The sequence below is a fragment of the Schistocerca serialis genome, chromosome 2, assembly GCF_023864345.2.
Source record: "Schistocerca serialis cubense isolate TAMUIC-IGC-003099 chromosome 2, iqSchSeri2.2, whole genome shotgun sequence".
Taxonomy (NCBI): Eukaryota; Metazoa; Arthropoda; class Insecta; order Orthoptera; family Acrididae; genus Schistocerca; species Schistocerca serialis.
Window position 1 is genome coordinate 261324976 of NC_064639.1, and position 72089 is coordinate 261397064.

General features: G+C 41.9%; 1 protein-coding gene across 1 annotated transcript; it reads right to left on the bottom strand.

The window, feature by feature from the left end:
* Positions 1-21362: 21362 nt before the first annotated feature.
* LOC126455510 (apolipoprotein D-like) lies at positions 21363-40732 on the bottom strand. Its single transcript, XM_050091260.1, has 3 exons — positions 40582-40732; positions 24169-24427; positions 21363-21653 (listed from the first exon to the last, which is right to left on the bottom strand). Exons 1-3 carry the CDS (start codon positions 40702-40704, stop codon positions 21421-21423), a joined length of 615 nt encoding a protein of 204 aa, XP_049947217.1. The 5' UTR covers positions 40705-40732; the 3' UTR covers positions 21363-21420.
* Between the last annotated feature and the right edge of the window lie 31357 nt (positions 40733-72089).

The following is a 72089-nucleotide window of genomic DNA, read 5'->3' on the forward strand; positions in this document are numbered from 1 at the left end:
AAAACCTGCTTGTAGTCGTACCGGTTATGGTAGCTGGAAGGCGAAACTGTATTCCTACTGTATCACAGGATGTCTCACGTATCAATATACCACTGCTTTCGTAAATCTACTTTTATCATGTGTTTCGGGTTTCCTGCTCTCATAACAATTCATGACTACGATCTCCAGTGAGACTTCGTATCCAAGGTCTAGTTCATGTCCAAATCATTGTGTTGGCTGTCAACGTACCGGCTTAGTATTTTAGAAATGGTTATATGCACCCTCTTGTTTGCCCATCAGCTTGCAGATGAAAATAACTTTTGCAGAGTTTTCAAATGCGAAGCGGGCGACAACGCTGTTTCATTGAATCTGATGCGAAATTTGTTCCCTGAGCAGTATTTATGGTATCCACTACACTAAACTTGAGTATCCAACTATTTACCATCACTGGATTTGTTATCATTCAATTGTATCTCGAAAAATCATCAATTATAAGTTGCTTGGGGTGTACCATACAAAACAGGTACTTCTAACGTAGCGGTTAATCATCTCTAGTCGAATTGTTTGTGAATTGGCAACATTGTCTCGAAAGTTTGCTACACTTTACCTGAAAGCTGAGTGCAACTGTTTGTTCTTGAGGGAATCTCGTATTCTTGAGTTGTTACAATAGAGCACAAATATTGTGGAATATTACATAAAGACAGGCTCCCGCAGGGAAAGTAAAAACATGTTTCAAACGATGTATCCTGGTGGGAAAGTCCTCACGACCAGCCACCAGTACTATTCAAAATCTGTACAAGAAACGAATGGCTGTAGGACCCCTACAGATTGTGCGGGTAATAGGGGTCCGACAGTCAGGACCTCTGAAACTAGAGACAGATATGGACATTACGAGAAGTCCCTGCAAGTTGGTAAGGAAGTTATCACAGGAGGTTGCTGTATTTCATACATCGTATCATCGTGTATTACAAGATATGAAAGTAAAGACTGTCGTCTTGAGTGTGGTGCAAGAACGGAAATCTGAGGGTCAGGGAAAAAGATTTCATTGTTGTAACTGCCTATTAACATCAAAGGCTAGCAGTTACTTGGAACCGTTGTTTTACTTCATATCAGATGAGGCCTGGTTTCATTTGTCAAGATGTGTAAACTCCTAGAAATGCCGATACTGGTGGTAGAAAAACCCACATATTCAGCATGAAAAACCTCTCTACTCAGAGAAGATGGGTGTTTGGTGTGCATGTCTAGCAAGTGCGTTATTGCTACCAACTTTTTCAATTACACCTTGTGCAGTAGTAGGTGTCTAGAGCCCTTTGACTCTTTCTATACACAAGTAACAGACGCAGAAGAGCTGTATTCAGTACCCCAACAAGATGGAGCAACCACTCATACATCCATCCAAAGTGTGGCTCATATCATCCACATGTTCCCTGAAGAAAGACTGGTCTGGAAAGGTCTCTGGCCCCCTAGGACCCCGGACTTAACCTTGCGTGATTATTATTTATGAAGCTCACTAAAAATTAAAATGTATGCTGACGGTCCTTGCACAGGTCCTAGAGAAATTAGCAACATCACTCCTGCTAGTAATGTCATCACACTAAGTGCCTGGATGCCCATGGCCACAATTTCCAGAAACTCTTGTAAACAGGTAACCACATATTTTTAACGTTACTGTTGTTTATTCCTTTTTAAATAGTTCATTGTTACTTGAATCTTGGGTGCGAGATGTACTGTTTTATGTGGGCATACTGTGTATACTTATTTCCTACTTGTATTCCGTTAAGTGGTGCTACAATACGTAGCCATGACAGTTCGAGAGGTGTGGATGTCTCTGACAATCTTTGTAATGTAATTTTCTGATAACTAAGGTCTGCCGTGTGTGCACGAAGTACATAATGAGTCACATACTGTTCCACATGAAGTTTTCCATCAGAAGTTCCCAGTGACTCGTATATCCATTATTCTGTGACCACGATGACCTGTTAACATGTGGCCACGCATCTGCAACAAATCATTATCCGTGAGTACAGCCATAACCACCACATTTGGTCTGAACTTTGTCGATCTGCAGACTAAAGCATCCTGCGTCATGAACTGCAACTATAACCTGACAGTCTATGCCAGATGCTTGTGCTTCGTGCCATTCAGGTGCTCTTTTGCTTAGTGTTTGCAACACTACAATTTTAATGCTTAGTATACTTTTACTTGTACACTTAGCTCCCATTTTAAAAACAACGCTATAGTCCAATTCATTCAGTATGAGTGCTCATCTTGTCAGTGTACTAGAGGAATCCATTAATCGCAACCATCATTTTAGTGATGCATGACCTGTTAGTAACTTAAATTTCTGACTAAATAGCAAAAGTAAATGATTCCATACATAACTGCTAACAACTTCTTCTTTATGTAAATGTAGTTCTGTTCTGACCTGTTTACAGGCATAAGCCACTGGGTGTTATTTACCATCTATGTGTTGACTCACAGTACAACCAGCCGCACCATTACTGGCGTCACATGACATCAGAAGAACTCTTCCCTGAAGTCAGGAACTATCAGTACTTGGGCTTATATGAATCCTTTTTCCAGTGCGATATGCTGTTTCACATTCTGCAGACCACACAAATCTTAAACCTTCCCTCAATAAACGATGCAACAGTTTTATGATATCTGTTAAATTCTTGATGAATTTTCGATAGTAATTACGTAAGAAATAATTGTCGTCGCTTTGTTGTTTCTGACTGCTGATACTAATCAGTGATCCCATTTCACATTTTCTCCACTAACTGCATGTCTGAGGTAGTTAACTTCTGTTTGTGCAGAGCAATATTTACCCATGCTGAGTTTCAGACTATCTAATTGTAGTCTGTTGCATACTTCATCTAAATGTCACACTTTTCTGTTACATCTTTCAAGAATACTGTGGTATCAACCAAAAACACCAAATACTTCTTATTCTTCAGTCTAAGAAGTACACCATCTAAAAGTCCCTAAAACTTTTCTGGAGTGTTATTGAGCCCAATTGAATTCCATAATACTGATAACGGCCCCATGCAGTTTCCAATCCATCTTCTGCGACTACTTCTAGCAGGTGATACATGTTCCTTAGGTCCATCATTGAAAAACATTTGTACTGGCTAAGTTTTCCAATGTCTCTGTAATGTTGGCGATGCGGCATGGTAGTTTCCACGTTCAAGTGTCAATAATAACAATACAATCTGTATATTTTTGTATCGCAAGGGGATTTTTTTTCGGAACGTGACCACACTTTCAGCACATTGACTATCACTATGTATATTATTCCATCTTCTAGTTCCATAAACAGCTGTAGATGGTTTAGTACACAGCGCCGCTTTCTATAAAAAAATGGTTCAAATGGCTCTGAGCACTATGGGACTCAACTGCTGAGGTCATTAGTCCCCTAGAACTTAGAACTAGTTAAACCTAACTAACCTAAGGACATCACAAACATCCATGCCCGAGGCAGGATTCGAACCTGCGACCGTAGCGGTCTTGCGGTTCCAGACTGCAGCGCCTTTAACAGCACGGCCACTTCGGCCGGCGCCGCTTTCTATAGACCAAAGTATTATTGCCCAAGGGCATGAAATGTGCAAGAGATATTGCTGGTAAGAGACCACGTATCTTAATAAATCCTTGAATTGTGGACATAATCTTCCATCATCCGTCGATCACTCCGTTGTAAGTGATTCACTTCTTTGCATAATGAAGATGTTCTAATGGTTTGCTTCTACCTTTGGCCATCAAATGACCTGTCAATATCTTTGTCATATCATCTGAAGTTACAATCATTACGCCTTTGAGAGACAAACTTTGTCCGCGCCAAAATTATCTAGTCTAACAGGGACCATAAACTCAGTATTTATATCACTAATGTACCGTGATCTTCTTTGTAAAAGAACGGTGCATGTCTATATTTACCTAAATAAGCTGCAGGATATAATGAGAATGAATGGACATACACAGGGAATTCTACAAATAGGACAGAACCTGTAATAATGCGTAACACAGGGGGATAAACATACCTATTATTATCAGTCCGAAGTGTCATATATTTTAGAAATGTTGGAAAACAGTTATTATACTCCTGGCAACATTTTGTAATTATGGGACCACAAAATTAATCTTATAGGTCGTTGTGACATTCACACCAGATGGGAAAAAGCTCCCTTAACTGAAATTTCTCAAGAGGAGATAGAACAAATGACGTTTAGAATAACCAAGGAAATAAAATTGAGAAGGAAATCTTGAAAGAAGCAGCACCTGTTAACTATGTAATGCATGGGTCTTTAGTGTTTAACTTTACATAGCATGCTCAAGAATTATATAAGATAGTACTTAAATTAGGAGTACGACATCAGTGCTCGATAAAGAGGGGGGGGGGGGGGTGTCGGGAGGGGCGGAAAACTGAAAGTCGTGAAAAAATTATGGTAATATCACTGTGAATAAATTCGCGTTGTATCTGGCATTTATGCAGAAAACTTTTGCCTTAACTTCAACAAACTCTGTGACAACTCTGGACAAACATGGTAGTGTTAATATACTAGAGGGTACATATGTTAGTGTTGTGGCTACTATTAGACTTCATCAGATACTGTGTCATGAATTAGTTTAGCTGATGGCATTACGGGATTTCAAACCATGAATGGAAAAATTTAATAACTTTAGTATGTCATACAGTGCACAGAGCAAGCTGTCAGGTACTTGGTTCACGTCTTGTCACTCCTCTTTCTTCTGAAGTGGGATAATTACTGCTTTGACAAGTTCTTTGAAGTTGTCATTTATCGCAGTAGCTGTTTAAATACGACTTTTTTGGCAAAACGCTTTTTTCGGTTGCAGTATTGATATTTTTAATCCCAGACGTGTTTACCCTGTTACATTAAACATATCCTCAATGGGTGTTCCGCAGTAAGACACACTGAATACTATTTTAGAACATCGACTGAAACTGTTTGTAATATGAAGGTGAAACATATCTTGGGTAATGAAAAACTGGCATTACGGCACTAACGTTTACAAAGACACATTTAGTGTTTCTCAAGTTTTATGGATTTTTCTTCCTCCGTAAACACATTGTAAAGATATCTGAGGAAGTATTTTCGATATGTAGATTGTATGATTACTTTTGTTACTTCTTACTAATCTTGGATTCCATCGTTACCATTTACAGATGGTGGAAATTTAATTTTACTACATAAAACAATTCGGAGTTCTGAGATTTACTCTGAACTCTGTCCATAGGCGTGGCTCCCATCATTAAAACTCATACAGTTTCCACGTCTGTTACGCGTGGTGTTCAGTATAATAAAATGTTACAGATGTGATTCATTATGATCGTAGATATACATTCGTTTCTAACACGTATGTCAGCTTGCCTTTGTTGGAAAACGCAGACCTTCCTTACTCATTTTTGGTACATTTAAATGTATGTTGAGTATTAGCAATGTGTTAAATAGAGTTTTACTCACAGTGCGTCTATATCCTCATTTCTTATAATACTAAAATTTCTACACATTAGCCGTATACGATGGCAGGAGCTACAATAACATTGAAGAACGTAAACCCTTCTTTTATCATGTACTCGGCTGTATAGTTCACAGTATGCAAGCATTAGTTGTATAACTCATTTGCAGTTACATATTAGCCATGTTATGTGGAAGGCATGCTGCTATCGTCTTTGTTTTCAGTTTTTAGCTCGTGCTTTTGACTCGTGTTGATAACATTGTCTCTACAGTTACTGTTAGTTACGCATAATTTCCTTTTAAAGTTTTCGGAGAAGTTATTTCTTTATGTTGATCTGATGATTGTATTATATAATTTTGCTGTCCTTGTTTTTCACAGACTCTCCGTTTGACCTCACTGTCGCCATCATCTTGTATTTCGGTAATGGAGTTTGTATGTGCACTATAGGGAGTGTACCTGAACGTGCAGTAATACGATTGTCAGGGCAGTAATCGGACTGAAGTAGGTTGCAATGGCAAATGATACCGGTCATACCGTACGACACTTGTGCGATTTTTTGGTAGAATAAACATATGCAAAAAAGAGCCACATCACTGTAGAATTCTTCGTTGCGACACATTGTAGGACTCTACTCCATTTGGTTGTTATTATGAAGGATTTCTAAAAAAAATTCTATGAAATAACGAAGCAGCTGGATTCATTCGAGTTCCGTCACAGCTGTCCACTATAACTCTGTGGTGTACAGAGTGACAAGATAAGTGGTACATTAAAGATGTCTGTTGATACAGGACTCCTATTGATTGCAACGAACGTAGAGTTACTGAGGGCAGGGCATAATGGGAGGCAGCCCCAAGAGTACGGTGCGAAACACACGAGCTCGCTGGACCGTGGAGCGTGGTATCATCGACACAGCAGGTGCTAGACTGGGCACATTGTTCACGTTGCGCAGCTCTATTTGTGTGCCTATTACAGAGACCAAAGACTGCGGTGCCTGTCCATTAAAGATGGGCTAGTGGCGGCTGCTGGCTAATCTCGTTAGAGCTGCTGATGGAATTTGGTGGCCGGGCGCGAAACCACGCCCCGCTGACTGCACTCAGCCCGGCAGACAAACACATCGCCGCTGCCGCACCGCAGCTGCGCAGCACAACGCCGCTTTGTTCCGCTGTCAGCTCTTCTGCTCGCACCCGGCGCCAGTTATCGAGAAATATCTGCAATATATCTCCAGTCATTGTAGATTTTATTTCATGCTGCTTTGAATCCGCACAGGCTCTTCAACCAGAATGTGTTAATTTTGGTATGTCAGAAAAGAAATTATGAAGGGAATAGTTGTTTCGTTTCGAGAGCCCAGTAAGCTTACGCTATCAAAAATCTGTTGAATGACATATTCAAAGAAATATGATGAACTTATCTAAATTGACTCAACTGTGTGTTTTTGCTAAAACATTGTACAGTATCTTTTACAAACCAAATGAGCGACGTTATTGCTTTGTTTCACAAAACTTTATTTTCTTACTGCCTTGGTTTCGGGAAGTGAGTCCATTTTCTGATACATGGCTGATTTCATATATGACAACCAAGCACAGATAAATGTATGTTTACATGTTACACCCCCAAATTTACTACTGGACGATCAGATTCAGTTCAGTTATTCACCAGCATCAGGTAGTGTTCATCTTGTACATAGAAGTGAAGTTCATACGAGTTAAGGAACCTCGGTGACTTTATCGATAAAGAGCTAATGACGCAAGTATCCACTTCTGTGCTCATGGCTTTCTTCCAGTGGACGACCTAGTAACACTCAGAGTAAATGTTGTCCTAATGAAAATCATAAGGCTGTCTAATAGAGATTAAATTACTCCACGAGGTTCACTCCTATAGCTGAAGTCAAGTAGCTGTAACTTAATAAGTTGAAATTTTTTTGTTTGTTTTTTTGTTTGGTTGCAGTGTTTGGAATCAACTGTGTACTGGAGAATGGATTCAAAAACTCTAAACTTAGTCGTAGGAAAATAGAGATTTGTGAAGCAAGATGTAAAAATTCCGTTTAGTTTATACAACAACCATTGACATTATTTTTTTTCAATACTAAGTCTATGGTCTTTATTTTACTCAAGAACAGGGGGGCTGTAGAACGTATATTTGATGAAATAACTCTTTTTTTAGATCGGATAATAAAGTAAACAGAAAAATACTTTTAATATAGAGATTTTTGTGCGACAACAGTTGATTGCCACGGACGTTATATCAATGCTCGTTGCGCTGCGTATCATTGTCAAGCGTCTACATCTACATCTACATTTATACTCTGCAAGCTACCCAACGGTGTGTGGCTGAGGGCACTTTACGTGCCACTATCATTGATTTCTTTCTATTTATTTTGATGTCATTAATTCTTACTGACTTGCTATAAATCACTTTTGTACAGTCTGTCAACTATGTGAGTATTATAGCCGTCAGCCGCTGCAGTTTGTTTCAATACTGAGATAACTTTAACAATACCGAATTCACGCAAAGAAAGTTTGTGTAAACTTGTAGAAATGCAACTAAAGAAGGCGTGATTTTGTTTGTAAGGATGGTAGTAACACTCATTAATGATGGCGGCTGTAGCCGACGATTTTCGGAAAATACCCACTTTGCAACTGCTGTTAATTCTTTGGCTACTGCCATCCAGAAACTTTTTAGTAGTGCTTCCCTCTTTCTATTCTCTAAATTGTATTTTACGATGCTTCAAGTTTATTTTGTTAGAGAATTGGTTAATGTCTCGTTCATTCCTTTCAAGTAAAATGATGATATCATTGACATATCTCTCGTAATAAATTATTCGACTGACAGTGTCTTGGTTTGTATTCGGAAATTTGTTTCCTAGGTTATTTATAATAGTCACAGCCAATGTTCCAACAAGAAAGTCCGTTTGTAGTCAAATTCGAAAAAATTGGAAGATAACACCAAGCGAAAATAGTCGAGGTACTAAAATAATTTCGATCCAGCTTAAAATGTTGTAGTATAATGACTTCTGTTTCATTACATTCAGCCATTCAGTAATTAAGAAGGTTGGTAGAAGGACTAAAAAAACATGTCGATTTTGTCTGGGATTAGTACATCTCTAACACCGTTAAAACACCGTTTTTTAGTGTGGTGAAATATATAAACTCTTTTGACAATAAAATTAAAGCAATAACAGCCCTCGGCCGCAAAAATGAAGTCTTTTTTATCTAGGTTTCGGCCACTACTAAGAGTGCCTTCATCAAAAATAAAACATTTAAACTCGCATGTCACGTATAAAATAAATATCAAGCGATAACGCTTTGGTCACAAAATTTTAAAATAGAAAACATAAAAGGCAAGCCACCATGTGGTGCTGACACATGTCGAGCTGCTCAGATCGACATGTAAAGGGGCTCATAGTGGCTTGCCTTCTACGTTCTACGTTCTATGTTTCTAGCGACCGAGGGCTGTTACTGCTTTAATTTTACTTTATAACGTTCGCTGACAACGCAGCCATGCTTAAAAATTAAAAAAAAATCTTTTGACAATCATATTGTGAACGTTATAGCTCTTTTATTAGTATACCATCATCATTATCATCGTCATCTACCTTTCAAGGATTAGGACGCTGCTTGTTCCGAATTCACAAACTAAATCATTCCCATCTTATTTGGGTTCTTCCAATACTTACCTGTATTTTCCTGCCCGACTTGTGCTGCAGGAGATTCTTAGAATCTGTGACATGACATTCTCGTTCTATTATTACAAAAGGGAGTAATGGGTTACTCAAGAAATCGACGATTATAGTTCTCGAGTTTCATTTCTTTCTCTCTTGTCAGAAATATAGACACGCTCGTCGTATAGTACTACGAACAAGAGAGTTTGTCAATGACTCCTCCACTAAACCTGAAACAACAAGTGGATCGTCATCCTTTATTGCGCACTGTTAACGGTTGCAACGTCCGTGTTTTGCCAAAAGTAGTACTTGAAAGATAAGTGAGCGAAGTCTGAATAGATTTCAAAACGTAAGTAAATCATTCCTAACACTATGGTTGACTGAACACGGGCATGGTGCTATTGCTTTTGGTATCCCCTTGCCTTTCTCCGTATGCTGAATCCGCTCAAAGGCTCAGTTATTGAGGCACCTGAAAATTAAAGCGGAAACCGAAGTAAGGCTCAACTTGACGATTTTCATGTTAACAGATCACTATTAGAGGTGAAATAAGTGAAAAGCGACAGAACGAAATTCAGGGAGACTATGTGAGTTGATCCCAAACCGCCAACAATATGAAAGAGAGAACCTGTGGTATCTGATGCTACTCTTAATGTACATTTACAATAGGTACTGGTTTTGTCTTCCAACTATAATTTCACGAGTAGACTGTTCTGTCTGAACTGTCCTCCAAAATAAAAGCTTCATAATGGCTGTAATAAAAGTGTGTTAGTACTGCATGTTACGTACAATTCATGCGAACAGCTGGTACTACAGACTTCTGCATCCAGAGTTTAAGGTCAGAATTCAGTGGAGGCTTTGTGGAGGATGAACGTTGACACATTTCGTTGGTCATCGTTACAGGCTGAGCACCTGGCATCATGATACTGAGTGACTGTTCTGCATAGCCGGTAATTTAGACAGCAGGCATTACACTTCTGATGTGCTGGGGCTGGCACCTGTGCCCAACATCCAAGGTTTCTGTGACGTTATCTTTCAACAAGACAATCTAATACTGCTGGCAGCCCATTCTGACTCTTTACCAACAATGAGTGTCTGATTGTTGTCGAGGTCAACACATTCTCGAAATCTCTCATTTCGCCATGAGCTGCTCAGACACCGACAGGCTACTTACTCGCTATACTCCGTATGCCGAAAGAGGAGTTCTGATAGCTGGAAGCGCTGTTTCCAGTATTCGACATGGACGGCTAGCGAGCCATCGGCAGTCGTCCAGCAGTACGGCAACAATGGGGCGTTGCCACGGTAACGCAAACAAAAGCTCACGATCTGACTGGCCATCGTTAACGCGCGAAGCACGTGCGAGAAGGCCACGTCAACTGTCGTCAGAGCTCTTCTCTCGTCGTATGCACTGTAGCCACTATGAATGATCAACTGTGGCCCATCATCGTAATATCGTAATATCATGCAATTACGAACGCACATAAGTTATTAAAGCTCAGCTCAGCATGATGGCCAACTGGGTTACACAGTTCCTACTATACTGCATACACACAATAAGTAGAGTTCAGTATAATACAATACAATATAATATCATTACTCGTGTCGCATTTTTAATGACCATTGACGCAGCCTTCGACACTCCATGATGCTCCTCTTTAAGCAGTATCCATTACAGATTTAATCTCGCGCTTTAGTAACTGTAAAGTATAGATTCCTCACAGTCTGCAGCACAGTTGTTATTTGTTTTGAACAGTCGCCTACACAGTTCAGTAAGGTGTCATCCTCCTTTGGTGATACATTAATAGGGTAGAAAGTTACACATTTAGCTTTCTCTCTGAGCTTTAATAATTAATTCTTAAGTCAGCTTGACGTTTGCGCATAAGTCCACAGCCATTGTGTTTTGCGTGTTAGCATACCGTTTCCTATGGTTTATTTATCGGTTATCATTTTTTATTTGGAGTTCCCTGTTGCTATCGGAGAACACTTATTGTTGTTTTGTCATTTGGAGATAGTGAGTAGAAATGTCGATGCTGGAAAATGGAGTGCCAAGAGGAGAAATCGGAACATTTTCGACATGTTCTTCTGTTTGAGCTCCGTAGAGGAATGACAGCAGCAGGCAGCCAGAAATAACTGCACCGTGTGTGGGGATAATTCCACTGGGCAGAGGACGACAAGAATATGGATTTGTAGTTTTAAGGAGGATCGTTTTGACATTAGTGACTTCCGATGTTCAGGAGGATTTCAAGGTTTGATGAAGATCGTTTCAACGCATTAATCCACAATAATCTACGTGAGTGTACTCGAGAACTGGATGAAGTGACAAACTGTCATCATTCTGCCATCATGCGACACTTGCATGCAATGGGTAACGTTAAAAAATTGGGTGTATGGGTACTGCTTGAAAATCACAAACATCCAGAGGTGGCCATATGTACATTACTGCTTGCTCGTCATCAGTTGGCTCGTGAATAATACCGATCCTGTATCGTTATTGGTGACGAGAAATGGCGAGGGGAAAGAAAACAATAGCTGATCCCAAACAAAGCAGCAATTCCCTGTACAAAGACCTGCGTGCATCTGCAGAAGGTAAAGTTATGCATCTGATGGAACAGCGATGGTGTGATGTACCACGAATTGCTTCCCCGAAGTGCAGCCATCACTGCAGACATTTATTGTCAACAACAGAGACTTCTTACACATGCAGTCCAAGAACAACGACCAGGAAAACTGTGTCAAGTGATCCTACTCCATAATAACGCCTACTCGTGTTCTGTTACACCGCCAGGAAACACAATATAGGAGCTGGGTTGGGAAGCGATTCCGCATCTGCCTTTTTCACGTGATCCTGCTCCCTTAGATTTTCCGCTCTCTACCGAACAGTCTTCAAGGAATTACCTTTCCGGAAGAAAATACGTTCCGAACACGGTTCAACTAGTTTTTGGCCTCAAAACCACGTTACTTCTACAGTCGCGGAGTCTAAAAGTTAGCAGATTGTTGTAAGTAGTGAAGGAGAATATATTATTGATTTCTAAAATCTCTGGTAAGTGTATCTGCTCTTTTTATTAAACTTATGGAAAACGCTACGAACTTACGCACCAACCCTACGGTACTAGGATGCATAGTGTGCGGACCCAACAGATGCTAGCCGCAGTTCACTAACATTTGAAGATGCTTTTAGCTTTGGTCATCCGTCATCGAGCTGCTGTTTCGGACTGTACTGGTGGCGGAGAATACAGCACGTCTCATGAGACACTTCAGGTGTCACTTGTATCACCCACAGTTCCTTCTGCTGGGACACATTGCAATGTACACGACGTGGGGGATCTGCCCTCACCGCGGGGTCAATGGCGGTTGGTTAGCATGCTCGAGGCACAGAGTCATTGTGGAGGCTCACCAGCTGGCTTCGGCTATTCACCCTCTGACTGGAAAGGCGGCCGATCCTTCAGTGGGGTTTGGACAGGCATCTGTGGCGAGGGGTTTGCTAATTATCGGGAGCTCCAGTGCTAGGCATGTTGTGCGGACCCACAGGAAAGTAGCATCCAGGGCCAGAAAGGAATCCAGAGTGTGTCGGAAAATCTCCCAGGAGAAAATGGTTCAAATGGCTCTGAGCACTATGGGACTCAACTGCTGAGGTCATAAGTCCCCTAGAACTTAGAACTACTTAAACCTAACTAACCTAAGGACAACACACACATCCATGCCCCAGGCAGGATTCGAACCTGCGACCGTAGCGGTCGCGCGGTTCCAGACTGTAGCGCCAGAACCGCTCGGCCACCAGCGGCCGGCCTCCCAGGAGAATCTCATCCAAGATGTGGTGAAAGTCCTGCCTGCACCTATCGAGCATGCAGGTTGCCGTCTTGCGCAAGTTGTGGCTCACCTTGGCACCAGTGATGTATGTTTCTTGGGTTCTGAGGTCATCCTCAGTTTGTATGGGCGGCTGGCGGAGGTGGTGAAGACTGCTGGCCTCGTTCGCAGGCTGCACGTAGAGCTCACAATTAGCAGCATCGTTCCCAGAGTTGATCGAGGTTCTATAGTCTGAAGCCTAGTGGAGGGTCTCAACCAAATGCTCCTTCGATTCTGTGACGGGTATGGCTCCAGGTGTCTGGACCTACTCTGTGGGATGGAAAGATGTAGGATTCACCTTGATGCGTCAGTGGTGCACTGCACAGAGGAAGCAGCTACTCAGGTAGTGCACACGGGGTATTTTACACTAGGTGGTAGTTTGAGGTCCTGTGATGAATACTCGACAATCAACATGTGAAGAGCGAAATCAGACCGCTTACAAAGTAAAGGCACTTCTACTGTCGAAATTATAACACTAAACTGTCGAAGCATTCGTAACAAAGTTCCTGAGTTTACTGTCCTCCAGGTACATTGCCACTCTCAAATTGTTCTTGAAACCGAAGCTGGCTGAAAATCGAAGTAGGCAGTTCTGAAATATTTAGCGAGCCGTGAAACGGTTATCGAAAAGACGGACTAGAACCCATAGTAGAGGGAGTGTTGACTGCAGTCGATTAAATCATTACGTGTGTCTGACTGTAGCGTTATCTGGAAACGAGTAACAAGTTCTGGTGACCTCAGGGTAATTATCGTATATTTTTATCAGGTGCCATTATTAAAGAAGTCTTCGCTCAGTAGTGCGAAAATACCGACATCAGGAAATATTAGTTACAGGTGGCGTTAGCCTACCGAGAATAGACTGGGGATGTGTATGGATTCATTGCAGGTGGTATGTACAGGCAATCCTGTGAAGTACTTTTGAAGACGTTTTTTGAACATCAAATGTAGTTTCACAGCCTACACTCAATTGAACTGTTTTAAATCTAGTAGCTACCAACAGGCCTACCGACAGGCATTCATGATCACGTTGTCACCATATCGACGATGGTTACTAAAGTTAACAAACCCTTCAAGAAGGCTAGGAGAGTGTTGTTTCTAGAAAGAGCAGAAAAGGAGTGTTAGCATCCCGAATGCCGAATGACTTCATTTACTTCCTGTACGGTAGACTTCGAGTAAATTTAAACGGATTTTACATCGAGCTCTGGAGAAGCATGCATTAAGAACCGGAAATACCCACGGTAATTTAACAGCAAAGTTCGCAAAGTACTGAGAAAGCAGAGACTGTTGCACTCTTGGTTCAAAACAGAACACACAAATAACGACAAATAAAAGTTAGTAGAAATTCGTGCGTCTGTAAAAAGATCAAAACGCGAAGCATACAATGACTACCATTGTCATATCTTAACAAAAAGACCTTGCCGAAAAACCAAAAGAAATCTGGCCTCAGAAAAAAAATATCCAGTTCACTATGGAAATTGGCAACAAATCCATAAACTTCATAGATCTCACCATTGACATCAGTACACACACACACACACACACACACACACACACACACACACACATTGTTTCAAAATTTACAGAAAAACAACAACTACAAACGCAGTAATACCTTCTTGCTCACAACACCCCATAACTGACAAACATGCAGCTTTCCACTCAATGGTACACCGTCTCATATCTATCCCCATGTCCAGAGATGATTTTAAAGCAGAGTTAGATACAATAAAATTTATTGCCTCAGCCAATGGCTACAATGCAGTTCTTATTATCCACATCTTGCACAGGAAACAAAAACGGAAAATTATACCCCTTCTGTATGACCCACCTGCTTCCCCATCCACTGTCTGCAAGAAATGGTGTACACCACCATTTCTAAGTCAGGTATCACAGATTGTAGCCAAAGCTCTGAAATCCTGCAAGCATAGACTTTCCTACTATGTCAGGAACACGCTAGCCCAGTGTGTTTTTAATAGCAAAGACAAGATCCAGTTTTTAGCTAAGAGTGGGGTATACAAAATCACCTGTTCTGATTGTGACAAATTTTACATTGGTCAGTCAGGCAGAGACATATCAACTAGGCTGGCTGAACATGAGTGCAGCTGGAGGTTGCAGAATTCAGACTCTGCATTTGCTGAGCATGTCCTGAGTGAGGGTCACAACTACAGGCCAGTGTCCCATGTACTTCATTTAGCAAACAAAGGCCATAAACTCAACCTGCTGGAAGCCCTGGAAATTAGCAAACATCTTGCTCACAGTCCAGATCTCATCCTAAATGACCAGACACAACTCAACACTTCCCCTCTCCTAAACTTCATATAATCATCTATGATGTTCATTACTTCCCACACTCTCTCTTCCTACATATTCCCATTTTCCTGTATTCATTAAGTTGTTTTATTTGTTGAAGTTGTCTTTGTATTCCACATAGACTGTAATTCCAGTAGTTACGGCTTTCTTGTAACTGGAACTTGTATTACTGTCCATGTTTGACACACCTTGTAGTTTTCTCATCAAATACTGTTCATATTTTACTTTGCTCATTTATTTAATGAAAACTGGTACACAGCCACTGCTTTGATAATAATGTTAGTGTTAAAATGCAGTACCACCACACTCTGAAACTGTAGGTTCCCTCAAACGCATCCATTTTCCTGCATTTATTAATTTCTGTTTATCTTATTGATATTGCTTAAGTTCCTTATGTATTCTTTATTTACATTGACAACTGTCTCTTCTTTTAATTGGTTGTGTATCACTCTCCATGTTTCGTACCTCCTGATGCAGCCTTGACTAATACTAATTTTATTTTATTTTATTAGTTTTGTTTATTAATAGAAACTGTTATGTAGGCATGCTATTCCTATTTTGTGCTAAGGGTTTTCCTGTCAACTCCATTGTTATTTATGTACGGTTCAGTTTTTACTATTTCATTGCAAAGATGTTACTTACTGTATGTTTCTACTTCAGTCTAGATGTGTTACTTCTCTTCCAATGCTGTCTGCAAACATTTAACTTCTTTGGTGATAATACTCAGTAAATGTCTGAAGATGGCCTTGTAAGCCGAAAACCAGTTAACAATAAAAATAATATTGTAGAACAAAAGCAATCTGGTGCTTTTCATTTATCAGATAAAACTGTTAAGGGGGCGGTTTCTCTCCAGTCACTCGTTTACCAGTCTGGTGTGGCAAAAGAAGAGAGCCAAAGGAAATTTGAAGACTTAAATTTCGGTCTTAAGAAATCATACACCCTGGAGGATCTTTAAATTTACCGACGTTTGAGCGTAGCACTTACTCCTCTACGGAGGACAACTATAATAAACATATATGGCGTAGGAAGCAAATGAAATATTTGAAGACGGGTAAGTCTCCAGGACCGAATGGAGTCCCAGTTCGTGTTACATTGGCATCGGTTCGTTGTTAGCTTGGATTTACCACGGATCTCCTTCCTAGCGGGAAGTTCCAAGTGACTGAAAAAAAAGCAAGACGCAGTTGACTCCTGTATTTATGAAACGTAAAAGAACGTACCTGAAAAATTTCAGACCATTGTCCGTTCCTTGAGACAGAAACGTATGAATTTAGAAACCCCGCTCCTGCGAAATTCAGCTTGCCCTTTGCTCGCATGATACCCTGTGACACACGGATGAAAGACAAGAGGCTCATTCCATATTCGTAGATTTCCGGAAAACATTTGACACCGCTTAGTCAAAAGCATACAAATAAATATCTGCGGACTCGTCTGAGCCAAGATCTTTCTATGCTTTTGCTTTTGTGTACGAAGGAAAATTTGGAAATTTGTGGTAAGGAGTATGGGACCAAACTGATGACGTCATCGGTCCCTATGCTTACACACTACTTAAACTAACTTACGCTAAAGACAACACACACCCACACCCGAAGGAGAACTCGAACTTCCGAGGGGGGGGGGGGGGGAGTGTACGAACGTTTTTGCTTTGCTCCTCACTCTATGTCCATCTGCCTGCATGTCTATTTGATAGTGTGTGCCTGTGTAATGTCCTGTCGTGTGTTAAGTTATGTTCGTCGTACAGTATGTCATGTAGCATTCAGCGCGGTATAATGTGCGATTTTCTGTAACCTGAAGTAGTCTAACAAATTGTACAGAAATTCATTCACTAGAGTTCTTAATAGATGTAGTTTACCTGGCAATATCTACACCACTTAAAACTCTCAACAGACGCATTGCCCCACTAGAGACTGTTAACGAAGGTCCGAGTCCACTGCATATTTCCCCAGATATGTGAGAGCCACGAAGACTTCTTAAGTAATGGAACCCAGTACCTTGTCCTTGACAGTGAGAGTTCACCGGATATAAGGCTATCGTCAGAGCTGCCCCAGGTAAGTATGGTAGGAACACAATTCTTCTCCATGTACATAAATTATCTCACAGACGGGATAAACAGCAACATGAGACTGTTCCCTGATGAGGCTGTAGTGTGAGATAAAGTGTCGTTGCTAAGTGATTATAGGGGCATAAAAGATGATTTAGCACAAATTTCTAGCTTCTATAATGAATGGCAGGTTCCTCTAAATGTAGAAAAATGCAAGTTAATGTAGACGAGCAGGAAAAAAATCCAGTATTATCATAGTAAATTATTAGTGGTGTGCAGCTTGACAAATCAACCTTAATTAAATATCAGGGCGCAACGTTGCAAATCAAAACGAAATGTGACTATTATGTCAAGTCTGTAGCATCGAAGGCGAATGGTGGACTTACAGTGTGACTCATTTTGGAGTATTGCTCCAGTGTTTGAGATCCCTAGCAGGTAGAATTAATGCAAGGCATCGAATAAATTAAGAGGAGTGCTGCTAGATTTGTTACGAGTAGGTTTGATCAACATGCTAGTGTTACGGAGCTACACTGCGTGATCAAAAGTATCCGGACATCTGGCTAGAAATCACTTACAAGTTCGTGGCACCCTCCATCAGTAATATTGGAATTCAGTATGGTGCTGGCCCACCCTTAGCTTTGATGACAGCTTCCACTCTCGCAAACATACGTTCAGTCACGTGCTGGAAGGTTTCTTGGGGAATGACAGTCCATTCTTCATGGAGTGCTGCACTGAGGAGAGATGTCGATTTCGGTCGGTGAGGCCTGGCACGAAGTCGGCGTACCAATTCCAAAGGTGTGCTGTAGGATTCAGGTTAGGACTCTGTGCAGGCCAGTCCACTACCAAGATGTTATTGTCACGTAACCACTCCACCACCAACCGTGCATAATTAACAGGTGCTCTATGGTGTTGAAAGATGCAATCGCCATCCCCAAACTTCTCTTCAACAGTGGGAAGCGAGAAGGTGCTTCAAACATCAATGTAGGCCTGTGTTGTGATAGTTCCACGCTAAACAAGAAGGGGTGCAAACCCCTCCATGAGAAACACGACCACAGCATAACACCATCGCCTCCGAATTTTACTGTTGGCACTACACACTCTGGCAGATGACGTTCACCGGACACTCGCCATACCCACACCCTGCCATCGGAACTCCACATTGCGTACCGTGATTCGTCACTCCACCAGCGAGGCGTCGCTTGGTATTTACCTGCGTGATGTGTGCTTATGAGTAGTCACTCGACCATGGAACCCAAGTTTTCTCAACTGCCTCCTAACTGTCATAGTACTTGCCGTGGTTGGAGTGCTGACACATTATATGCGTATCTAGTAAGGCTGGCAACTGGTGTGTTATGTATGGGGCTCATATCAACCTGTACCACATCTAAAACAGCCTGGAAATGACGCACTGAAGCGTTGAAACTGGTAGCAACAAAGTAAAATAAAGTCATAAGGACAGCTGTAGGTGTTTTGTTTTGTCACGACTTTCGAAATCCATAAGTTCCGTGGAGCGCCCCATTCTGCTCTCCCATGATGCCGAAAGACTACTGAGATCGTTGATATGGAGTATCTGGCAGTAGGTTGCATCACAATGCCCCTAATATGACAAAAGTATGTTTTTGTGGGTGTCCGGATACTTTTGATCACATAGTGTATGTATATGTAGATAAAGAAGCAGTAACGGAATGTACGCTCTCTGTAACACGCGTCAAGCGTAAATTTGAGAAAAATATTTGCAGCATAACCTGCCTCCGTGGCCGAGGTCGCTAACGCACGCTTGTGCTGTGGCGCTCGACTCGTGGGTAGGCCGCTACGAATCCTGGTGGTGGAAAAAGTCCTCACCGCCAGTGTTTAGCGGCCAAGGGCAGGAGAGGTGGTGGCGTAAAGTTCCTGATCACCAGACATTGCGCCAGTGTTCTGATTGAAATGCCAAACCTCTCTGCATTGTCCCGTGAAGTGACGCCATGTGACACTGTTGATGGTGATCCGTCGAATGCGGACGTTAAGTTTGGCGGCCCCCTTGGTGCTATTAGCGAGGATTAACCTATATGCCGGCACCGGGATTCACCCTCTCCCTTCTCTAATCATCATCATTACACAACGCAAACGTTTTATTTCCATCAAAACACACACACACACACACACACACACACACACACACAATACAAATACGTCGAATTAGAAATAATGTAATGGAATGCGTTGTAAATAAATAAACAAAACAAGTAATTCCACCACTGGCTTTGTGCTGGAGTTTTTCTCAAAGTTTATTAGTCACAGTTGCCGTAATTTTAAAAATGGTATAAATCACTACAGAAGTATAGTTTTTGTAAGTGCCTACTAGATTCACTTTTCCAAATACTTAAACTCCTCTCGAGAGCATCGAAGTTCCTTACAAGGGAACCTCCCCATCGCACCCCCCTCAGATTTAGTTATAAGTTGGCACAGTGGATAGGCCTTGATAAACTGAACACAGATCAATTGAACTGAGTAGTCCATGGGCCACATAGGCAACATCATGCACGATCTGAGCTCAGGAGCGCTGTGGTCCCGTGGTAGCGTGAGCCGCTGCAGAATGAGAGGTCCTTGGTTCAAGTCTTCCTTGGAGCGAAAATTTTACTTTATTTATTTTTGCATAGTTATTATCTGTCCGTTCGTTCATTGACGTCTCTGTTCACTGTAATAATTTTAGTGTCTGTGTTTTGCGACCGCATCGCAAAACCGTGCGATTAGTAGACGAAAGAACGTGCCTCTCCAATGGGAACCGAAAACATTTGATCGCAAGGTCATAGGTCAACCGATTCCTCCACAGGAAAACACATCTGATATATTCTTTACGACACTGGTGACGGCATGTGCACCACATGATAGGAATATGTTGTCGACCCACCTAACTTGTACACTTGGCGATTCTTCTACCTTGCCCGATTTAGGTTTTCTTGTGGATGTGATAATCACTCCCAAAAAACATAAGAGTTTGTCACATAAACTGAAAATAAAAATTTTCACGCATTGGAAGATTTGAACCAAGGACCTTATGTTCCGCAGCTGCTCACGTTACCACGAGACCCTGGCGCTCCTGCGATCTAACTGTCCTTTATGTTGTATATGTTGCCATGAACTACTCAGTTTGTATATTTTGCTTATTTTTTCACAGTTCCACACAACTTCTTCCTGTTTTCTCAATTGATCTGTGTTCAGTTTTTCAAGGCCTATCCACTGTGCCAACTTATAACTAAATCTGAGGGGGGTGCGATGGGGAGGTTCCCTTGTTAGTTCAGTTTTTTTCTCTCAGTAACATTCCTTATGCGTGCTCTTATTTACTTGAAGATTTGACCATTTATGGTTACAAGATTTGACTGTAATAATAACCGCTCACAGTAGTGTAAAATTTGGTTTCATATTTACAGCTTTTCTCTAGAATTCAAAGCTATAACTAGGATCTCGTTAAAGATAATACCATTACCTTCAGATTCGGAGAGCAGTCTAAAATTATAAAGGCACTGTCTGGCAGGAAAGGTGTTCTGAGTGACCAGGATCAATATCTTTGTTCCTTTGTTGTTGCAGTAAGATAAAGCAGTCAGACTTCCAGAAACTGATCCAACTGAGAATGATGTATTTGAGACGTTTAATATAATCAAAACATTGGTTATAAACGAGAACCGGATTTATGCGCAAGTGTATACGCTCCCAGGTAGTGGGAATCACTGACTGAGACTTTCATAAATGGAACTCGTTTCCAACAAAGTACCTTGGATTTATATAAAAACGTCTAATAATACTTCGCTAATGGTTCAAATGGCTCTGAGCACTATGGGACTTAACATCTGAGGTCATCAGTCCCCTAGAACGTAGAACTACTTAAACCTAACTAACCTAAGGACATCACACACATCCATGCCCGAGGGAGGATTCGAACCTGTGACCGTAGTGGTCGCGCGGTTCCAGACTGAAGCGCCTAGAACCGCTCGGCCACCCCGGCCGGCGCTTCGCTAATATTAAATATAGAAGAAATTTAATAATATTATGAGTAGCTAGGTTTAGAACATTGTGAATATCTTTCACTTCAATCGTAGTGGTTTTATTCATGCAAGGTAGGTTTGTACAAGCTGTCAATCCCCGTTTAGCAGCCAACATTTTCGGCGTCTCTAAACTTGTCAATATCTGCGTCACCACCGCTGGCGATAGACTTTAGAAGCTGCAGCTCTTCTTTGGGCATCGACGGCTGACGAGACAGCACATCGACGAAGAAAATTCGCCGAAATTCGTCGTCGCGCGGGTCGTAAAACACGAGGCACATTTGCGTCACTGCGTAGCTGGTGTAGTCAGTGGACAGTATCTGGTGCTGCAGTGTTGCTGAAAAACAAATATACGGTGTCTGTTTGTTACAGATGACATACTGAGGGGCCAAAGGTAGCCACTTAACATTTGTGTTAGCTAGGCTGCAGAAACCACCTCCATAGTCTTTAGTGGCACAAGGCAATAAAAGAAAAGACGATATGGGGAAAAATCTTCCTATACCAACTCTTGCGAAATGGGCAAGCCAAGATTTGTTTTCGTTTCCTCTTTGTCTGGGTAGGTAAACATAAAGACGAAAGATATCACTGAAATGGGTGTGCCGGTACAGGAGGTTTCTCTCTTTGGGTCAATAGGCTGGCTTCACTATCATGTGGATGAAGAATGAGTTTCTTCGACTCGTTATCCACACCTAGGTTATCCACTTACTACTGCAGAGTAGGAATTGTTTGCCAATAATGTCAACATTTGGTGTGCTGGAAAGTCATCGTCGTCAAAATTTTATCACGTAACTGGTACCACTCTGCATATGCTCAACCTAAAATTGTTTTAGCGCGAGTCAACATTCCGTGTCACGTGTTTTCTATGAGTCTGTTGCCAATTAACTTTTTAGCTACTCTCACAGTACTGGTTTTTCTGGCCTTATCGCGAATCTTCAAAATGTTCAAATTTGTGTGAGTTCCGAAGAGACCAAACTGCTTAGGTCATCGGTCCCTAGACTTACACACTACTTAAACTAACAACAACACACACACACCGATGCCCGAGGGAGGACTCGAACCTCCGGTGGGAGGGATCGCGCAGTCCCTGACATGACGCCTGAAACTACGCGCGGCCATCCCGCGAGGCCGGGAATCTCACTGGATCGGCATATTAATCTAGGTTTGGAAATGTTAGTTGTAGAGGGTGGCCGGATGGTCATACTGTCTACACCTTTTTCTCGCACGACGCCATTTATGTCCCACATGGGTCTGCGTCTAGTGTTGCCCCATACGAAAGTGTGAGATAGTCTTAGAAAAATTCGTCGGTAGTGAAACCGGGACACTAAGTGGGTACCAGCCCGCTTATCACTAGGCGTATGTGATATGGACCTAAAAACAACATCCAAGCCTTTCAGTACGCCCTTGTAGTTAATTCGCAGGACTGATTCGTTCTGGGGCCGCTGCGTCTCGCTAAATCCCGAAAGCAGCGTACTAACGCGCACGCTGCTATCCTGGCAGATGCAGTACCCATTTTAATAGTGTCCGACCTCTCTAGCTGAAATTCTGTGTCGATGCAGTGTTTAGTACGGAACTTTGGGCTCTAAGCATCTCACATCAATCAGAGAAACACCCCTCCACAGGTTTCTTCTAAAATGTCCCAACTTCCCAATATCTGAATTATTTTCATACTGATTCGTACCTTTATCCTTAATTTTTTTGTGAATCTGCTAATACATCTACTTAGTCTGCTGCAGTGAATGTGATAGAGTGGCGTACAAAAGCAGCTTAATCTTTTACTAGCGATGTCGGGAGAAACTGGTCTCAAATGCGAGTGGTGGACGTGATGATGTGACAGCAGTTTATTCTTTCCCCACAGACAGACATTCCCACTGAAAGGTGTTGATTACCAGAAAGGACGCGCTAAGTATTTTGTAAGAATCAGGAGAAGGGCTTTGGCAGTACGACTCCTCTGCCACTGGACTTCAGGCCAGGTTAACTCTAGCAATACCAACGCCACAACGCGCTACCAGGAGGGGGAAGGGGCGGCGGCAAGTATTTAATGCTCACCCGGGAAAAAAATTCGTTACTTGTTGTAGAAATACCTCAGCAACGTCCCTTGTAAAGAGGTACTGATTTGTAAGTAGGGCCCAAAGCCTAAAAATACCTTTTAGCATGTTGTTAGTAATATCAACTCACTTTGAATAACGTGTGGTACCGACTTTATGACCACCACAAACAATTTGAAAAAGAAAATTTCGTTCATAGTTTCTGACTTAGTCATGTGATATTCATGTGCAAGCGAGCTCAGAACGTGATATACTGAATACGACATACACTGGAGCAAGTGACAGCTGCTGCTGAGACTTAAATTTTCAGGTTAAGTTTGACTTAAAAATTTAAAACATATATGGAATCTAGTAGAAGAATTTGTTAAAAACAATAAATATTCTTTTTTCAAAATTTTAAAATATAAACTAACTCAAGAGGCACAGGGTATCTTCGCCCCCTCCCCTTGATGTATTGAGGGATCAGGCTTCCTGCGGTAGGAAAGAAACATCCTTTCGCTAAGCCGGTGTCTCATCGGAAACACATTGCGTGCGCTATTTGCCTGCACCTGTTCAAGTTCTTCGTCATGAGGATACATCCACATAACAGAAGTCCTCGGCCACCATTACCGATGACTTTGAATGGAGCCCGCGACATAAGACCATTCGATTGGTTGTCGAAGATGCTTTCCCTAGATCCTGTACGCAGTGCGCAACGTAAACCTGTATTGTTTAGAGGGATGTGAACGTGTCTGCGCTCTGTAGTGTTACGTTACTATTACTGTGTCATCAGAAGGAGTAACTGCTTGTGTGTATCGAGATACTTACGGTACCATTCGGTCTCGTTCATCATGAGAACACACACTGATACCGCACTTCCCTTTCCAGGCGGCCCGGGGGGTCCAGCAGGAACACACCGCATCTCCATGTTCGTCTGTTCAGTTTCCTTTTTTATTTTCACTGTAAGTTCCACTTGAGGCTCTTCACCGCTCCAGGAAGGATTGTAGTTCAATTGTAGACACATCTTTTCTTCCGGCCCGAATGGTACATTCATATGTTGAGACACCAGGTACCAGTCACCCTGGAACTACAACAACACAAAAAATTGTAAAACAAAGAGCGTGGTAGGTAGGAACAGAGTTAGTTGCAGGCTTTTACCAGAAATAGATACTTGTGAGTGGAAATACTGACAAGGTGCTAGGTGATAAGTTCAAGCAGAAATTTTTACAATGGACCTAACAATGTTTAGAAAGTGCAGATTAAATACCAGTACAGTTAATGACGGCGTCTTTGTTGCTGGTAGAAGTAGCAAAATTGAAATACACAGTTCCTGTGAGTTAGTATGGATAGAGGTTATAGTTTACAATCCACCAACTCCGGTGATATAGTTTCTGAGCGGATCAAACAAAACTTAATCTCATTACAAATAAGTGTTCCACTTACACAATTATAGTTACTGGTGACTTTAATCCACCCTCGATTTGTTGGTGAAAATACGTATTCAGCCCCAGTGGTAGGAATTAAAGATTGTCAAAAATTGTGGTAGCTGCTTTCTCCGAAAATTATTTTCAGTTTTTGGTTCAGGAGCGCTCTTGAAGTTTAAATGGTTACGAGAACGTGTTTGATTCCTTAACAACAAATAATACTGGGCAAATTGAGAGAAAAATGAAGGACACGGGAATAAGTGACACTAGGTCGTTGTAGCGAGACCAACCATCACAACATCCAAATCCACTAAAAGTAAACGCAAAATATACCTATTCAAGGGAGCAGACAAAAATTCGTTTCACGTGTTCCGAAGAGACTTTCCACTCTCTCACAACTATGTAAGTGTAGAGGAGACATGACTTAAATTCAAAGAAATAGAATCTGAGGCGTTTGAGAGCTTTATATCAAATAAATTAATAAAAGATGGTGATGATCCTCCAAGATACACAAAACAGTTTATAATACTGTTGCTGAAACAATGAAAAAGCAAAACCGCAAAAATTTCAAGGTTCCCGATGTTTTACTGAAGCTCGAAACATCAAAGCGAGATGCGTTTAATAGTTTCCACAATGAAACTTTGTCTCAAAAATTGAATGAAAATTCAAAGATGTTCTGGTTCTGTCTAAAGAACACCAGCAGCAAGATATAGTCATTACATTCATTGTGCGATACCACTGTAATCTCAGCGAAGACAGCGCCACTAAAGCGGAGTTATTCAACACTGTTTTCCGAAATTCCTTCACCAAAGCAGACGAAGTAAATATTCCAGAATTCGAATCGATAACAGCTGCCAAGGGTGTAGCGAAGCAGCTTAAAGCAATAAAGGCAAGTCTTCCGGTCCAGATAGCAAACCAATAAATTTCCTTTCAGAGTATGGTGATGCAATAGCCGCATACTTAGCAATCATATACAGCCGCTCTCTCGGCGAATGATTCTTACCAAAAGACTGGAAAATTGCACAGGGTACACCAATAATCAAGAAAGAAAATAGGAGTAATCCACCGAATTACAGAGCCATATCACTAACGTCGATTTACAGTAGGATTTTGAAACATATAATGTTTTAGAACATTATCATTTATTTGTAACATAACGGTCTATTGGCACACAAGCAACACGAATGCAGAAAATATCGTTCTTGTGAAACACAACTGGCTCCTTATTCACACGAAAATCAACAGAGGGTCTCGTATTGATTCGACATTTCTAGATTTCCAGAAGACTTGTGACACCGTTCCTCTCAAGAGACTGTAACTAAATTGCGTACCTATGGGGTCTTGTTTCAGCTGTGCGACTAAATTCATGATTTACTCTCAGAAAGGTTACGGCAAGAAGTGGTCGACCGGAAATCATCGAGTAAAACACCAAAGTGATATCCGGCGTTCCGTAAGGAAGTGTTATAAGTCTTCGGCTCTTCATAATCTACATAAAAGATTTAGGAAATAATCTGAGCAGTGCTCTTAGATTGTACACTTCCTTACGAAACGCCGTATATCACTTTGGCGTTTTGCTCCATGATTTTCCGTCGATCACTGCGTAGTGTAACCTTTCTGCTAGTAAATCATGAATCCAGTCACACAACTGAAGCAAGACTCCAAAGGCCCCTGCTCTTCATAATTTACATACAAGATTTAGGATATGCCCTTAGATGTCATCTACGGTCATGTAATGTCATCAGATGATCAAAACGAATTGTAAGATGATTTAGATATGATATCTGTATGGTGCAAAAACTAACAACTGACTCTAAATATGAAAAGTGTAACAATACTTTAAAATCGGTCGGGCTAGCGACATGTATGCGATTTCCTTTATACAGGGTGTTACAAAAAGGTACGGCCAAACTTTCAGGAAACATTCCTCACACACAAACAAAGAAAATATGTTATGTGGACATGTGTCCGGAAACGCTTACTTTCCATGATAGAGCTCATTTTATTACTTCTCTTCAAATCACATTAATCATGGAATGGAAACACTCAGCAACAGAACGTACCAGCGTGACTTCAAACACTTTGTCACAGAAAATGTTCAAAATGTCCTCCGTTAGCGAGGATACATGCATCCACCCTCCGTCGCATGGAATCCTTGATGCGCTGATGCAGCCCTGGAGAATGGCTTATTGTATCACAGCCGTCCACAATACGAGCGCGAAGAGTCTCTACATTTGGTACCGGGGTTGCGTAGACAAGAGCTTTCAAATGCCCCCATAAATGAAAGTCAAGAGGGTTGAGGTCAGGAGAGCGTGGAGGCCATGGAATTGGTCCGCCTCTACCAATCCATCGGTCACCGAATCTGTTGTTGAGAAGCGTACGAACACTTCGACTGAAATGTGTAGGAGCTCCATCGTGCATGAACCACATGTTGTGTCGTACTTGTAAAGGCACATGTTCTAGCAGCACAGGTAGAGTATCCCGTATGAAATCATGATAACGTGCTCCATTGAGCGTAGGTGGAAGAACATGGAGCCCAATCAAGACATCACCAACAATGTCTGCCCAAACGTTCACAGAACATCTGCGTTGATGACGTGATTGCACTATTGCGTGCGGATTCCCGTCAGCCCACACATGTTGAGTGTGAAAATGTACAATTTGATCACGTTGGAATGAAGCCTCATCCGTAAAGAGAACATTTGCACTGAAATGAGTATTGACACATTGTTGGATGAACCATTCGCTGAAGTGTACCCGTGGAGGCCAATCAGCTGCTGATAGTGCCTGCACACGCTGTACATGGCACGGAAACAACTGGTTCTCCCGTATGACTCTCCATACAGTGACGTGGTCAACGTTACCTTGTACAGCAGCAACTTCTCTGACGCTGACATTAGGGTTATCGTCAACTGCACGAAGAATTGCCTCGTCCATTGCAGGTGTCCTCGTCGTTCTAGGTCTTCTCCAGTCGCGAGTCATAGGCTGGAATGTTCCGTGCTCCCTAAGACGCCGATCAATTGCTTCGAACGTCTTCCTGTCGGGACACCTTCGATCTGGAAATCTATCTCGATACAAACGTACCGCGCCACGGCTATTGCCCCGTGCTAATCCATACATGAAATGGGCATCTGCCAACTCCGCATTTGTAATCATTGCACTGACTGCAAAACCACGTTCGTGATGAACACTAACCTGTTGACGCTACTTTGTGATGTGTTTGATGCTAGTACTGTAGAGCAATGAGTCGCATGTCAATTAAAGCACCGAAGTCAACATTACCTTCCTTCAATTGGGCCAACTGGCGGTGAATCGAGGAAGTACAGTACATACTGACGAAATTAAAATAATTTCTAACATGGAAATTAAGCGTTTCCGGACACATGTCCACATAATATCTTTTCTTTATTTGTGTGTGAGGAATGTTTCCTGACAGTCTGGCAGTACCTTTTTGTAACACACTGTATATAAATTATACTTGCCCAGAATCCTTCCAGTTAATTTAAATCTTCCACATGTCTTCCCAAATACCGATTCTATGTGATTTTCCAATTTTGTGTACGTGAATATATATACAATTTGACGTGCTTAGTATGTTCACCACTTGCCTTGTAATCGTATATTGTCTCGTATCTTCGATTTGTCGTAGTCATTGTCTTATATTTATCTACATTTGACGGTTTCTGTTAGTCACTACATCGAGTGACAATTTTGTCCTTGTCTTCTTGTATTATCTTCCAATCACGCAATCGTCCTGTAGACAACAGCATGGTCAGCCGCAGTCTTATGTTGCCTCTGATAGTGTATGATATTTCACTTATGTGTATTGAGAAATTTACATGTTCTGTTAGATTTATTCGGAAGACAAATGATTTTCTTTCGTTTTTGCAGAACATCCGCCTTGCAGTGTAACATAATGAGGTCCATTAATCAAATACTCTTGGAATCAATTAGAGATCAATCGCTTATCCGGGACAGTACTCTCCGTACGATCGTATATTAGACAGTAGTTGACGAAATGTATTCAGAAATTGAAGAAAATTGAATCTTCGTAATGATCTACATCTATTGCTTCCTGGATGTTGTGTATGAATAACAAAAGCTGTGAACTCACTGCCGGCCTTTGGTGGCCGTGCGGTTCTAGGCGCTTCAGTCTGGAACCGCGTGACCGCTACGGTCGCAGGTTCGAATCCTGCTTCGGGCATGGATGTGTGTGATGTCCTTAGGTTAGTTAGGTTTAAGTAGTTCTAAGTTCTAGGGGACTGATGACCACAGCAGTTGAGTCCCATAGCGCTCAGAGCCATTTTTTTGTAAACTCACTCATGCGTTTTTCTTACACCCATGCTGAGTAATTTTTTGTCATCAGTCTTCTGACTACCAATTACACTCATTTGCTATCTCATCAATCCACTAGATTCTCGTCATTCTTCTCCAGCACCAGATGCTCTGCTCCTAGCACACATTCTTAGAAACTAGTAGACTACATTGGCTAAGGATTTCCTCTCCGGCAGTGACAGTCTGCTTGCTATATTCCCAGTTTTGATGTTAAGTTAATCACATATCTGTTTGTGCTACTCCACCTTACTTTCATCTCTCTTCGGCTTAATCTCAGTGTTCTCATGAGACTTTTCATTTAATTCAACAGGTCCTGCAATTCAGCCTCACTTTCACTGAGGAGAATAATTTCATCAGCGAAGCTTTCCGCATCTTTTCCTCCTAAATTTTAACCTCTCTCCTGAACATTTATTTTCTTTCCACCATTGCTTCTTCGATGTTTCGGCTGAAGAGTATTGCCTGAAGACTGCATGCCTCCCTTATGCGCTTTATACTTTGAGCACTCCGTTTATGGTCAGTATTCGTTTTCCCTCTTGATTCTAATGTGTTTTACATTACCCTCTTTCCTTACAGCTTACACCTGCTTTCCTGAATGTGTTGAACTTTTTTTTTACTGTTTTGAAGTGTTCAATGCTTATTCTCTATCAATATTCTTTGATTATTTATGAGTCTTGTCTGCAATATCAAGAGCTGTGTCAGAACTTAAAGCCAAGCCGATCGTCAGCTAACAGATACTATTTTTTCCGAGCTAGATGTGGACCTAGATTTAACGTGAAATTCAAAGCACTGGACAGTTGAGCGTTTCCCACGTTAATAAACATTGCCAGTCGTGAAAGAAGTGATAAGTGACAGATAAATATCTTAGAAATCAACAGCAATTGTACAGTAACCTTCAAGTGCTTAGTCTTGCGTTGAGCCCCTGAGCCGCCCAATGTACAAGTACAGAAAAGAAGTCAAGTGGATCTTGGTTCCTTGCCGCATTGACCGAGCCGTTCTAGGCGCTTCAGTCCGGAACCGCGTTGTTGCTACGGTCGCAGGTTCGAATCCTGCCTCGGCCATGGATGTGTGTGATGTCCTTAGGTTAGTTGGGTTTAAGTAGGTCTATGTCTAGGGGACTGATAGTGCTTAGAGCCATTTTTTGGATCTCCGTTCATAACTTTGTGATTCGAGACTGAGGGAACATACTTAACAAATACGCCAGGCCGGCATTGGCCTGGGAAACAATGGGAAACCTAAATTTAGATAGCTAGTAACAGATATGTGCCAGTCCACAGCTCAACCATTGTGCCAAGTCGCTCGCTCTGAATGACTGACCAGTTACCTGTCACAAAGTTCACATTGCTGCCCTCATCTCCGTGCTGATGTTTTGTTATGGAGCGCTATAAATGTAAACCGCTCATTACTTGTAATCACTTTAATTATTCACGGTATTTTCGAGGCACTGTAACAAATTATTAAGCTTAAGAAGTGCAAAAATTAAATTAGCACCTTCTTTGAAACAGGGATTGGACAAAGACATGGAAACAGCACGAGATACTGATAACTAACCTAATTGCAGATGCTAGCCAAACCCACTGGTGACGTCATTTTATTTGACCGCGAATGGCCCCTGTGCAGTGACCTCAATGTGGTGCTAGTGTCGTTCGTTGTCAGGTTCTGTACAGTCGTGAGCGGATTATACTGGAACTCGCAAGTGAATTCGGACGTGCGCAAATTGTTGGTGCTCATATGGTGGGGGTTCTGTAGCCAGCAGCGTCGAAGTGATTGGAGTTTCAAGAGCCGCCTTGTCGAAAATTTATACCTTATACAGGTAAGGTGGAAAGATATCTTGTGGTAAGTCACAGTGCGGAAGAACGTGTGTGTTATGTGACCGTAACGGCCGGTCGCTGAACAGGTTTGTGACAAAAAATAATAGCACAACAGCTGCAAAAGTCACTGCAGAAGTCCATGTCCCGATCGCGAATCCTATCAGCAAGAAAACAGCACGAAGGGAACTTCATAAACAGGGAACTGCAGGGCGAGCTAGAATTCCAGAACCACTCATCAGTGGCGCTAATGTCCATAATAAGAAAACGTGATGCCGAAGTCATAAATCCTGGACTGTGTGAGAATGGAAGAAAGCCACTTCCTGGATTAGTCTTGTTTTACACTGTTTCTAGCTTCTGGCCAAATTTAAGTCACAAGAGTGAAAGATGGTAGAGTTTCTGTGATGATTTGGGTTACTATATTGTGGTATTCCATGCACTATATGGTTAAGTTTCATGTTCGCATTACAGTTAATAATTATGAGACCACTCTGTCTGATCGAGTCCACCCCAATGTTTCTCCCCAGACGTGATTCTGTGTTCCAAGACAACAGGGCCCCTGTTCAGACAGTTTGCATGACTGATTTCGTGAGCAGGAGGATGAATTGTCCCATTCAGCCTGGCCACCACAGTCACCAGATCTCAGTATTATTGATCTGTTGTGGTCTAGTTTGGAAAGAGAGGTTCTTGATCGCTATTGTGAGTCCTTTTAGGAATTCTATTGAGGCATGGATAGTGTGTGGACACTGTATGTTGGAACTTTCAATTTGCTATGAACTTTTCGGGCCTTCAGTCTCCAGATATTATTAATGTTAATTCAGTAGTCATGAAGTGACTTGTTTTTAGTTACTGCGTTCCAAACTAACTCCTCTCAGAGAAGAATGTTTACGTGTGTTACAATAAACTTCATATTCATTTTCTACCAAGCTAATTTTACAGCGCTGCCTCCAACGGCCGCATCAGAACTATTCACAGAGTGTTAAAGCTTTCCGACACGGAAAGGCTACATGGCTCGATTCTCAAGTATTTTTAAACAAAGCTACCAAGAAAAATGTGCCACAGAGAACATCAGAGTGTACACCTCCATCATAGTTACTTGAACGTGACACTATTTTGCAGGAAGAATTGTACGAGATTCCCTTGAAAATCATACAGGACTCAAATTTATCCACTTGTACGTGACTGGAAGCTGTTTTGAATGCCAACGGGTTTCCTACATTGTATTGGGCATGGTAATGCGTCCCAAGCTTTCCTTGGTGCAGAAACGTTTGTGTCCACAAGACAGCGCCGATTTAGGAAGCATCGCTCGTGTGAAATTCAACTTGCCCTTTACTCACATGATATCGGACGGGTCATGGATGCAGGACAACATGCAGATTCGACTTTCTTAAATTTCTGAGAAGCTTTTGAGACGGTACCACGCTGTAAATTCTAAACGAAGATGCGAGGATGCGGAATAGGTTTCCAGCATGTGAGTTTTTCTTAGGCTCCTTAAGTAACAGAACCCAGTATGTTGTATTCAACGCCGAAGGCTCGTTACAGACATGCTTACTGTTAACAGGGACCCAGAGAAGTGTGACAGGATCGGTCCTGTTCCCTGTATACATAAATGATCTGACACATAGGTTGAGCAGCAATCTGCGATTGTTTGGCGATGACTCTATGGTGCACGGGAAACTATCGTCGTTGAGTGAATGTAGAAGATTTCAGAATGACAAAGACAGAATACCTGTTGGGTGAGGCGAATTACAGCTAGCTCTAATTGTAGAGAAATATGAGTTGATGTAGCTGAGTAGGAGAAATAATCCCGCAATATTCGAATAATATGGTAGTGATCTGCTGTTCGACACAGTCACATCGATTAAATATCAAAGAGAAACAGTATAAAGCGGTATGAAATACAACGAACACGTAAGGTCACAGTAGAGAAGGCGAATGGTTGACTTAATTTACGGCGAGAAATTCAGGAAATTATAGCTCAGCTATAAGGAAACCACGTATAGAACACTTGCGAGATCTATTCTTCAGTACTGATCGATTTTTTGGGATTCCCGCCAGTTCGGATTGAAGGAAGAATCGAAGCAGTTAAGGGGATATTGTACGTGAAATTCGTTGAAATTTGACATATTCTGTTTTCTACGCCATAATGTACTTTGGACTTTCCTAAACATTTTGGTATATAATACATAAAAATCAGGCAATTGTGAGACCTTCAAATAGTATTTTGAATGTTGACGTGTGAGTGTCAAATTTCGCGGCTACACATGTACTGCCACAGTTGAGCAGGTCATATCTTGGGAACTACACAGTCTAGAAGGCTGACAATTGCTTTTTTCTGTGCCTACTGCTACGTCTCAGAAGTTGGCATTACGAATAACAAAATCAGTCCTTTGTTTCTGATACTAGTTTTCGTTGAAAGTAGTGTGATTATCGGCTATTTCTGTAGTAAGCTAATTTTATTGATTTTTATACGTAATTAAATTGACTAAGTGTAAAAGTAACTTCAAGAAAGGCAAATCTGCGGGTAACAGATACGTGAGACCTGCATTTACTTCTGAAGTTCTTAAAAATACGTGTGCTAGCAGTGAAGGAAACCATGATAATGTTTCTGAAGTGGCCACGCCCCCTAGTGCACCGAAAAGAAATGGGTGACAGTGGTAAAAGTAATGATATTATGGATAACGTCATTACTGATTTGTAAATCCTTTCTGAAACTTCTCTTGCTGTCTTTGTGATAGTGAAGTTAAACTTTATGAAGATATTGAAGCTAGAATAGGTGTTGTGTCTAAATTAATTATTAAATGTCAGAAGCGCAAAAACGACAAAGCATTTCATACTTCATCAAAGTGTTCAGGTATGAAACTAATGTGTGACTGTTCTATGGCCTTAGATGTATTGGTAAGGTGCAGGGCTGGTAATGTTCTCTGCACTGCATTAAATTTGCCAAAACTGCCTTCTAAGTACACAAAATATGTGACAGCAATTGGGGACTCTATAAATGCTGTGGCTGAAGATTCGATGGTTGCTGCTGCATGAGAAGCTGTTGAACAAAATGAGGGTGACACAGACATCAGCAGTGCTGTGAATGGATCCTGCCAAAAGCGTGGGTTTGGTTCTAAAAATGGTTTGTCACTGGAAAAGTTTTGGATTTTGAAGTTCTCAGTAAGTACTGCCAAGGTTGTACAGTGATCCACAAAAACAGATTACTTCATAAGCAGCATTGTATAAAAAATTATGATGGCGCAAGTCGAGGAATGGAGGTACAAGGAGCAGTTAACATTTTCCAGTGTCCACAGAAGGGGAGACGTGTCAGGTATACGAATTACTTAGGTGATGGAGACAGCAAGGCTTTCATTGCAGTACAAAACAGTAAGCCATATGATGCTCCTATACAAAAACTTGAGTGTGTAAGACATGTCAAGAAAAGAATGGGAACTCGTCTGCATAACCTAAAGAACAAGCTGGGTAACACAAAACTGTCTGATGGCAAGACAATAAAATGTGCTGGAAGACTAACGGACAAAGCATTTGATGAATTACAGGAATATTATGGCAAGGCCATTAGAGATAACTGTGACAATTTCTTTCATCGAATAACATCTGATGAAAAGGCATGTCAAGCTTTGTGTCCATATCCACGAGGCAAGCTGAATTTTCTGACACCCAGCATGAATTTACACATAAGCATTCTCTTCCTTTGACACTAATGCAGGCAATCCAGCGTATTTACAAGATTGGCAAATCCTGAGTTACTAAGGAAGTGTGTACATAGGTTCAAATGGTTCAAATGGCTCTGAGCACTATGGGACTTAACATCTGTGGCCATCAGTCCCCTAGAACTTAGAACTGCTTACTGATGGTAGAGACATGAAATCTTCACAGCATGCTAACTGTGACATTCAACACATATGAAATTGGAATAATTAAAATATTCTGAGTTGTTTTGTTGTTACGTTAATTTATTTACAAAATTCTGTCAAAAAATTGAGTGTTTAAAAAAAAGATCAATAAAATTTTAGTAAAAATTCTAGTTCAGTGTATCTAGAAAGGTGCTTTCAATAATTATGGGAAATTGTAAGTTGGTGTCTTAAAAAGTTTCCTAGATAATGGGTGACAAAATTCGATAATTTAACATTGGCGGCATAGGATATACAACGTCCCCTAAAGGGGGGTGCTGCTAGATTTGTCGGCGGTAGGTTCGCTCAACACACGAATGTTACGAGGATTACTCGGGAACTCAAATGGAAGCCCCTGGAGGAAAGAGAGCGTTCTTTTCGCGGAACACTTGTTACAGGGTATTCACTCCCAAAAGAACGCCGAGAAAGGACCCAAATGAAAGGACTGTGCCCCAAGGGTTTTCTTTTCAAAAAAATTCACCGTTTTACCGAAAATACAACTACAGAATCGATTTGCAGCTCATAACATGGACGGTCATTTTGTCTGATTGGTTTTATTTCTGGATTTTAACGATTTTTGCTTGTAAATCTCTAATCGTAGGAGCCAACGAATTTTATAATGTACACAAAGATGTGCTCTGACAGCAGATTTTCATTGGATTAATGTTAGATCGCTTCCATATTTAGATTTCCTACGTGGAATTCTGTTACACGTTTGTTAGATCCGTCGAAACTGTGGATTCATTTACTGATCTCTAACCGTTGCTAAAGCGCAATCTTGTTCAAAATATTGCAATACAATTTTACTATACCAACAGACAAATTCGGGAAACAGATATGTGAGACTAAATAACTGAAATAATTTGAAAGGGCCATCATAAGATTTAACTGTGCCAAATTCGGTAATAAGGAATCATATAAAGTGTTGGATACATTCTGAGGAGACACACGCTCCAAAGATAGATGCATGAATTCGTCAGACAACTTGGACAAAGGTTAAGAGTCTAAAAAACATGATTTCTGTCTTTAACAATGGAAAACCACAGCTCTGAAATCGTGAGTGAGGCTCACTTACTTCTTCTTCTGTACGATACAAGACAATGCAACAGTTCTACATAATATCACTAGATAAAGAGAGTAAAAGATTACAAATCTAATCTGAGTCAGCACTACTAATCTCCAAAGTGTTTCAAAGGCCAAGAGTTATTTAAATATAAAAAAATACGATTAATATGGAAACACGGATCAGGCAGTTAGCCAAGATTTTAAAATTTAATGAAATTTGGCTTCTCTGTAGAGGCCGCAGATCAGAAGTATTAGGCTTTAATTACGGAATGGGGACCACTTTGTCATCTTTACGCACATCGACTGACGCTTCCAACGTGTGGGTTTCTGTCCAGATATCAAGGCGCTGGTGTAGTAGACCGATCACTACGGATGGCGGTGGTGCTTGCTCAATCGGCTGCAAGGTCTGACAAGGCTTAACACGTGGCCGACCAAACTGTACCAAGTTCTTTGAATAAAAAATGTGACAGGCGCATCTGAAGTTCAAATATAACATGTCCATCGGAGGCACTCAATAGCCAATGTACAAATTTCGATTACCAACAACTGCCCAAATAAGCCGAAAGGAGCGTAACTGCAAGTTCCATAACTGCACTCCATCTACAGAGACGCTGAAAAACCATTTTGCACAATGCTTACTGCCGAGCTAACAAGGTTGTCGAACAAATTAGCCTGAGTACAAGTGCATCTTCAATTTAGAGACTTCAGTGGCATGTAGCGAGTAATCAACACAAAACAACAACATCCCCGGAACATTTTTCGCCTGGACGGCACTCAAAAGCGTGAAAAGCATATCCTAATAAGTATCTTTCTTAGTGATTAGAAATTAAAAGAAACTTCATAAATCCTTGAAACTACAAGCAGCTCAGAGTCTTGAGGGAACGTCTATCACAGATTGAAATACAGTGAAGTTCAGATACACGGAGAAGTAGCAAATGTGCCTCTAGCTTACAGTTTGCCCCGCTCGCGTCAGCACACTCTTAGGTAAAATAACACGCCCAGAAAAACAACCGTAACAACCCCACGAAGACGTAGTACACACTTTGTCTTACCAAAGCCCCGTAGACAACACTAAAATACATACATCAAAAAAAGTTTTGCATCATCTCGGTTCCGAGAATTCCGGAACCTGTACAGAAAATTGGGACAGAGATCAACATAAACATCATTTCCGCCCTTTTTATTGCTCATGAAAACCACACATTGCATGTTGTACCACCATACAGCGCGATCTTCAGAGATGGTGGTCCAGATTGTTTTACACACCGGTACCTCTAATACCCAGCGGCCCGTCCTCTTGCTTTGATGCATGCCTGTATTCCTCGTGGTGTGCTATCCACAATTGGTCCAGATTTTCTCGCTCCTCAACGGCGATTCGGCGTAGATCCCTCAGAGTGGTTGGTGGGTCACGTCGTCCATTAACAGCCCTTTTCAGTCTATCCCAGGCATGTTCGATAGGGTTCAAGTCTGGAGTACATGCTGGCCACTCTAGTCGAGCGATGTCGTTATCCCGAAGGAAGTCATTCACAAGATGTGAACGATGGGGGCGCGAACTGACGTTCATGAAGACGAATGCCTTGCCAATATGCTGTCTATATGGTTGCACTATCGGTCGGAGGATGGCATTCACGTATCGTACAGCCGTTACGGAGCCTTCCATGACCACCAGCGGCGTACGTCGGCCCCATATAATGCCAATCCAAAACATCAGGGAACCTCCACCTTGTTGCACACGCTGGACAGTGTGTCCAAGGCGGTCAGCCTGACCGGGTTGCCTCCAAACATGTCTCCGACGATTGTCTGGTTGAAGTTATATGCGACACTCATCAGTGAAGAGAACGTGATGCCAGTCCTGGGCGGTCCATTCGGCACGTTGTTGGGTCCATCTGTACCGTGCTGCATGTTGTCGTGGTTGCAAAGATGGACATCACCATGAACTTCGGGAGTGAAGTTGCTCATCATGCAGCCTATTGCGCACAGTTTGACTCGTAACAAGACGTCCTGTGGCTGCACGAAAAGCATTATTCAATATGGTGGCGTTGCTGTCAGGGTTCCTCCGATCCATAATCCGTAGGTAGCAGTCTCCACTGCAGTAATAGCACTTGGGCCGCCTGAGCGAGGCATGTCATCGCGAGTTACTGTCTCTCTGTATCTCCTCCACGTCCGAGCAATATCGCTTTGGTTCATACCGAGATGCCTGGACACTTCCCCTGTTGAGAGCCCTTCATGGCACAAAATAACAATCCGAGCGCGATCGAACCGCGGTATTGACCGTCTAGGCATGGTTGAACTACAGACAACATAAACCATGTGCCTCCTTCCTGGTGGAATGCCTGGATATGATCTGCTGATGTATGGTTGTTTACATCTTTGAACAGTTAAAGGGACTGTGTCTGTGATGCAATATACACAGTTAACGTCTATCTTCAGGACTTCTGGGAACCTGAGTGATGCAAAACTTCTGTCTGATGTGTGTATATCAGAGTACAAACACCTCACAGAAGTTCAGAGGTTACTTTCTCTCTCAGACAACCAGCAAGTTACAATTCAGGCAGAAGCGGCCACACAGCATGCAGCAAGAATAGCAAACAGTAATTTTCTCTATGGTAGAAATCTTCACCTACAAGTCTGCCCAGAAACCATATCGGGAAAGGCGGAAGGATACTAAAACACTTGAGGCTAAGGCAACGTGTGGCAAATCCACCGCAGCAAAATAAACACAGCGACCATTCCAGCCCACTGCCAGACCCGCAGCAAAACACGGCAGCAGTCGCTGCACTGCACAGGCGAGTACGCCCGTTTTCAATCTACCGTTTTCGGACTGTACTCCACCGACTGCCGCTCGCTTTCCTCTTCACGACCCGGCTCATCTCGCTTCGGCCGAGCGCCACCCTGTTTCCTCGTTCGGCAGCCGACAAAAGATATCTTTTACCCGGAAATCGATCGGATCGAACCACCACGGCTCAACAGCATTAAGAAAATTTAGAGAACCCTCATCTGTATCTCACTGCACAACCATTCTACTGCCACCAGCCCACATTTCGCGAAATAATCGGAAAGACAAGATAAAGTAAATTAAGGCTCGTATGGATGTTTGTAGACAGTCGTTTTCCTCTCTCTCAATTTGCAAGTGAAACAGGGAAGGGAATGACGAATAGAAGTACAAGATACTGTAGGGAAGCAGCACACTCAAGCCTTATAAAATTCACATCAGTCTTTCCATTGTGTGCCAGGCTAGTCCGCTGTAACTAGCTCTGACGTCATAAGTGTTGCGCAATACTTTAAAAATCAAGTCAATAACCTGAAACGTTTCTAGCATGTCAGGAGTAATACTAAATCAATATGTGGAGAATATCAGTTCGATAACTTTAACCATTTTCGAAATTTGGACTTTTTCTGTAAATATCATTGGCGCAACAGAAAAGAGCTAGAAACTTAAAAATTTATATTTAGATTCCTTTTTCATAATAATTTAGTAGAAACAGTATTCTGGATATCACAAATTAAAATTTTAGTAGAAATTCATGATTTTCTTGTTTTTGTCTTAGAAATTAAGGAAGCAAGATAGATTAAGTAGGCGAATAAATAAGGCTAGGATGTTTAAATTTAAGTAGAAGGGAGATCCGCTATAGTCATAAAGATGTGAGAAATTTCAACTGAATAACTATAAAACTATAGCGATAGCGCATCTCCAAAGAGCAAGTTCAGAGCTCGTCTACTGCGTGTAGTGTAATTAAATTAATTCTCTCGCCGAAAATATTGGACTTAGCCACGTCAGACTTTTATTATGATTACTTACATATGTGCTGATCGCACATTTAAATTAAGAGCTTCATCGGCCATCAGCAAAGGAAGCAATGACTTATACAATAACTAAAAGTGGTGCATTACTAGCCCAGCGGCTAGTCGGGAGAGCGGATTTGATCAGGCGTTCGCTTAGCCGTCCGCACCGCGGCTTTATATATAAACGCTGCGCGAGAAGAGAAGGCCCCAGTTCTCTCCAGATGCTGATTAGCGCACCACCTGTGCCGGGAGTCGCGTCGCGTCGGTATCATTGCTATAAACAGCCTCGGATGCCGTAATAAGTTACTTGGGATACGCGTAACCATGAAATCGGTTTCGAGTGAAGTGTTAATTGTGGGTTGACTTTAATGATCTATCTTCAGTTTACGTATGTCGTATTTTCACGTGCCGCCGCAGGACAGACATTATACCATTATTTAGCGTGGCGTTTGATGAACATTATCATCAAATTATGGCGAGCATTCACTTAAACAATTATTTTGAACAATTATAGTTGCATCAGCGCATTAGACTCTGAACTCCTCTCTTAGTTGGATTGTGAGGATTTATTTTGGTCTGTGACTTTCAGAATATAGTGAACATTTTAGAGAAAATGGTTTTTTGATTATGAATCCCAGACAATCTCATAATTCCTCAGAGCTATAAGCTGTAGCTATAAATGTATTTCTCAGATGAAGTGGGCACTAGGAATTCTAATTACAGGCTTCACGTTTTGCTAATCACTTTCTGGTTGCCAATATTGTAGTTTGAGAGCCAGTCTTGAGAACGGCAAACAACAGCATAAATAATAGGAACATTTTAATAACAATTATTCCATCTGCCACCCCACAATACCCTCAGTCGTAAACTATATGGTGGCTTGTAAATTGTTAGGTACTTGTAGGAATCTTTAGTTAAAAATAATATACGTCTCACCTTGTTGGCATCAAATGATTTCATCCCAAATGGTGGCGGACACATGTGATGCTTGTGGTCGTGCCCGATAGACACGGACGCTATAGTGAGAATAATCGCTACCTTGTACAACACGGCCATCATTTGCAAGCACAACTGATGCCGAACTTTACTGTAGCGCTCTTATATGTACGAATCCTGCAAGACGGTTCACACGGTTTTTTGTCCTTTGCTGTCTACCGACAAAAGGAAGAAAACTCAACCGCTACTATGTGTGGTTCTTCTGCAACGCCTGAGGTGCTACGGTAAGGTCAGGTTGCGCAACGGAAAGCTTTGTTCTCTCCGCTCTTTAAGCAGAGGTGGCACTGACATCTTGACGTCTAACATGACGTGGTTAGTAATAATGGACGAAATGTGTGTTCCCATATATTGCTGGCGGTCGTGGAAGGTTCTAAAAACCAGAAAGTATCCCAAAAACAAATTAAAGTGATATCAAATATCTCACAAAGAACTCATTGGGTGTGAAGTCGCAAGTTCCATCTTTATTAAGGCTCGGTTGAAAGTGTTGTGTTAACAGTTATATCAGGAAAAATATAAGCTGCTGATAACTCGTCATGTGCTTCAGGAGGGCGACAGAAAGTGAGTGCACGGAAGGTAAAGAGATCAGCTTTCTATGATATTTATGTATCTTACTTCAGAAGATTGACACAGTTGACATTTAAGAAATCTTCAAAACACATCATTAACTTGCCTCATGAATATTTTATGAAAAATGACGCGCCACAGTGAACACAAAATTCGCACCATAGACATCGAAGGAGAACTACTTGGGAGTTACAAACCGTGCAGCACATTCAACTAAGTATCCACTCTAAAGGAATGGTTATACTCGTAGAGCCATATTGGTGTAACTGTGTGATGAGAACTGATGGAATGTCATGGCATGCAATCGAATGCGAAAATGTCTGTTGTGGAACTAATGGTGAAACTGGGTGCCCTTTTAAGTCGTAGCTGCAGACAGTGCGATAATATGTTTTATAGGAACGGAAAAAACAAGCATTCAGAGACTGAATTTGATCAGTGGTTCCAGGTGGTATGAACTGCAATGTCACACACTTTTCAGGGGCGCAGTTTGCTCCAAAGGAATATGATTTTTATACGCAGACCAGGAATCACGCAAAAGCATGCTCTTACCATAATTGTTCTTTTACGCCCACTTTCCCACTCTTGCTTACTGTGATGTAAATTTTCCCTACTGGCCTTGTAAGATCACGCACACTGGAAGGCATCGCAGAGGGCAGAGCACCTACAACTTCTCGCAGCGCAGTAAATAACATCCCAGCCAATTTACCATTCAGATTAACGGTCATCATAATTTCATACGAATCCGTTAAGGCACTGATGTTAGTTGATCTTGATACAACTCTCTTGGTACCTCTAATTTCCAGGGTTCCTTTCACATGTATTTCCTCATCAAATCGCGATTTGTCGGAGTTGAAAACCAATTCGTTACTGAACGATGGGATGAGTTTGTTTACCTCATATACAAATTTTCGTGCCGATTTCGCACTTCCCTGTGTTCCCCCTAGGGCGACTCTTTGTTTGAAATTTCGTTATCTTACAATTTTGTAGCGTTGTTTGAAATTATGCGACCATCCACTGCTTCTCTTGAGATCACTGTAGTGTATGTCACGCGCTGTCTGATGTGCATAACGTAGCAAGTCCCTATCACGCACTTCCTGTAAATTGTATCCAGCATTCTTTAAACACCAGTTTCTACAACAAGTGCGGCTTTTCCTCCCTTGAATATCGGCAGCTTTTCTTATCCACTACACTGTCATATTGCCGCTGACGTATTCGAAATACCTTCTCACTCGAAACCTATTCATAACAGTTTTTTTTTTACCATGGTGCGGATGATATGTACTTGTTTATGTTTAGCACCCGCTCCCTGGACAACGATTGTTGTTTACTATATTTCATTGGAGACGGGGTTTGTGGCTCGCTGTCCGACTGGGCAGATGAACTACGAGTTTCGACTCCTGTTTAAATATCATTTTCACTTGTTGAGCACTTATCGGCGTCATTGTACACCTCAGATACACTGGCCGCACAGTCGAGAGCATACTCCACACATTACACTGACATAGCTTGCCGAAAAAACTAATATTTCATCTGCCACATCTTTCTCACTCTGCGAAATTCATTGGGTTCATTTCTGACGAAATGTCAACTTTGGCAAGTGTTGTTATAGACAGAATGCAGTGTTAGCTCTGTTTATCGTTGCCACTGGCTCTGCTTTGCATCAACATCACTAACACTGCAGCACTGTTGTGAGTTAATCGTCGACCAAGCAGTTGAACTACGCTTCTTTGCGTCATGCTGTGCTCATCATAGGATACCTCTAGTGCCGCCCCCTGTTGTTATTAGCAACTCTATTATGGTCGCATGGCAGTTCCTGGTAAAGTTATGGTTATACTTTGTTATGAAAGATAACTGGCGTCAGTGGCACGATGTACACAGGATTAGGAAGTTATTCTTTTAGAAGTTTGCAGACACAGCATGTGAAACTAACACAACCTCCTCTCCTACTTAAATTTGTGAATTTGTTTGACGATTTTCTGTGTATTAATGCTCCAGATGTACTTTTTGCCGAACACGTAAAAAGAATTTTTTGAAGTTTGCAGCTACAATAACTACGTTCCTTATAATCTTCTAAAATATCAGAAATTTACAATTCTCTATTTTAAGCTACAAAAAGAGCCGTAAAAACGAAGTTGAGATACAAGTATCAAAATTTCAACTAAAATGTTTACTAAGATAAAGGCAGAAGAGCCGAAACCTAATATGCTTCTCGAACTTTCCGCTTGTTTTCTAGAGCTTGGGTATGTATGCCCGCCCTTGTGTTATTTGTGTGCACATTTCCCGATTGTGCCAGACAGAGAATGAAACAATACTTTCATCTACATTTATTTCAGTAGTTCTAGGTTACGTCAGCCATGCAGCGAGTATTGCTGCAGCTGAAAAAAAATTATATTTGAGTAAAAGTGCAGGTATCACTAACTGGCTACGATTTGTTGCGCCACCACCTTCCCTAGCACACATCACAATCCATGGCATACCAGACGGCTGTCTCGGAAATTCGGTAGCCACGGTCAGATTCCTGCTGAGGCGGCGTTGTTCATGCCACCAATCTGGAGCGGTGGTGGACGGTGTCAGCTCATACTGCGCTTCGTCGTCCCGTCTACGGCACATGTTGTGCCTTGCTCTGATAAATCCAGTACGGGCGAGTATAAATACCATCCAGTCCAGCCTGCGAATATCTGTAGTCGACTGTTGTGTGTGTGTGTGTGTGTGTGTGTGTGTGTGTGTGTGTGTGTGTGTGTGTGCGCGCGTGTGGGTTGTGTTTGTTTGGTGCTAACGGGCGCTCAACACCGAGGTTTTCAGTGTCCTTGTGCATATTAAAAGAAACGAATTTGGAGAAAGTGAATAAAATTGTCACACAAGAAAGAGGTAGCATATAAAATGACTAGCATTGACTCACTCCCAGCTCACTCGCATTCACTCGCACAATCACTCATCTCTCACGCCCTTAGTCGACTGCTGCCTACACCGAAAACTACACCAACCCAGCCGTCGATATAATGTGCTTCACCGTGCTTCGTCTACGACTAACGACCGCCTCTGCCAGCTGTCGGTCTCTGGTCTGCTCCTAGGCCCAATGCTGTCGGTGTTGTACAGGGGTCTCCTCCTAGTTGTTATCATCCATCTCTTGGACGTCTCCAAGTGGTCCAGAGCTTGCAGCCCGCATCAGGAACATCCCGCACCTTTTCTACCGCTGGGAGCTGCTGTCTGTCCAGCGCTTTCTCGTATAACTGTCAGCCAAACGCCCGGCGTTGTGATGCGTTCGCAAGGCCGTTGACACAGCGACTTCACTGCGCCTGCCTTGCTGCCTATTGGCAAAACACCTGTATTACGCTGACACAGGTCATGCTGCCTGAGGCCGACACACATCAACGACACGGACGCCGGGGGACTGGTGCATTTCATCCACAGCCCTGTTCACCATACTGGGTCGTCAACCCGACATTTTACAGTATAAATGACTACAGGACTACCCTGACGCTAATGGGACTGCCCACCCCGTGACAACTGGCGTCAGACGCGTGCCAGAGTTTAATAGCTGGGTTAAGAACAGTTATTAACGTTGAGCAGCGTTGTTGGTAGCCTACAGCAACGATATCGGAATGTGGTGAGTGACGAAAAACTGTTTTGGCTGTTTGCTGTCTGAGCTGATAGAGATGACTGTTCAGTTATATTGGCGAATGGAGTTCAAAGTGCGATTTTTGTAAAAGTGACTCTGGTTGAAATTTGAGCGAGTTCAGAGAGAGCACTATAGAGATCTATGCTAGTATGCGTCCTCTCTGTTATACGCAATGTAATTTGGTGGTCTATAGTGACTCAGTTGCTTAATCGTTATCTGTAACTTGCTGTAAACGTAGAAGGGTTGTGCGTTACGCCAAGTGACGCAACGAGCGTACATGGTTCGCGCTTTGATGTAAAGATTAAACAGCGTTAAAAACTATTTCTGAAATTTACTTTTTCCTTATATTCGTCGTATTATATTTTTGGCCCGTGCTTAACAATGAGTAAGTCAGGGGACATTACTGAATCAAATGGCTGAGGGAAGGGCAGATAAGGCCCTTCGAAAGAGGACAAACATTCGTGCAATTTATCGGTAAATATTCTAGATACTAATGCTGGTATCTTGGGCTCTTCTTTCTCAGGTAAGTCAGTGAAGGATGTTTTAGCGTTTGAGGGCAATTTGACGTCAATCACAAAGCTGGATTGTTGTGAAGATGAAAAGTTGTTACATACACTCAAATTACAAACATTTATACGTGGCTGCACGTTCAGAGACTGTGAATAGTTACAATTGAAAGAAAAGAGCCCTCGGACACTAAGAAATACGATTGCAGCGTTGCTTTTTCTACTAATAACAAATTGAAAAAAAAACTTCATTCATAATTTACATTCTATGCGTTCCCCTTTAGAAAATTCTTATGTCTACAAAATTGTCTGCGATACTTGCTCCTCTTACTATAAAGGGCAAACTTGACGGGCCTTCACTACCAGATATAAAGAGCACTTGCTAAGAAAAAATGGCACTAACCCCCAAAATTCGTCCTTTGCCGGCCATCTTCTAATTAAAGGTCATTCACCTAAAGCCATATACGATAGCAACATTTTGCACACCGACAAGAAAGGGCGTAGACTAGATATTCTAGAAGAATTAGAGATTTTCAAACATCTTGCTCGAAAGGATACCCTCATCCTTGACGAACATCTACAACTACGTAACAAAAATGTTTTCAACGGTATAAAGCCGTTACTCGATATGTGACTTCGGGTCTCCTTGTGCAGGTTGCCGAAATGTTCCTTTCTTTCTAAGGTACTCCTACGTTTTCTGATTATCAAATGTTTCTTGGCTGTATTTCATGTCAATATTGCTTTCTACAAGTTGTCATACAGTCCTATCTACCTTTTGCATAATGATGTTTTCATGTTTTATCTCACTGTTATAAGCTTTGATGTAGACAGAATCTTATTTTCTATGCTACTCTCAAACAAACATTGCTTTCCGTTATGTACCAAATACTGTTCATTTATAATCATTTCTGCCTATATTTAAATGTTAAGTAGCCTAATTGTATCTGCGGCTACTAGATGGCGCGCTCGTTGCAGTGCCATGTTCACCTGGCCGCATTTGTTAACGCGGGCACCTCAGTCCGTTTGCAAACTGTAACCGCGTGAGTAACGAGCAGCCCTTAGTGGCTCGCCATCACAATGTTTTATCTTAAATATCTTTGTGACTAATGCCCTTTTGGCATATTTTTTATTTTATAAATGACATATAAGTACTGCCAGTCTTTCACGATGATTCTGTACTTATACTTTGTATCATACGTTTTTAGTCATAATTCTGTGACCATGTTATAGACCATTCTTTAATTTGAATTCTGAGGAAGACGCTCCTAGCAGTGTTGAAACCCGGTTAATTTGGTAAAAATAGTGACCGAGGGCTGTTTTCTTTCAATTGGCACTCAAGTCACATTCAATAGGGATGCACATATTGTTTCTCTATGCCTAAGAATACGTTACTTCAAACTTCCTGGCAGATTAAAACTGTGTGTCTGACCGATACTCGAACTCGGGACCTTTCCCTCAGTTTTTTTAGTACAGAGGGCAGCTAACCCTCTGACCGAACAGGCTGAGCTACCGTGCCGGCAACTGAGCTACCCAAGCACGACTAACGACCCGTCCTCACAATTGTAGTTCCGCCAGTACCTCGTCTCCTACCTTGCAAACTTCACAGAAGTTCTCCTGCGAAACTTGCTGGACTAGCACTACTGCAAGAAAGGATACTGCGGAGACATGGCTTAGCCACAGCCTGGGGGATGTTTCCAGAATGAAATTTTCACTCTGCAGCGGATGTGCGCTGATTTTGAAACTGAACTACCCAGTTTTAATCTGCCAGCATTTTCTTTCCCAAATTTTTCTACATTCAATACTCCTTGCTCCTATGGGTAACACAAAAGTGATAATAATAAGAAAGAAGTAACGTATTCCAGAATGAAAATCTCACTCTGCAACGGAGTGTGCGCTGATTTTGAAACTGAGCTACACAGTTTTAATCTGCCAGGAAGTTTCAAAATCAGCGCACACTCCGTTGCAGAGTGAGAATTTCATTCTGGAATACGTTACTTCCTTCTTATTGTTATCACTTTTGTGTTTCCCATAGGAGCAAGGAGTACTGAATGAAGAAAAATTTGGGAAAGATAAAATAATGACAATAACCAGGAAAGAAGCTCCAGTTAATGTGGAAGGAAAACAGAACGAATAAAATCCTCTCTATACTTGAGAAGTTTAATGACATGGAATCGAAGCCGGACAGAAGAAATAAGAAGGACGGTATCTATGAGAAAGAGAGCGTTTGAAAACGTGAAGGGGTTACTAGCACCCAGAAGAATTCCGATGGAGACGACGAAAAGATCTACTAAATCTTACTTCTGAAGTGTAGTGTAATACAGCGGTGATTATGGACATTTAAAAACGAAGAACTAAGATATATTCATCAGCCAAAACATTATTACCACTCCCCACGGTGACGTTGAGTACCGCATGGTGGCGTTACGGGCTCCTGACGCGGTAACAAAAGTACGTAAGTGGAGCTGACACGGACGGAGATAACCCTAGGGAAGACACGGGCTCTAACTGAGAAAATCCATTGAGAGACGCGCCTTTGACAAGGGGCAAACTATTTTTACGCAGAGCCTCTAAACGAGTACCTCGAAAATAGTGGAGCTGATTGAATGTTCAAGTGCTATTCTCGTGAGCATCCTTCTCTAGGCGCTGAATGGTTGGACGTCCACGACTCTTCACATAAGATGGGTTTCGGAGACTTGTCTGCTCTGCAAAGTAGGATAGATGGCGATCAGCGGCATCTCTTCCGAAAGATCAGAATGCTGTTGACCCAGTTACAATTGCAATGGGTATGGGATCATCGGCATTCAACCGCCGACCAATGGAAACGTGTCGGCTCTTCTCGTCAGTTACTGGTCGTCTCCACAAACGTCATCAACGAGGTGAATGGTGGCTCAAAACGTGCAGTGCGTCACGGTCCCAGGCTGGTGGGAGCAGTATTACCCTATGGGAGACATTCTTCTGCGCTTTCACGCGACCTGTGGCACTAATCGAAGACACTCTGACAACTGCGAACCATCCTCATCGAACCATCTGCATCTCTTCATGCTTGATGTCTTCCCCGACGGCAATCTTGCATCAGTATAGCTGTCCGTCTCTCGGAGCCACAACTTTGCTACAGTGGTTCGAGGAGAATTACAGTGAACTCATGTTGATGTCTCGGCTACCAAATTCACCTTACGTGAATCCTCTGGAACTCATCTGCGGGGCCATCACCGCATATGGAGATCAGCGGCCCATTATTTACGCAAATTGCATGATTTGTGCGTTGACATCTAATGTCACATATTTCCACAAACGTAATAACAATCAATCATATCCCTGATAGGCATGATCAGTGATGACGGAGAAACAAGCTATTAACCAGGTGGACATCATGTGTTGACTCGTCAGTGTATTTAGAAAGTCTGGATGTGCGGCTGTGGAAAAAAATGCTCAAGGTGAAGTGAACTGAGAGACTTAAGAATGCAGAACGCAAGGGGGAAATAGGGGAACGCAGAAGGCTGTTGGAATGATCAGACAGAGAAAAAATTCGTTGCTGGGACACAAGTTGGATAGTAATTGTATGCAACAACAATTACAGAGGCAGAAATAGAAGAAATGAGCGGAAGGGGTAGGAAGAGAAATGGAATGACGTATGACATTATAAGAGAATGAACATACAAAGAGACGAAGGGAGAGACACAGAACACATGATGGACGGCCTCCTGCTGAAATCCGTCGTAGGACAGATACTGTAAAGACGTGATGCTAAAACATATGTACCACGAGGATCTGAGGAAATTCTCACACATTTATACTACTGAGAAAATCTTAGCACCGTGGTATAGAAGCCAAAGTTATTGAAAGTATTATTCGAAAAGATTAAAAGCTGTGTCGCAGTGACACGGCGAATCAACCGAAAGTTTCGTGGATAGAATAAGAGAACTCAAAGTTGATGCCTACGAATTAATGGAGAGCTATAGCACAAATAGCGTCCTACTTCCATCTACTATCCCAATAAAAGTATATTCAGAATATACTCAGGACCTAATTGATGCCATAGGAACAGCCACGCCTTTAAAAGAAATGGACGTCCTAACTTGAGTCTATGACAAAAGAAGTATTATTTTTCCACTGGCATAAAATCTTGAGAAATCTCATCGTTCGGGCCACAGATGACGAAACTATCGTCAGTCACAGTATGGAAGAAGTGGGACTAGAGCGCATAACAAGGCGAAAATCCCCATTAATGTACGAGTACAAAATAAATGTCCAGTCTTTTGAAGCGGTAACGTCCGTCAAGTATCTGGGTGTGATTATTCGAAATGATCTCAAATGGAATGATCAGGTTACACAAGTAACGGGTAAGGCAAACTCTAGATTGCGATTTATTGGTAGAATCCTGAAGCGATGCAGTCCTTCAACAAAGGAAATAGCTTACAATACGATAGTTCGTTCAGTCTTGGAGTACTGTTGGGTGTGATTCAAGACATTGAGAAGGTCCAAAGAAGAGCGGCAAGATTCGTGACTGGTATATTTAACCACCGCGAAAGCGGCACAAGTTTCATAGAAGGTTCGAAGTGAGACACACTTGCAAGGTAGACGGTGCGCTAAACAGAAGGGGCTGCTCACTAAATTCCGAAATCCGATCTTCACCGAGGATATAGAGCATATAGTATTACCACCAATTTTCAAATCGCACAATGATCACGATTCAAGGATAAGGGAAATAAGAGCTCGTACTGAGGCGTTGAGACAGTCGTTTTTCCGTCGCGCTATCCTCGAGTGAAAAAGAGGTGGGGGGGGGGGCGGAATATGACCTCAGCGCGAATTGTGCCCTCTGCCACACACAGCTGGGTGGCTAGCGGTGTATTTATGTAAATGGAGATGTAGATGTAATAGGTATGGACGAAATGGTGATAACTTATAAATGGCCAAAAGAGTTGCAGGGCCCATCAGCAAAGCTCTCTGTGAAATTTAGGACCACCGAAACATGTGCAGAGGGGGAGTTTTACTTGATGAGCATCGTGGATGGCAGGGAACACAAGTTTTATTGGGCAAAGTTGCACACGTGTCAATGGAGAGTTAGGATATGATGAGAAAGTGTTGATAAAGACCTCCATGGTGCAAATAAAGTGGTGTTATAACGCGCTTTCACTACGTTCAGCGATGTTCAGTTTTCAGGTGGCAGAAAGATATTTCCGAGAATATATAATACGCTACTGGCCATTCAAATTGCTACACCAAGAAGAAATGCAGATGATAAACGGAAATTCCTTAGACAAATACACTCCTGGAAATGGAAAAAAGAACACATTGACACCGGTGTGTCAGACCCACCATACTTGCTCCGGACACTGCGAGAGGGCTGTACAAGCAATGATCACACGCACGGCACAGCGGACACACCAGGAACCGCGGTGCTGGCCGTCGAATGGCGCTAGCTGCGCAGCATTTGTGCACCGCCGCCGTCAGTGTCAGCCAGTTTGCCGTGGCATACGGAGCTCCATCGCAGTCTTTAACACTGGTAGCATGCCGCGACAGCGTGGACGTGAACCGTATGTGCAGTTGACGGACTTTGAGCGAGGGCGTATAGTGGGCATGCGGGAGGCCGGGTGGACGTACCGCCGAATTGCTCAACACGTGGGGCGTGAGGTCTCCACAGTACATCGATGTTGTCGCCAGTGGTCGGCGGAAGGTGCACGTGCCCGTCGACCTGGGACCGGACCGCAGCGACGCACGGATGCACGCCAAGACCGTAGGATCCTACGCAGTGCCGTAGGGGACCGCACCGCCACTTCCCAGCAAATTAGGGACACTGTTGCTCCTGGGGTATCGGCGAGGACCATTCGCAACCGTCTCCATGAAGCTGGGCTACGGTCCCGCACACCGTTAGGCCGCTTCCGCTCACGCCCCAACATCGTGCAGCCCGCCTCCAGTGGTGTCGCGACAGGCGTGAATGGAGGGACGAATGGAGACGTGTCGTCTTCAGCGATGAGAGTCGCTTCTGCCTTGGTGCCAATGATAGTCGTATGCGTGTTTGGCGCCGTGCAGGTGAACGCCACAATCAGGACTGCATACGACCGAGGCACACAGGGCCAACACCCGGCATCATGGTGTGGGGAGCGATCTCCTACACTGGCCATACACCACTGGTGATCGTCGAGGGGACACTGAATAGTGCACGGTACATCCAAACCGTCATCGAACCCGTCGTTCTACCATTCTTAGACCGTCAAGGGAACTTGCTGTTCCAACAGGACAATGCACGTCCGCATGTATCCCGTGCCACCCAACGTGCTCTAGAAGGTGTACGTCAACTACCCTGGCCAGCAAGATCTCCGGATCTGTCCCCCATTGAGCATGTTTGGGACTGGATGAAGCGTCGTCTCACGCGGTCTGTACGTCCAGCACGAACGCTGGTCCAACTGAGGCGCCAGGTGGAAATGGCATGGCAAGCCGTTCCACAGGACTACATCCAGCATCTCTACGATCGTCTCCATGGGAGAATAGCAGCCTGCATTGCTGCGAAAGGTGGATATACACTGTACTAGTGCCGACATTGTGCATGCTCTGTTGCCTGTGTCTATGTGCCTGTGATTCTGTCAGTGTCATCATGTGATGTATCTGACCCCAGGAATGTGTCAATAAAGTTTCCCCTTCCTGGGACAATGAATTCACGGTGTTCTTATTTCAATTTCCAGGAGTGTATATTATACTAGAACTGACATCTGACAACATTTTCACGCAGTACCCAGAACAACCACCTCTGGCCGTAATAACGGCCTTGATACGCCTGGGGATTGAGTCAAACAGAGCTTGGATGGCTTGTACAGGTACAGCTGCCCATTCAGCTTCAACACGATACCACGGTTCATCAAGAGTAGTGAATGGCGTATTGTGACGAGCCAGTTGCTCGGCCAACATTGACCAGAAGTTCTCAGTTGGTGAGAGATGTGGAGAATGTGCTGGCTAGTGCAGCAGTCGAACATTTTCTGTATCCAGAAGGGCTCGTACAGGACATGCAACATGTGGTCGTGCATTATCCTGCTGAAATGTAGGGTTTCACAGGGATCGAATGAAGGGTAGAGCCACGGGTCGTAACACATCTGAACTGTAACGACCACTGTTCAAAGTGCCGACAAGCAAACAAGAGGTGACCAAGGGGTGTAACCAATGGCACCCCATACCATCACGCCGGGTGATACGCCAGTATGGCGATGACGAATACACGCTTCCAATGTGCGTTCACCGCGATGTCGCCAAACACAGATGTAACCATCATGATGCTGTAAACAGAACCTGGATTCATCCGAAAAAATGACGTTTTGCCATTCGTGCACCCAGGTTCGTCGTTGAGTACACCATTGCAAGAGCTCCTGTCTGTGATGCAACGTCAAGGGTAAACGCATCCATGGTCTCCGAGCTGATAGTGAATGCTGCTGCAAACGTCGTCGAACTGTTCGTGCAGATGGTGGTTGTCTTGCAAACGTCCCCATCTGTTGACTCAGGAATCGTGGCGTGCCTGCACGATCCGTTACAGCCATGCGGATAAGATGCCTGTCATCTCGACTGCTGGTGATACGAGGCCGTTGGGATCCAGCACGGCGTTTCGAATTACCCTCCTGAACCCATCGATTCCATATTCTGCTAACTGTCATTGGATCTCGACCAACACGAGCAGCAGTGTCGCAATATGATAAACCGCAATCGCGATAGGCTACAATCCGAGCTTTATCAAAGTCGGAAACGTGATGGTACGCATTTCTCGTCCTTACACGAGGCATCACAACAACGTTTCACCAGGCAACGCCGGTCAACTGCTGTTTGTGTCTGAGAAATCAGTTCGAAAGTTTCCTCGTGTCAGCACGTTGTAGGTGTCGCCACCGGCGCCAACCTTATGTGAATGCTCTGAAAAGCTAATCATTTTCATATCACAGCATCTTCTTCCTATCGGTTAAATTTCGTGTCTCTAGCACGTCATCTTCGCGGTGTAGCAATTTTAATGGCCAATAGTGCACTTATACTTCGTATAGGCTATGGTTACTATGTGATGGTAGAATTACATTTTTTTCTACAGACATCAAGCTAAAGTTGACGTAAGGCAACGCATGATAGAACTTGGTGAAGCACCTGTTTCCCGGTGTAAACTGTTGTGACAGTCTGCTGCAAGGTTTATCTCTCGCGAAATATGACAGATTAAATGCCGTGCAATAGCACTAATGATCAATTTGTGCGCTAAATTACTGCAAGGTACAGGGAAACTGATTTGAGTGGGCATGGGAACAGATCTGCTGGTAAATGTGCTATGTGTTGTTGAACCACTGAGAGCAACAGATGAACTGGTTACAGCATGGTTATTTGTGCACAGGAGTACTGAACAGATGCGGTAAGTGTCAGATATAGTAGTAAGATACTGTAGTTCTTCCTGGTACATAAAATTTTGGGACTAAAGACATGATTTTTCTAAATTGTTGTCAGTTGTCGATTTGAACATTTTAGATGCAGATGATCTGGACAGGGTAGATTCGAAACTTAACCATGAGACAGCTTCCAGTGTAACCGGATTACGTGGCTAAGTGAAACATTTGGAAGGAATGTAGAAATTAGCTAGGCATGAATTGTTATTTTAATTTGAGTACTCAGCGGCCTTTAATATCAACTCCGCTGACACAAAGTAGAATCCTAACTGAGATTGAATCACTTGCGTACTGTATACCATATTCTATACCTCATCAGCCATAGACATTTAAGGAGGAATTCATTAACCAACAATTAAGCGACAGTAATATTGAAGAAAGTATCATCGCATGGTGTACAACAACAGAGATCAGCAGAGATTGTACCGAAGATGAGCACAACTATAACTTAGGCATAATGAATTTGTTGCAATTATAGGAACCTCCATAATCATACCATTATGAATGTACATCCAGTCCCAAATCTAATGGATTCATGGATAATCAGCGACAGGTAGTCATCACCTGGTTGGACAGCCAGGGGATCGACCCAAAATGGCATTTACAGTAGTTTGGGGACACTCCACCATCGTTGCATGCACATCGGTGTTAAAAAATATGCAAACCACATTCTAGCATTTGTTGAACGACATGCCAAGGGGACTCTAATCGCACCAGTTTATGTTGTATTTGGACAATGTAATTGTTGTTGCGAATGGTATGGAATAACATATCGATAAAATAAGGATTAACGTGGTGGATACAAAGCAAATTCTACTTTGAAGTGTTCCATAAACCTGGTAAGTATCGTAGGAATTCATATGGCCATTGTAGGAAAGTCAGTTTATTATAGAGAGAAAGTCAATGACTTGCGGAGTGACAAAATGTGCCAGCTCGTGATGAGGACTGCAAACCATCTGCAATGCAGTCACTGTTCATTTCACACGATGGTGTATAATGCAAGACAACAAGTCATGGCCTGCATATTGCAGTTTCTGTAACACTGTGGGAGGCGTTGTTAAAAAAGCCAATTGGGCGCTTGTTAATTAGCCACGAGGGTCGTAGAACAACAGTATGTCTTGAAACCGAGAATTACTGGTGGAGTGTACATAGACAGGATGTCGAACAGTACGTGAAATAACGTGTACCACGTGCACAACGGACTGAATTGAGCTCTCAATGTTCTCCACTGCGATGGTTGCTGGAAGCTAGTAAATTTTTTGAAACGATTGGGATGGATATCCTGGGTAATATTTATACCAACACCAGTGTGGTGTCACTACATTAGTGTGATAACTATCCTGAATCAGCAACCCATCACTGTGGAACAGGCAATGGAGACTAAAGTTTGGTGTTCCAAAAACGTTAGTTATGGATCAGGGCATCAGTTTTATGTCAGAGATAATGAAATAACTGTGTCATCAGTCATGTATTCGTATGTGAAGAACAAGCGCAATATATTCACAGCACAAAAACTGTACAGAGAGGGTGCAACAGACAATAGGGAAAGCAAAAAGCCACTACGTAATTAACGGTGATACCGATAGGGATACTTTGTTGTCATATTTTGTCACCACTTGTAACTCTAAGACTCATGAAAGTGCAGGCCTATCACCATATTGGTGCTTATAGGATAACGCCGTCATGATTTGATGTTATCAAACCTTGGGTAGGAAGGGAACAGTATGCCTGATGCTAAAGAGGACGATGGAACGACGGGCTTAGAGGATGATTTAAATAGTACAAGTAATTTAAAGATAGACCAGGACAATCTAGGAATGGACAATCAGACTGAAGGATGGTTTGAAGATATAATGTTTACCATAACTATGGAGGAGAAAAGAATGGAGATTAATCTCTAATCTAAAAGTTGTGGTCCATCGAAAGTCAAAAATTTAGAATGTAAACGTATAAGTCCATTGGCGAACGAGGAAAAAGACCACGAATTTGAGCAGTTCAAAAAACTCAGAAAAATGAGGGTTAAAAGATACACTCGAGAGGTAAATGTGTAAGATTAAACAGTTGCAGGGTTGCACCAAGTGAAGAAGAAAGTGTTGTGGGTGAATGTAAGTAAGTGTAATTTTATTTGTAGTATTAAGAATTTTGGGGATTATTTCTGTCCCGTGTAAGGGGTAATTCGGTGATTTTAAGATGCATGTTATAAAGCACAACTTCATGCAATAAATCTTGGTACGCGGAGCCCCCCAGAACGTAAATAATTACAGTATTTACGAAAGGGAGAACTATAACTTGTACAGAACTTAAGATTTGGGGAAAATTTCAAGCTGTTATTCAAATAAGTTATTTGTCGCATAATGGATGGATTTCTATGTACTTGAGTTAGTTTATTTGTAGCTATCGTTCAAGCAGAATTTGGTGTGTGAAAATTATCAGACCTAACTAAAATTTTAACTGCTCGTGAGAGTAGAATATGTGGTTACATGCAAAGTACAAGCAATATTTTAGGGGTATGTTTTGTGAGATTAAATCTATAATGCATGTTGTTTTGGAAGGGTTTTGATTAGAGGCACATATGTAAATTCCTAAGAGAATACATTCTGGGGAAAATTGTTATTATTTGATGAATATAATGCAGTTATTCGCTGATTTCAGAAAGAAAGTTAAATGAGAAAATTCTGCCCAGAGTATTTTAATTTTTTATGTTTCTGATCAAATGTCCTAAGAATGGTGAGAAACAACCAAATGTTAATAAAACAAATTTACTAACACGAAAGACGTATTTGCTACTGGAAAAATGGACAGATTGTTGGTAAAGTTAAACTGAGTCAAATTTATTTTGCCATAACTATGAACAAGTTTTTGCTTTGCTATCCTGAATGTGAATGTATCGTCTCCACTGGGGAGGGCCTTTTTGTGCCGAGTCTAAGGGGTTTTGAGAAATCATTTCCTTGCTGGTAACTAAACCACGACCGTATTTCGACAGCTATGTTCTTCAGCACTGACAATGGCTGCAGATTGATGAATGTTTCAGCGCAGTATGTGGCCAATGGCGCCATGAGTTCCCTAGAGGCGGCTGGACAGCATATGGTCTAATTTCTGACTTTAGAATACGGATAGTGTGCTGTGTACAAAATCGTGTTTTTGAAGTGATGCAGTGAAATGGTCAGAGCCTAAAACTGCTCTCAAATGAGCGCAACAGTGCTAAAAACTTAAAAAGTAGAGTTGACCAGAAAGCTTCTTTCAATTAATATTTTTTTGAGTATTTAACTAAAATGCCATAATTTTTATAATTTGTGTTATATTTAAAAATAAATTATGTTAGTAGTAGATGTTATGACATATCCTAGGAGGTACATGCTGCTTCTTGCACCACCACAAAGATACTTACACTATTGTTGTGACAAACAAAGTAAGGTCTTCTCTTTATTATATTATGCATTTATTTATTAGGTTATGTAAGTTCGTCACTTGGCGCGACGTAATGGGTCACGTTAGCAAGCCAATGTGCCAAGCCAAATGGAGGTGTGCAATGTTACATGTACGCAGGCATGCGTTTAGTTACGAGAAGAGATGAATTTGCTTTCTTGGCTGAGTGCAAGGTGGTGGGCTGAGGACGTCACTTGGTCACTCCTGGCAGGCTCAGTTTCCAAGGCACTCAATGAGTAGTTGGAAATTGATAAATCACAAAGCTGGAAATTTGGACGCTGATTTGTCGCAGGGCCTTTCTGCAGAAGATGTACCATAAATGAATGGCTTTAAGAAGTCTGAAATGTGGCTGCTCTTAGCTATTGGAAAATCTGTAATAAATCTCAGTTACCAAATATGAGAAACCTGAATACATCGGCGATCTTAGATGAATCCAGTATCTTTAAAACTATAAGGGTTAATAATTTATAGTGACTTAATAATGTCACAATGTATGTTAGAAGTAACAACTTTCAAACGGTTCACTCGATGTCAACAAACAATATCTCAGATGAGATTGCATTGCACTGTAACTATCATTCCTTAAAACCACATGTCTATAACTAAATTAGCCCTTTACTTGGGAAAGGTAATAAGTCAAAGTAAATCATTTTTCAGATATTTTTGTAGTAAGACATTTCGCCTGTGGCATAGAAGTAGCAAAATGTCAAAGTTCTGAGGGGTTGTGATCTTACAAACGACATAACACGGCACTTGTGGTAACATCACTTTAGCTGGCATGGATGTAGGAGTAAGTCAACACCGAGGAGCCAACTTTTCTTTTGTGACCAACCGTTCATTGCTGTGTTAATGACTCGGTAGTAATTTCATTAAGAGTTCTTAGTGCAACCTCCGGAACCTGTTCCGTACAATCTGGTAAGTCATATTTTTGGTCTGTAGAGAAATTTTGAAGATAACTACGCATGGATGCTGCACTCAGAGTCAAGGTAGATTTCTTTTTTAGTTTAATCAACATAGAACCGGCAAAGTAAAGAAGTTTCAAATGGTTGAAATGGGTCTGAGCACTATGGGACTTAACATCTGAGGTCATCAGTCCCCTACAATTAGAAATACTTAAACCTAACTGACCGAAGGACATCACATGCATCCACGCCCGAGGCAGGATTCGAACCTGCGACCGTAGCAGTGGAGCGGTTCCGAACTGAAGCGCCTAGAACCGCTCGGCCACTGCGGCCGGCAATAAAGAGGGATTCATAATATCTACTGCTTTGTACAGATCTTGCGTTGTACAGAAGACAAATATCTGACACTGACTGTGACTGTGTGATGTGTAATGTGACGAATGCGCTGGCCAAAATAACAATCGTATGGTTTTAACACCTGTAGTCTCCGCAGTGGTAAACAGTATGGTTGACAATGTTAGTCTGAAATTTCTGGTGTCGATGCATTCGTACAGGGCGACAAATATTGGACTATATGGAACAAAAACATCATAACTTCTGAACGGTTTGCGTTAGGACGTTCAAAATGCACGGTAGGCCTTCGGGCATGATGGGAATTCAGTATATTCGATTTGGTTTAGCGAGGAAGCCCACTTTCATCTGGATTCGTCAATAAGCAAAATTGGCGCATTTGGGGGACTGAAAATCCGCATTTCGCTATCAAGAAGTCTCTTGGTTCTCAACGGGTGAGTGTGTGGTGTGCAATGTCCAGTCACGGAGTAATCGGTGCGATATTCCTTGATGGCTACCGAAATACCGAACGGTAAGTGGAAGTCTTGGAAAATGATTTCATCCCCATTATCCAAAGTGTCCCCGATTTCGACAAGATGTGGTTCATGCAAGATTGAGCTCTACCGCGTCGAAGAAGGAGAGTGTCTGAAAGTCCTGGAGAAGCGCTATGGGGATCGCATTCTGGCTCTGGATTACCCAGAGGCCTCTGGTATGAGCCTCGATTGGCGGCCACATTCTCCGGATCTGAACACATGCGACTCCTTTTTTTTTGGGGAGCTATATTCAAGACAAGGTGTACAGCAATAATCCCAGAACCATTGCTGAGCTGGAAACAGCAATTCAGGATGTAATCGACAGCATCGATTTTCCGACACTTCAGCGGGTCATACAGAATTTTGCTATTCGTCTGCATCATATAATTGCCAGTAATGGCAGGCATATCGAACACGTCATAACCTAAATCCGAATATCTGTAGTGACGACTACATGTTGAGTAGAATGTGTACATGTTATAGTTAGTAACTTATTTACGTTTCTTTCATATATTTCAATAATTGTCACCCTGTACATGCCTTGTAACCGAGATTTAGGGGTAATAGAGAAGCGAAAGAAGGTTTCGTAACCGGTGACTTTTGACGAACTAGCTGATATGATTAAAAAAGCAAAGACTGTACAACTCTTCAATGCTGTAAGGATGGTAGAGGAAGATTTCTATGATTTCGCCTCGGTGTGCGATGCAGTACTGCTTACAGGAGCACTGAAAGTCAGCTCCTTTTCTTGGGTTAAGATTGTGAGGGATACGCCGGCCACCATAGAAATAAGGGATTCGTTCAATGAAATGGACAATGGATGGAGCGCAACATTTAGAAAAAGGATACATCTGTCAAGCACATTTCTGCAGTTCGTTCTCCACGACCAGCTGGACGATGATGATGATGTTTGGTTTGTGGGGCGTTCAACTGCGCGTTGATCAGTGCTTGTACAAAGTCCCAATGTTTACACAGTCCATTTCTTTTACACAGTCCAATCGAACTATTGCCACGAATGATGATGGTGATGCAATGATGAGGACAACACAAACACCCAGCCCCAGTCCAGTTGGACGAGGGCCCATCATCACAGATGCTAAAAAAATATCACAATGCATAGGATCACAGGTAAGGAGGTATGGGCTATTATTTGAGCGAGTTAGCTGCTCGACATGAAAGCAGACATTTGCGGCTCGACTCTACGACATTATCGAATTATTATTTTAAGCAGAGCCGTGCACAGCTCATTTAACAGCATTTTGGTTAGCTCGTATGGGATGCTGGTTAGAGAAACGACTCAAGTGAATATCCATTAGGTAACATAGCAAACCTATGGTGCAAGCTGAGGAATCTGCAGCCTACATGGTCATAAAACTTTGTGAGATTTTGTGACCAAGAAAAGATGAGTAGCAAAATGACTGAAATCCTCCAAATACCTGCCTGTTGTTAATATTCATATTTGTTTCAGCAAATAACAGTAAAAACGGAAACAAGTCTTCTTTAAATTCTGAACAGATATATTGGTCACTGGCTGGCCGTTTTGCACTTTTAGACAATATTCCAAAGTAGTTTTTTTGTTGGTGACGGCCTCCGATGAAGCAATTATCGACAGCGCAATTCGCCTCTAAGTAATCGCTCTTCTAACACTATTATGTTAGAAAAACCTAATTTGTTATGTAAATTCTTAATAGTTACATGAAGTGAGAAGTTACCTTTTTTCAAAGAATTGCAATTCCATACAAAACGTGACTGCAAGACAATGCAACAATCTGGAACCTTCAAATGACTCTGCATAGCTGACAGAGTTTCGTTGGTTAGCTTTTTTTTTTTTTTTTTTTTTTTTGTGGATCAGTTGCAAGATAAATCTAATGATATGCAACAAGACGTTTTACTTTCACGTCGTAAATTATTTTGTACATGCGGCTACAGGCTGAACATTTATAAGACGTTGTTGTTCGTTTATTTTATTATTATTATTATTATTATTATTAAATGTAAGGGTGTGAGTAACTTCTAACCACCAGTTTTCACGCATTACAATAACAGAAATTCTGCTACGGAATAGCAGTTGTCAAGGAGGAACTTTCACCGTTTGTTTCGAAATTTTACTTTGCTGTCTGTCAGGCTTTTTACTTTACTGAGTGAATGATCAAAAATTTCTGATGCTGCATTGAGCACCCCTTTTTTCTGTTAAAGACAACCTTAGTTAATAACATTCTTGACAAATTTTATTGTGAAATACTTAAAGCATTGCAGAGAGACTGAAAAGTATTGGAAATGAAGTGGTACAAAAAACGTTGTGAGCACAAAACAAACTTCAAGATAATGAGGTCTTAAATCACCTGAGAAATCGCCTGTCATATGCAGAGCTACATCGTGACAGGAAAACTCCGACAATCGATCTTCCACTGTAGGGACTATTTCATATGGTTATTTAAAAATTAGTCCATCAAAATGCAAAAACATATTTTAGATAACGGATAATATCACGGATACGCTCAACCAGTCATCCTACGACAAAATTGGTATTCCATATTTAAATGGTTCAGAACAGTTTCTGAAACTAAATCTAAGATTTACATTTTAATCAAGGGGACTTTAAGATGCTTTTGTTTCTTACGTAATGTTTTTATGATGAAGAATGAGATTCAAAAAAGTCTTATTTTGGAAGTAAAAAATCGTCAACAGAAAACATTAAGCTCATCAAAAAGATTCTGACCTTGAATTTTGAATACCTACTTGCGTAACGACACTATTTTGTCACCGACGTAGACGTTTACTAAGCGATGCACAAGGAATGTCTTATGCAGCGTAGAAATTGACATACGTTGGAGAATTTTCTAAGTTGTAAATACAACAAGATCATGAAAACTATCTAATGTGGATGACATATAATGCTATTCAATATTTATATTCTTGTACGCATTTTATTCTTCCTTGCTGAGTAATTTATCGTTCAACAATTTATTTGCCTACTATACTTTATCCATTTACTTTTATACCAACGAAATGTAATATGATTTCTTTGCAAGAGTGTGTTTGCCTGGAGCGGAAATATCTCATTTTAATCTTTTAACAGTCTTACAAACTACATTTGGATTCCAGGATTGAAATTATCACTCTGCAGCGGAGTGTGCACTGATATGAAACTTCCTGACAGATTAAAACTGTGTGTGGTACCGAGTCTCGAACACGAATCCTTTGTCTTTCGCCGGCAAGTGAATTGTACAAAGTCATTTTTTGTTCTGCTGTTAACGCCCATATGCACATGTATATCCCCAAATACATAATTGTATTATTTACTGTTGTGCACTGTCTACAGTACTGCTCACATATTAAGCCTCTTAGTGTTATATACTTTATCTTGTTCTAATGTTATCATTTTATCTCAGTTGTACTCATTACCGCAGTACTATCGTTTAGGATGATTAACAAAATAATGTTTCCCACGCATTTAATTACTGGTGCTCCACATTCATACAACGATGTAGTGTTGTGCTGTTACCAGTTTCCTTTTAATATACTCACAAAAGTTTCATATATTATGCTACAGATACATAAATAACTTCAATCATTTTTCAATATTAATCACTGAGTTATTTCTTTCGAGAAATAAAATTAGGCACTTCACTTATTACAAGTGTAGCGAATGTGTAGTTCAGAATGATGTAGTCTTCTCGTTAAAGAAGTTTTATTTACCCACGTCACAGTAATTACCTGTATGTACCACTATGATCGCCAAATTTTAATTGCCATCTTCAGATAAACTACATACATCAAACATTGTGTCACTTTACGTAATGGACTGTCGTCTAGTCATGAATATATGGGAGCTCACCTAGATGGATCACATGCACCAGTGTAGCGTCATAGACGTAATAAAAACAAAATTGTGGAACTACTCACAATAATTGCTGAAAAAATACATTTGGTACTTGAGGTAAATTCTGTTCGTGTCGGTAGCTGACGACAGAGCGAGTAATACCTAATGTACCAAACGTTTTCTATCAGTAACATTTTTGAGTGGTTATCACAATTACGTTTTATTACTTGACGTATGACGCTACGGCAGTGCGTCCGACCCATCATGCTGATCTCCTATATGTTCATGAGTAGGTGAATGCACTGCCAACGGCCTTGCCGCAATGATAACACCGGTTCCCGTCATATCAACGAATTTAAGATCTGGGGGGCTGGGCTAGCAGTTGAATGGGTGAACATCAGGTCTGCTTAGGGCTGTTGGCAAGCGGGGTGCACTCAGCCCTTGTGACGCAAACTGAGGAGCTACTTGAGTGAGAAGTAGCGGCTCCGGTCTCGTAAACTGACATATGACCGGGAGAGCGGTTTGCTGACCATATGCCGCTCCCTATCCGCATCCAGTGATGCCTGTGGGCTGAGGATGACATGGCGGCCGGTCGGTACCGTTGAGCCTTCATGGGCTCTTCAGGCGGAATTTAGTTAAGTTTTAGATGAGAGAGCACTTAGTGACACTATGTTTGATGTATGCAGATGATCTCAATATGCAATTAAAATTTGCCGAAACTAGTAGTACATACATGTAATTACTGTGATCTGGGCAAATCAAACTTCTGTAAGAGGAATACTATACACTGACGGAAGGAAATCGCAATACAAACAACGAATAATGTAGAACATTGACCTTTCGGGAATCGTTTCTCTAGGTAACACATTTGAATGATTAACGTTGCAGGGTCACACGTTAATTAAGCGCTTTAAAATCTGAAATTCTGATACGTTAATCTCCGGTGTAACCACTAGAATATCGCAGAGGTGGAAAATACCGCTTCAGTTGCAAATTACTTTATTTTCACACGACCGGTTTCGAACTGTTACAAGCCCATCCTCAGGTGTCGTAGCTGTGTCCCCGAGCGCCGCGTGTACCAGGCGCGGTGTACTGCCTTTGAGCGCAGAACAGGGAGTTGTAATAAGTGATCGCTCTCGTGCTGGAAGTGTCAGGTAATCATACATTTTGGATATTTTCATCTAATGAATGTTAATTACGTCCTCATATTTATATGAACAGTTTTCTGCACCAGTGCATGTGTGTGACATCGTTTCATAAAAATTAATTGAAGTGCTGTCCGTCTTCCGCGTAAATGTCTGTATACAACGAAATAAGTACTTGGAAATTATGTATCGATAGTACTTCAGGATCCTTTGTAAACTTTTTGACTGAGGTTTAGTATTTTCACGTGCCTCCGTTGTAACTGGTTTATATCAGGTTTCGTGGAACCTTACAAGATAAAGCAACCTGGCCATCCGACGAAGCAGTAGATAATCTACATAGCACTGGTCATAAAATTTATGAACAAAAGAAACTAAGCAATTATTAAAATACGAAAAAAGTTGTAAGGTTGAGTACCTATAAATAATACACTACGGAGAAATATGCTCGCCTTCTACGAGTTACTTTTGTACAGTACAAAAAGTGTGTGTCACAAGGAATGTTTCAACTTCGGCTTAAAGATTTCGGATTTACCAGTCAATATTTTTGGCTCTGCTGGAAGTCTATGGCAAATCAAACCTCCCAGTTGCTACACGTCTTCTTTTGCGGTGCTTAAGGAAGAGATGTCCGATTGGATATTGTTCGTCCACGTAATATTTGCTGAATGCATGTCGCAGTTTGTGCTCAGTAAGTCACCAACAAATATCTTGATGGGGTATACGTGCATAGATAGTAGAGTTATAGTTTCGTGACACGAATTGACAGCATAGATACGTCGTACCCCCATTTTCAAGTATAAGAATTCACAAAGTAGGCACATCGTAGAAACTGAAGTTTTGATTACTTTAATCCGAGTTTTCAAGGGGATTCTGGACTTCTTTTTTCCTAAATGAGCTATGTGACAATATTACTAAATAATTATATTGCTATCCACGTAGGAGAAGCTGCAATAGTTTGTGTCTTATAATTTTGTTTCTATACACGTGTTATAGATGATGTTGCGTGTTTATTAACACAAGAGAATGTTTGTAGTCTTGTACGCGTGATATGGGAGTGATATGAACATAACCACTGTTTTGAGAGTGGACGTTCGGTGTTATGCACATGATTTTGGTATATATCGCGGACGATGAAGCTGAACACAGTATTTCATCCTATGGACTAATATCTCAAAGAATAAACTTAAAAATATGATGTGCAGTCTGTGAAAACACGTGGTCACGGATTGGAGGGTATCTGGTGCGTACAGCAAGAAATGTTCACATGCTTATCGCACACTACAGACTTAAAAATAAGCATTTTACTATATTCCCAAGTAGGGGACACTGGATGTACGGTCCAGGAATTCACTGACATCAACATAAACATCAGCACTTTCTTATCATCAAATTCAGGGAATCCTGACATCATCGTGTCATTGCTCATGAAACGTCCCCTTAGAAAAATTTGTGAATTACTGTGCTGATAAACCTCTTACATTATTTTCTTTTCAAATAGCTGAGCAAAACTGAACGTACTCATACAGTTCTCACTTTACTTATTCTGATCATCACTAAATTGACACACAATATTTTTAGCGCAACGCAATCTGACTTTTAATAATCCCTACAAAAGAATGGCCCTGACTGACAATAACCTATTCCTTTCGTCAATCACTTACCTCACAAAAATCTTCGTTACTCAAACTACTACAATACAGCGAGCGCCAATACTGCCAGCTAAATAAAAGATTCTAACTACTGAAGTCACAAACTACTGATAGGCATAGTTAGCAAATGAAAGATTTTGATAAAGAACAAACAATGTATTTACCTTAATAGTATTCAAAAGTCATTATATATATATATAAAAATCAGTTCATGACATCCAGTCTTACAAATTTACTGTCTCTGTCCAGATCATCCGCTCTCAAAACTCTGCTATCTCTCTCTCCACATCCACCACTGCTGGCGGCTCACCTCCAACTGCGCAACGCTACGCGCTGTTAACAGCCAACTGCCTAACACAACAATAGCCAACAACAATGCAAACCAGCCACAGACTGCACACAGCACAGCCAGCGATTTTCATACAGAGCGCTACGTGGCGTTACCAATATAAAAACCTAAACAGCCTACTTACACTCTGTGAAGACCACTCCCATCCTACGCCCTCTGCTTCCTGTACCCCTGCCCCTAATGTCCTCAGTCCCAGGCTACCATTCGTCCCACCCCCCCCCACCCCCCCCCACCCCCCTCCCCCCCCCCCCCCCACCCCTCCGCTCCCCAGCCCCAAGCGCCACAGAGATCCCGCTGCTGGTAAACATTGTGTAATCTGCCCACTCCATAGTATAGTCTACAAAATGTTAGTCGAGTGGCACTGAATCCCAGAGTTGCTAGTAGTGGCTATATAATTGACAGATTGGTAAAAAGTAGCAATATGGAAGGATGTCCAATCTGGATGTTGCCTCTTTAATTGGTAAATTTGGCTTCGCGATGTTTAAATTATAACAAAATTACGCTACAATCACAGGACAAATACACCATGCTTATACCACATATATACTCCCATGAATGTACTGCACATACATTGTACAAACACTGGTGTAAGATATTTTGACAATGTAAAAATGTAAAGATACCACAGCATAGTCTGTAAATAATGTTAGACAAAGTGCGCCAAATTTGGAAATAAGTAAAACTGGCAACTCGGTAGATTGTCAAATCGGATATTAGTAAATTTGACAGAAAAGACCAAAAATTCGGATGGACTGGCAAAAAAAGTACTGGCAGATGCATAAATACATCAATTCCTGCCAAACAAAAAGATATATATAATTAATTATCAATTGCAACAGATAGGTTGTGTCAATGTCATCCATGTGTAAGAGGAGTGTACTATGAATTTTTCGAGTGTTTGCATAACAAAGGACCAAGTGGAATAATGAATCGGTGTCTGTATTCCGCCTGCACCAAAGTGAGAAAGTGTCAAACCAATAAAGTCCATAGAAGATGAGGTTATGAATGTGTTCCCACATGCTGGACTCAATACAATAGAGGCTCTGAGCAAAAGAGGTATAAAATACGTTGAAAGTATAAAATTAATGACACCTTATGATAGTCTGCAAAATTTTAATCAAGCGGCGCCAAATATGGTAATGGAAGATGTGGCTGTAAAATTGGAAAATTGTTAGGATGCCTGATCTGGAAATTTGTAAAAACAAAACTGACATAATTCGTCAAAATGTAGATGTAATAGCCAAAAAAATGGTCACTTTAGGCGGATGTCTCCGTGCAAGCCACGTAATTTGCTTTCACGTATCCTGCACCGTGCTCAAATCTGTCCAGAGATTAACATGAACCCATACTGGTAACTACACTGCTCACTCCGACAATACAACAAAAGAACGCTCTAATTAATGTGGTACAGTTTTACCTTCACCAACACAGCCAAACCCAAACCGTAAAAACTGAATGATCAGAAATTAAAATGAGATCAAATCCTGTGACACACTTAATGGCTGTCATAGCACTATCACTGTATATGGAGCCAGCCAGGATGCTCTACAGAAACGTACAATAACAACAGCTTTAGAGACATTTTACATGCTGTCAACAATGATATAGCAATCATTAGTGTTTAGAAAATGATACAGGAGCTCACACACAAAATAAAAGTCACGCTTAAATGTCACAATACACGAAGGAGGAGAAGAAAAATAAGAAGAAGAAGAAGAAAAAAAAAGAACTCAGATCTCAGGAGCACTGTCATTTCTTTGTTGTCTGCATGTATGTCTTGGTCTCATGTGTTCAATTGAGGAGACGCTTCCCTTGGGCAAAGAAGATATTCATAAATCTGTTGCCAGGGGCTGTGGCCGAGCGGTTCTAGGCGCTTCAGTCTGGAACCGCGCTGCTGCTACGGTCGCAGGTTCGAATCCTGCCTCTGGCATGGATGTGTGTGATGTCGTTAAGTTAGTTAGGTTTAAGAATTTCTAAGTCTAGGAGACTGATGACCTCATATGTTAAGTCCTGTTGTGCTTAGAGCCATTTGAACAATTTGAACCACAAATCTATTAATTATAAACAATTATCATATCACGATTTGGTACTCATGCAACAGGGCGGAGGGCGCTTGCTGTTCATTTCTATCTTTCGGTAACATTATGAAGACATGGTTGGACGCAGTGTATCGAGTGATGTAGTTGGATACCTATCTCATTGACGTTGGGGTTAGTATAAACTCAATGTCTGGAAATCAATCTACGTGTTCTGTCTCAGTGTATCATACAGATTGTCTGGAGAGAAACATTGTTCTGTGTGCTGCTCCGTAGTTGCAACTGATATGTTACCTACATTGGATACAAATAATATCAAATATTATTGGTAACTTATCACTTTAAAATTATCAGATAAGCAAGAGCAGGCACGTTTTTACGAGAGAGCCCTGTGTGCCCTCTCAGCACTAGCACGTGACGAAATGACTTAAAAACACAAACGTCTGGAGTCTTCGCTTCCTGCATATTATGCAATTTTCTTTCGTCGATTTATTTCCTATTCTTAGACCACAGTATATGTTCCCAAATCTCAATAAAAACTTCCCAGTCTTTAGGACAGAGGTAAGACAACGAAACAGCTGAACTCGTTTCCACAGTTTCAAGCATTGTAACACTTCCGTATAATACTAATGGCGGAGAGTGTGTTATCGATTGCTGCACGCATCATATGGTTACCACAGAACTGCTGTACGATACCGTACGTTTCTGTGAGTGCATGTTACGATAATTTTCAAGGTAAGCAGTTTGTTTCTGCAGTGGTTCAAAAATGGTTGAAATGGCTCTGAGCACTATGGGACTTAACTTCTGAGGTCATCAGTCCTCTAGAACGTAGAACAACTTAAACCTAACTAACCTAAGGACGTCACACACATCCATCCCCGAGGCAGGAATCGAACATGCGACCGTAGCGGTCGCGCGGTTCAAGACTGTAGCGCCTAGAACCGCTCGGCCATCCCGGCCGGCTGTTTCTGTAGTTATATAAAGTTTCGTAGCTGGAGCACAATGCTCGTTGCCGGTTCAAATGGCTCTGAGCACTATGGGACTTAACATCTGAGGTCATCAGTCCCCTAGAACTTGGAACTACTTAAACCTAACTAACCTAAGGACATCACATACATCCATGCCCGAGGCAGGATTCGAACCTGCGACCGTAGCAGTCGCGCGGTTCCGGACTGAGGCGCCTAGAACCGCTCGGCCACCGCGGCCGGCTCGTTGCAGGTGTCATCACGCGTATAAGAAGACAAGTAGGCTTATACTTTACGATAAGACAGTTAGGATTGACTGTTTAACGGTGGTGACCCCCTTTGTAAAGTAAACACATACAATAAATTTATGTGTTTAATCACAACACGAAGAGTGAATTATCGATAAGCACGTGTTTCATTCCGTGCTATAGCATATAAGTGTTTTAAAGGCTAATAAACGGTGTTTACAATGTGCTAGCGTGCAATGTCAGCTAACGAATAGCACACGGAACAGCTTGTGTTTGATATTCGAAAATACTTTGGAATTTGGCTTCTGTTGTACGGGTAAAGCATCAGGCCGATCCGGATTATTACTAACCATGTTCTGTCTACTTACGGCATTAACCCTCTAAATACGGCGCGGCGACAGAGAGTGCCGAAATCTCAGTGTTCGCGGAAGTACGTGTTAGTCCTCAGTCCGTTCACTTTCTCCTTAAAGAAATTACGAGGTTCGCCCTTCCCCCTCCCCCCCCCCCCCCCCGCCCCCTAGAATTGCACGTGTCTATCTCCTGTTTAACCATACACTCAGTGGGAAACAACCCGTTGAACTGAAAACATCGCACAGGAGGCACTCCATACCGCGTGGTCAAACATGTGAGTATTTACTTTATCGTATCTCTTGTTGCTCTTACCGTTGCTTGAGATAACCGTCATTGAATATTGCGGTAAGTGAAATGTACCTAATTACGTCTGTGGTGTCACCGCCAGACACCACACTTGCTGGGTGGTAGCCTTTTAAATCGGCCGCGGTCCGCTAGTATACGTCGGACCCGCGTGTCGCCAGTCAGTAATTGCAGACCGAGCGCCGCCACACGGCAGGTCTAGAGAGACGTCCTGGCACTCGCCCCAGTTGTACAGCCGACTTTGCTAGGAAAGGTTCACTGAGAATTACGCTCTCATTTGCCGAGACGATAGTTAGCATAGCCTTCAGCTAGCAAGGCGCCATTATCCTTTGCTATGTATCTAATGAAGCATGTACAGTAACAAGATCAATCTTCACCAATTGTGGATTAAAGTTAAGTATTCCAGCAGCTACGTACTTTTCTTTATAGCATTCATTACGTATCCTGTTTCAGACCTCACGCCAGCCTGCGTGAGTTTAAGCGCTTGCCTTTCGGTTACCCGTTACTGTGGATTGGCTGTCTTGCCAGTCCACAACAACGTCTTTGCTCCCTTTTGCTTTTCAAGGACTAGGGACAATACACTTGATAAAGTTAGACTTCAAATACTTCGTGGGCTGTCTGAAGACGAAGAAGAAGGGGTAGAGCCTCCATGCGATTTCACCGATGGAAGTGAAGGGGAGAAAGAACGTGTGAACGTAGAGAGCCACAGTAGAGACTCAGATCAATTCGGGGACAAACATTCCAATCTTTCAGGTGATATTAAAGGCAGTGATTACCATTTTTACGTTGGGAAAGATGGGGAAACATTTTAGATAAGAAATTCTTCATCTTTGTTGAATAAAACGAAATGAAAAAACCTTATAAAAGTATTTCCACACCCGGTCAGCACGGGCAGAAATATTTCCTAGGAAATGGACGTGTTTAGGAGACCCATTCTTACAAATATGACTGACAAAATTAATTATTACACAAACCCATATATTTCAGAATGGAAAGGTACAATTCAGTATATGAGGGCAAGAGATTCTAGATTTACTTCTTCTTCGGGAATGAACGGTCTTTGTGGAGTTCTGTTCTCGATCGAACTGACCAAAAGTAGCTGCGCCAATGTCTAAAGAGCATGGGAAGTGATGGTGCAGGGATGAGAGGGTGACCAGGGGAATACGAGAAAGGTGTGATAACTTAGCAGTCATTAGGGAGGCAGACAGGGACTATGAAAGTAAATGTACTCCTTATTAGAATTTGTGACCATTGATGAACTGCTTCCCTTTCGAGGTTGGTGTGTTTTCATCCAATGCATGCCTGCCAAGCCGACAAAGTACGGCCTTAAATTGTATGCCATGTGCGATAGTAGAACATTTTATGTGCACAGCTATGAGACATACTGCGGTAAACAAACTGAAGGCCCTTACTTTACACCGAACAAACCGTTAGACATAGTCAAGCGACTGGTTCAGCCCATTTTAGGTACTCACAGATGTGACCGACAATTACAGACTAGCTATCCATTGTTGAAGTTTCTTCTGAAGAACGGCGTAACGTTTCTTGGTACAGTGAAAAAGAATAAAAAAGGAATCCCCTCAGACTTTCTGGATTTGAAATCCCTAGAAAGTGGCTCTTTGCTATTTTAATTCCAATACGAGTGCACCCTGGTATCCTATATGCCAAAGAAGAAAAAAATGTGCCCTCTTCTTACCTAAAGTGCATGATTTCGAGGGAATAGACACAGAAACGGAAACACCTACACTAATAATGGACTATATTGTGGACTTCCTGGAAATTTGGCTTCCGGGCTTCTTGAAGAACACCTCAAGGACCGTGCAAACTTAAGAATTTTTCAATACATGTATATATCTCATGATATCGAGAAATACCGAATCGACGAGACAATCGAATGAAAAAAAAAAGCAGGTCCTTGCCAGAAATGTGTCCCACACAAGAATAAGAAGACTACTGTACGTTGTTAGACATGCAAACATTTTATATGTGAAAATCACTCAATACGCCAAGCAGCTTGCGATTGCTGTCGCCGAAGAGGATGGGGAAATGGAAATGCAGATCGAGTGTTTTCATATTTGTATATGTTGCAATTTGTAGTATCATTAGTCTATAGTATCAAAAAATGGTTCAAATGGCTCTGAGCACTATGGGACATAACAGCTCAGGTCATGAGTCCCCTAGAATTTAGAACTACTTAAATCTAACTAACCTAAGTACATCACATACATCCATGCCCGAGGCAGGATTCGAACCTGCGATCGTAGCAGTCGCGCGGTTCCGGACTGAAGCGCCTAAAACCGCTCGGCCAC

Coding starts and splice junctions, on each gene's coding strand:
- LOC126455510 (XM_050091260.1), bottom strand. CDS start 40,704: ATGATGGCCGTGTTGTACAAGGTAGCGATTATTCTCACTATAGCGTCC. Junction 24,428..40,581: donor AATCATTTGATGCCAACAAG/GTGAGACGTATA, acceptor GTGTTGTTGTAG/TTCCAGGGTGACTGGTACCT. Junction 21,654..24,168: donor GAACGAGACCGAATGGTACC/GTAAGTATCTCG, acceptor TTTGTTTTTCAG/CAACACTGCAGCACCAGATA.